General features: G+C 35.5%; 1 protein-coding gene across 1 annotated transcript; it reads right to left on the bottom strand.

Annotated features, from left to right (window-relative positions):
• Window positions 1–15146: 15146 nt before the first annotated feature.
• Gabra1 (gamma-aminobutyric acid type A receptor alpha1 subunit) lies at window positions 15147–68863 on the bottom strand. Its single transcript, XM_028777636.1, has 10 exons — window positions 68093–68863; window positions 65555–65643; window positions 61859–61968; window positions 48097–48164; window positions 41187–41407; window positions 38658–38740; window positions 31092–31235; window positions 24657–24809; window positions 19568–19770; window positions 15147–18003 (listed from the first exon to the last, which is right to left on the bottom strand). The coding sequence occupies exons 2-10, from the start codon at window positions 65626–65628 to the stop codon at window positions 17692–17694; spliced, it is 1368 nt and encodes a 455-aa protein (XP_028633469.1). The 5' UTR covers window positions 65629–65643; window positions 68093–68863; the 3' UTR covers window positions 15147–17691.
• Between the last annotated feature and the right edge of the window lie 3226 nt (window positions 68864–72089).

Raw genomic sequence — 72089 nt, 5'->3', positions numbered from 1 at the left:
GAGTCACAACATGACATTTGGAATGTATCAGCAACCAGAACTAATACTACACCAGTGATATTGAATGATATTAAATATAATAACTTGTTGGCAAATTATTCAGCCAAAAGGGCAGCAGTTTGTGTTTCGGCTCCCTTCTTTTTTATTTTAGCAGAATTTAAAAATAAAAGCAGCATATTAGATTGTGCGAATGTCACCTGCCATTTGACAGAATGCTGGAATGGGTCCGCATCTTTAGCACTGCTGGTGCGGGTTCCGACCTTTGTCCCTATACCGGTGGATGCCGATCCCGATAAATTTCCAATAATCTCCTTAATTAGAGAAAAGAGAGATTTTGGCATCACGGCGGCCATTGTGACGGCCGTTGCAATGTCGGCTGCTGCAGCGGTGACTGCGGGTATTGCCCTAGCCAATCAAGTTCAAGCAGCAGAAACAATAAATAATATAGTGAATGCCTCGGCAGATGCTATGGTAAAACAGCATAAAATGAATAGCCATTTGATTTCTGGGATACTGCTTGCTAATCAGCAAATAGATCTATTACAAAGCAAAATGGCAGAAATTGCTGATATTCTTCAAGTAAGCTGTGTAAGTCATACTAAACACATGTGTATCACACCCTTGAAATATAACAATGAGTCTTTTACAGAAAGTACTAAATTATCTAATTTTTTACAAGGAAATTGGTCACAACAGGCCTGAGGAGCTACAAGAAGAACTCCTGCTCACGATTGCTGTTTTGAATGGGACCAGAATAAACCCAATTGATGTTGAAGACTTCACTTCCTGGCTCACGTCCGCCTTCTCCTTTTTTAAGGAGTGGTTGGGGGTAGGAATGTTTGGCTGTATGATCTTTGGGGGAGTGCTGATCACACTCTGGTTGCTCTGCAAATTTAAAAAACAACATCGTAGAGATAAAGTACTTATCACTCAAGCACTGCTTGCCTTAGAGCAGGGAACATCCCCTCAAGCTTGGTTGAATATGCTTAAACAATGAGACACTATTATTCAATGGGATACCCTGAGGTCTCGTGTTCCCATTGCACCAGGAATCCTGAGTGGTAGTCCTCCACACTTCCCAGAGCTTGGGTTCCCATTGCATGGGAGATAAGTGTGGAGGGTCTCACAACTGTTTAACTGCCTTGAACGCCTTACTGCTAGAACAGTGGGCTTGATCGGCGAAATAACAGTTGGAAAATTGTTGCAGCAATTTAATAAAAAAGGGGCAGATGTTAGGAGCCGCGTCCGCCATCGCAAGATGGCGCCGGTTTCCTGCTTCCTGGTTCTTCTTGCGAGCCTTGCTTGAGTGTGCGCCTGCGCAAGGCGCGAAAACCAGTATGCTAATTTGGCGACATCATAAGAGCCAATGAGTGTAAGGCACGTCTCCTAAAGCTCTATATAAGCCATAAGCTTTTGGGGCTTGGGGTCCCTCGCCTCACTACCATCTAAGAGAGCTGTAACACTAAAAGAGCTGTAATAAAACTGCTGTCAGAAGAATCCTGAGCGTGGCGTTCTCCTTTTCGGTGAGGCGGTGCCCCGCACTCAGGAGTGCCTACTTCAGTCTTTCAGGCACTGCCTGCTAGATGACAGTGACTCCCTAGTCTCTGCTCCATGTGTCTCTTTCCAATAACTCAGTCTCTCACACAGAATCTCACTCCTTCTAACTCTGACTCTCCCATGAAGCCCCTATGTTTCTTGCTTTGAGCTTTTCTTCAAGGTTGGCCTTTTTCTATACATTTAAGAAGAAAAACAAATGGGGAATACCCTGGCCTCTCTGCTAGAGCACCCAGCCACCATGTGGCAGCCCAGCCACCACATGGTAGAGCAGGCCCCTACCCTGCTGCTTCTAAACCTGCCATTAATGCTTTTTCTCCCCAACAGAAAGACCTACAACAACATTCATGTTTTTCAATCAAAAATTTGCTGGTTTTTATTTAAACATTTCCTTTTCTTCCTAACAGGAACACCTAAAGTAACAATGTTCATAGTTTTCAAGCAAAAATTTTCTTGTTTTTGTTAAATGTTTCCTTTTCTCTCTAACACTCATGATATACTCCCAACTTTTTTTTTTCAAATTTTTAATACTTCTTCAAGGTTCAAAGGTCATTTAATCTACTTCCACAGGTCAAATCAACGATGCTGATCACCATTTTTCAAAAAATAATTAACAGCTAGTTTCCTTTTACAGACAAACTGTTGCTGCCTATCCCAGATACATAATTAACATGATGTTTTTCTTCTTCAGCCATCCAAAACAGACTCAAAGATGCCTTCAAAGACTAAAATTTCCTCAAACACCTTTGCCTTTCTAGGATCTCAATGGCACACCATGAAATGCTTGCTCCCAAGTAGCCTAATGCTTACTACACACCCTTTGCAGCTATCCTCCTGCCAGGGTGCTGCTTCCCCATTGTGATTATCCTACAGGTGCTCCCACAAGTCCAGCTGAGACAATGCCACCTCCTGGAACTTGCCTAGGATGCCATGCTGTCTTCTTGCAGCCACACCACCTGACTGAAGACTCCAGAGACAACACTGAGACCCAGAGATGAATGCCAAACTCCAGAGATGAATGCCAAGATCCAGAGACACACACTAAATCCTACAGATCCAGACCTTCCAGCTACAGATGAACTCTTTTGCCAACATCAAATAGCTAAAGTTATATGTTAGTAAGGAAAATATAATGTCTGTCTAGATTAGTCAGCTATTACTACCCTCAAACTGTACCACTTGTATTCAATTGATTCAATGGTCCCTTGCCTTCCCAAAGCCCCCCCCCCAACTCCCCTCATCCAGTAACTTAATTGTGCTAACCCCTCTGGCCTACATAGTGCTTTCTTTTGGCTTCCTTATCCAAAATTTTCACCACAGATGACACAGTGACCCCCCTTTTTTAAAAAGTAAAGGGGAGGAGATGTGGGACTGCATAGGGTACCTTGGTTCATGGCTGGGCATGGGCCTGGGACCCTGAGACTCCAAGGGAGAAATGGCAGGTGTCCAGCCATGTCCCCATAACCCAGGGTCCTGAAAAGCAGTCTAGTCTCCGTAGAACTACATTGTTCAGTCACATAGGCCATTACAACCCCTCCCAAAGTGCACAGATAGAGGGCTTGACTACAGGCCTCAGGCCTTAGGGATTTACATACTAATGAAGGCTAGAGGGCAGAGCAAATGAAGCATTCTTCCCCAGACCCTCCCCCTTTCTCTCTCCCTATTTAACTCAGGTCTTCCCTTAGTTTCACAGGGGTACATCCAGATGCATCAACCATCCACCATGAAAATAAACCTTTCTGGAACCAAGGACTTTCTCATGTCATTGGGGCCTGCCACCACCAAAGCCCCCAACCTTTGGAACTCTAGACTTTCTCCTGTAGGTAGGACCCGCAGCATGAAAAAGCCTCCTGGACACCTCTGCCGTGGCATTTTTTACCCCCAACCATCCATTATTTTTTAGTAAAAATATTTTATACCACAAGATTTTGGATGGAATTAAAAAAAATGTTTTAGTGATTTTCATTGAGGCATCATGGAATCTAATTAAACAGCAAAGGCATCTGTACACTCAATTTCAGCACACCAAATACAAAGAAGGCAGAAACTCAGTGGTTGATATTTAATTAATCAATAGATTTTACCATTATATCAAGGACATTGCTCCACACAATGTCCTGAAAACAAGGTCTGTGTTTTCTCTGTGTTTTAGAGTAATGAACCACACAGGATTCTAGAAACTCAGGGTTGATGTTGATTCATTTTGAAGTGCAAACAGTTTTAATCACAGATGCTATTACAACTTTAGTATAAATGCCATTACATTGAAACAAGGACAATCCTTTGATGCTTAACCTCTAAATGTTTTACAGAAATTTCAGAGGTCCGTATAGCAAGTGATCTTGTTACATTTCAAGACTCACATCCTCCTCCTTAATTCATTTGCATTCATTTAAACAAAGCTTGGTTAATACTAAGAAAGCTCGGTCTATCTTACTCTTTCTCAGTTGGGTACAAACAGTTACATTACTTAAAAAAAAGTAGAATGAAGAACTGAACTTGTTCTTCAAAGAAAAGTCACTACAAATACTTGTGCTGTTTTAATGGAAGCTAACAAGTAGATCTTAGTGAGTATATATATAATAAGGAAACCATCTAATTTATCTTGTTTATGGACTAACAGATGCAAAGGTGATTATATAATAATATATAGATAAACTGATGCTTGTGACCATGTTAAAGAAAAGAGCCACCTAGGTAGGGCTACTGATTACTTATCTTCCTTGGAATCTAGTGTAACAACTACTGATACTGTGAGAGTTAGCCCTCAGAAAGGAGGCTCCCAGTTCAGTACCAGCTTGACTCGTCCTATGTGAAGCATGTGGTATCTTTAGCAATACAGACTTACCTTGAAGTTCCCAAAATTACACAAGAGCAATGACAGTATTGTTTGGGTTGTCTCTAAGACCCACCCAAGTAATAACTTGAAGGGTTATTTCCCTTTTCTTACATTGGGGTTTTAGCTAGATAGCATGGGTATCCTAGGGGGAAAACATCACTGGAAAAACAGTAGCTTCATTTAAACAATATATACTATGTCTATGCATACATCTATGGTAAACATATAAAAATAAGGTTTTTGGGGGCTTTTTCAAACATCCTTAGCATTCTGAATTCTTCCTTCCTCCCTTTTCCCAAAGTGTTATTCTACCTCTGTGAACTACTAGGTCCAGCCCAGCACCATATCCCCCATGGTACGTACATCTTTGGGGTAACCAACAGCTTTCTAATTGGACTTAAATCCTGACCTTCCTTGCTTCTCCAATAAAACAAGAATTCTTTTCTGTTGCCCAAAGAAGGTTCACTTTTATTTGACCAAAATTATATTGTGTCTAATGACTCACTGCCAAAGGCAATGGGAACATCATAATGTAATATCTTTTGTGGAGAATGGAGCTTAATTCCAGCAAGACACTTTTTAGAAGGAGTAAAAAGTAAGGTGGGTGTTAATTGTGTGATGATTAAACATCTTTAAGCATTGTTTCAAAGTTCACCAAAATAACATTTCTTCTTCTCATATCCCTGCCAAAATTAATTTAAGATTTAAGCAAGCAGTGAATCTCTGAAGAATTTAATTTATTCTGCTCATTATAGTATTTTCTGTAGTGAAGTGATATTTGTGAGACAAACAAATAAACAATATTCCCTTCCATGTATAATACTGGTTATAATAGTCAGGATTCTCTAGAAAAAGAGAACTAATGGAATGTTTCAATATATTAAGGGAAATTATTGAAATGACTTACAGTCTACCTTTCAGCTAACCCAAGAATTTAGTAGCTGCTCAGTTCCATGAGGCTATGTATTTCAAATGGTCTCCTGTACATGATGGAATCCTGAAGAATTAGGTTCTCACAGATGTGCTTGCAAGTAAGAGCAAGGTGACAAAGAATAATGAAGACTTCCTTTTTCCATTGTCCTTATGTAGGCCTCCAGCAGAAGCTATGGCCCAGATTAAAGGTGGAATTTTAAGAATTTTTATAGAATCATCATTAAGAATTAAAAAAATCATCTATTTGTTTATATAGCATCACTAAAAGTTACTACATTTTCATTGTTCTGCATAAATCTGCTCAAAAGGGTGGTCTAATGCCTAGTGATGTGATGCATATGCACTCATGTGCACAAACACACACACACACACACACACACACACACACACACACACAGGAAAAGCACATTAATAGCAGGAGTCTTTCCTAAAATATCATCCCTTTGGCCTTGTCTAGAAAGTTGCATTCATCATGGCTTTAGATTCCACAGTGAAACCATAACCTGCTAGTTTTTAGCTTTTCCTAAATAACTCCTGGCATCTGATCATTGTGAATTTGGTCATTATGAATGTTGTTTTGTCTACACTGGCCATTATAACTATGATCACTTTGCTTATGGTGATTCAAGCTGCCACCTGGCCCTTGTTATCATGGGGCCCAATTAAATCCATTGCATTTAATCCATTTGAGTAGCAGTACCTCTAGCCCTAAAGTCTGGCACAAGGAAAAGGGCAACAATAAAACTCTTCAAATGTGCTGGTGTCCCTTCACCATTTTGTGTGTTATAGAGCTCATGAAGAGAAGATCTTCTGGGCCTTCCTATTGTGGAAGATCAGGTATTACACAACATATCAACTCTAATGTTACAACTTCCATGAGCCTTAAAATCCCTTCATCAACATTAAGCCAAGGAATATCAAGCATCTCCAACTACTGCTCAGTAGGCTATCTTTTGATAAACACTTCAGTCAATCATTCAAACAAACTTTTGACACCTTTTTCTTTTTCTTTTTTTTTACTGTGCAAGCTTCCATATTAAATCTAGAATTTCAATTCAGATAAACTCAGCCTCATCTAGTTTTATGTTCCTTCCACCATTAATCCCACATCCTTAAAATCCATTCCCACATATATTCCCCAGACTTCTATGGAAATGAATTAGCTACTTAGTAGTACAGCACACTTTCTCATGGACTACACTTTCTACTTCCCCTCTAGAGCCTTCTTTGCCTTCAGTCTGGTTATAGGTCTAGAGGGAACTATTGGTATGCCATGAGGAACATCAGTATTGTCTTGTCTAGCATTTTCTTCAGAGAAAGTTGCTGTTGGTTTATCAGACAATGAAGAGTTAATTTCCTCAAGTGAAAAGGGCAGTATTTCAAGGGGTGGGGCTGAGTATACTACTTCCTCAGATGAGATAAATGCTAGAGAATCTGAGGACTCAAAGGGTCCTCATACACATCTTCATCCCAAGTTACAGAATCCCATTGTTTGGCAATCCATGCCCTTACTTTAATTGCTGACACCTTTTGAGGCTGAGACTTGAATTTTCACTGTAATTCAACCAACCTTATAATGAGGGCTTTAGTTTGAACTTCTGCAGCTAGAGCTCTATGAGCTCTATGAGCTCTATGGTTGCTGGACAGAAGATTCGCCTCATTCCTTAGAAGATCCTAAGGTCACACTTAGAAATCTTTATATTGTTTATTTGCATCTAGACTCAGTTAATTTTATCATATAGCTCATTCCTTTTTCCTTTAACAACTTTTTCCAAAGATGCTAAGAGCAAGGACCCAGCAAATCTGTTTTCTTTATTTTCCCTCAAACTCTAAAATACTTTCACATGATGGGTCAACTAATCCATTGCCAGTCACAATTGATGAATCAAGATACTCAAAGGCATTTACTTCCTTTAAGTTTGAAAATATAGTTTCCATCATAGGCTTTCAATATTCTCCAAGCTCCAAGGAAAGAGTGTCTGGAAAGGTTTCAGTAGTAGAAGGTACTAGTGAATTAGGTGCAAGCAAATTATCAAGAAAATTTCATGTTCTTAAAAGATTCATCCTTCTACTTCTCTAGAACCATTTCAGGTATCAACATCTGTCTTAGTTATGGCTTTGATTGTTCTGAAGAGATATCATGACCAAGGCACCCTTATAAAAAGACAACCTTTAATTGGGGCTAGATTACAGGTTCAGAGGTTCAATCCATTATCATCAATGAGGGAAGTATGGCAGCATATAGGCAGAATTGCACTGGAAGAGCTGAGAGGTCTACATTTTGTTTCAAAGGCAAACAGAAAAAGGCAAGTAGGAGAAGGGTCTCAAAGACCGTGTCCACAGTGACACACTTCCTCCCAAATGTCCATACCTACTCTAATGAGGCCACACCTCCTAATAGTGCCACTCCCTGGTCCAAGCATATTCAAACCACCACACTGGAACTTGAAAAAGTTGGTTTACAGAGTTTTATGTTATGAGGAATGTATCTTTCACTTTGTTATAATTTATAAAAGAGTTGTAAATCTCTTTGTGACTTGAAAATGGTGTGCTCAGATAAAGGAGCAGATAATAACCCTTTAGACATTAGGAGGACAAGGCTTTTGGCTAGATATCGTCCTGTGGACTTTAGTATATATTCTAACTTAGTAACATACTGATTAGTATGAATTTAATGTTATCCATTACAAAATTCTGTGTCTTGTGGCATCATATTTATTCAGCCATTTTTTCAGCCAATGAAATATAACTGTTTTGCATCTATGAACATTAAATATAATTTGTGTTAATATTTGCATAATTATGTGACATTTGCAGGCATTCTTAAAATAGAATAATCACTAATTTCCTTCCTCATATTCAATGTCTACAATTAACTTCATTTTTCTTAGTAACTTTGATGTTGATGCTCTGTTTACATAGAGATATGAGTTAAGCAGCTTGAAGCAACAGTGGCTGGGGAGCAGGGATCACATTCAAATAATACCCTTACCCTAAACTGTGCAAACTAGGTAACTCACGGTTCTGCTGTTCTGACCTCCTCTATGAAATGAGGCTGTTGCCCTGGATGTGCCTTTCCAATTCCATGACCTAAATTTCATTCCTAAAATAAGTGACTCTGCTTCTTTGTATATGAATGTTTAAATACAATCCATTAGGGCTCATTTATGCTCCTATCTTTCTTACAATTAAGCATTAGTTCTCTGTGTTGTTATGTTTCATCTACTACATATGTGACTCAGAATTTTTTGAGATGGTAAATACTATGATGAGGATGAAGAATGAGAAGAAGACTAATTTGGATCAAGGACGCCATCATATTCCCCCCAAAATCCAGCTTTGCTTACATGCATACACACATCAAACATACATAGATGCATCAGTAACAAAACAACACAGCACTGCTAGTCTATCTTTGTTAGAAGTTTAAATATTTAAATATGAATAATAATTGCTTTTTCATTTTTTATTCATGGTAATTATCTGTTTCTAAATAGTGGCATGCTGATACTAAACAACATCTCTATGCTTACTAAGCCTTCACAAAATCTTAACGATACATGTGGCTCACAATGAAATGATTGAAGAGAGGAACTCTATTAGTGCACAAAATGGATAATAGATTTATTCTTTTTAAAAGAATTTTAAATAAATTTGTGTACTGTATGTGTATATGAGTGGGGGTGCATATATGTGCATGGTATGGCACTTGTGTATAGACCAGAAGACAACTTACAGATTACATTCTCTCCTTCCACCATTTTGGTTCAGAAATTGAACTCAAGACTTCAGGCTTGGGGGAAAGTGCCTTTATTTGCTGAATATCTCATTAGCATAATAGAAATTTCTGAAGTGATGTTTTAATCAAAATCTGTTTGGCATAAAGAAGGCTTATGTGTATTGGTTTTCAGATAACAAATAAAGGGTGTTTAAAAACAGATTTATTATAAATCTCAGAGAAAGAGACAGAGAGAGAGAAACAGAGAGAGAGAGAGAGAGAGAGAGAGAGAGAGAGAGAGAGAGAGAGAGACAGAGAGAGAGAGACAGAGAGACAGAGAGACAGAGAGACAGAGAGAGAGAAAGGAGAGAACATGCTTTTATCTAGAAATAGATGTTTCTGCAAGATTTTTTTTCTTGGTTGTTGTAACAAATTAGTAAATCTAGCTGATTGTATTCAGCAGAATTCTTTTCTCAACCTTATAGAGAGATGCTTTTTCACCTTCCTAATGCTGAGACGCTTTAGTAACCCCCAGTCACAAAGTTATTTCATTGCTGCTTTGTAACTGTAATTTTCCCATTGTTATGGACATAATTTAAATATCTGATATGTAGGATACATGATATAGAAACCCTGTGATCCACAAGTTGAGAACCACTGTTCTAGAGACTTCAAAATATTGTCAATGCTGAACTCTTCATCAGACTGTATGGAATTACTTTACTATCTCTTGCAGCCTTTACTAGCATCAGAAATTCCTGCATATAACTTCAATCAGGTCTTTTTCATATGGCCTTCCTGTGCTATTACCTGCTGCCACTGTCACACTTCCCTGTGCCATTATAGAGATGAGGAGATAGAGATGATTATCATTAAATTTAGGACTTATATTTGATATCCTCTTGAGGTTGTTAATTATATTGCAAACACCACCACATGTAGCAGAAGCTAAGCCATAAGTATAGGGTTTGGGCAATGTGGTTATTTATGTTTGAATAGCTACCATCCAAGTCGTTTAAACTACATAAATATGCTCTCTAAAACCAGTTTTTATTACTCTATATGCAACCTGTAGCTAATGAAAAGAAGAGAAATGTCCAAAGAGAACCAGCCTACAATATACATCTTTCTATGCCCAAGGTCAAGCCTATTATCTGACAGATACTCACAATACAAATCTTCTCATTGAGTTGTTTTAATATCCACAACCTAAAAGGTGCATCTTCATAAATATATGTGTATGTATGTATGCATGCATGTATGTATGTATATATGGTTTTGGGTGCCATGTGGTTCAAATCTTTCTTTCTTACTCATAAAATACAAGAGTAGAGTGGGATGATGATGCTGTGGAAAGTGACATATTAAAGAGTTAGGTTTTCATTTTATTTCTGAAAGAATTTGGAAAATGTTCATGATGAATCTCTGATATATGGTTAGTCAAGGATTTATCCAATATAAGTAACTCTTTGTATTTAATTTATATAATAAAGCTGAATTTGTAAGGATAATTAACTTCTAGAATTTACTCACCTTCAGCGGTAGTCTGTTAAAAAAAAAATGTGAATGTTGATCCAGGAGCTGCAAATTTCATTATAAAAAAAAATGTCATCACACGTTCCTGCCTGAATACCTATATTTTGAAGAGAAATACATAGCAGTATATTGTAAGGGGAGTCCTTTTGTCCATTTCCTGTGATGTAGTAGGGATCTAGAAATTCAAATTATCTTTAACTCAGTGTTTTCATGAACTGTTTTAGGCAGTGTTGCATATTTTTCAGTCTCTAAAACTAGATCTTTGTCAACACCATCTATAATTCGTTTTTCAACATGTGGAAGCTGAGAGTGGTGAAAATATCCCCAAATCTTTCCCTGTACTTAACTTGGTTCAAAATTGGAGCTATTAGGAAAAGTAGACAGAGCGGCAAGCAAAGGGGGCTAATTATCTCTACTGGTTGACCTACAAAGAGCTGAGCTATAATGTCACAAGTAAAAAATCTTTCACTTATGATATCAGAAATTGACCAAAACAATATTCCTTTAGACAATATTTGAGTTTCCTTATGTAAGGAATATTACCTCTGATTTAGCAGATACACTGAATTGTATTCCTACATTTTGTTTGTATGTATCTTTTCACTTATGGTACAGTTTGACAGTTACTGATTTTATGCTGAGAGAAAAAGAAAGCATTATAGGATGAATTTCAATAAACCCTTGAATTCTCTGTCATTAACAGAAAAATGTATATGCCTTCCCTCACAAATCTTCCCCATTCATTTCCCCTTTCTTCATTCACATGTTAAAGTTCTAAAATAAAATCAATGAACACACAACATAAGCCATAGGTGATGGTGATGCCACCCATGAATTGCTCAGTATCCCATTAGCCAGGAGAGTCTAGAGGAATACAAATTCATTAGCTTCATCCAGGGTATTGAATTGGAAACTATAAGTTATATCAGGCCATCGGTTCTAAGAAGTCCCTCTGGGCAGCTATAAGGTAAGCTTGAATTCATTGACCACTGGGAGATTATCTTCAAGAATGAGGAACTGTGGGAGGGGAGATTGGAAGAGGGCAACAGCTAGAATGGAAATAAAGAAAATAATAAAAAAAATGCCTTAAATTAAAAAAAAAAGGATCTTCAGGCTGAACAACACTTTCTTTCAGAGAAATTCTTCAAGCGTCAGAATATGAGCACTGCATTTGGAGAGAAGCAGTCATTGTTTTAGATAGATTGCTAGCTTCTATATATGGATATGTACATCATTCCTATATATTGGTTTAGACTGTCCCTCATAATTTACAGATTTGCAATCTACTTTCTTTGGTTTTTTAAGGCATGGATTGTCCACTAATATAGTTTTCTCTCTGTATAGTTTTAACTATCTATTCCCCCACGGGACTATCTTGAGAAAGAAAGAAAATTTTGTTAGAGACACTGGTAGATAGACAGTCTTTCAGACTCACTTAAACACACAATATTGGTGATACCTTACGTCATTTCTTCCTTTTAACTATTAGTATTTCTATAGCTGTGTTACAAGATAACTTAAAATATAATAGTTAACTATCCATAATATAGAGTTCTACAAATTTTAATATATTGTTATTGAATAGCAATAATCAAAGCACAATTTTAACATTCTTTCACTGTATCAAAATTACCCCTTATAATCAGGTTTATTCAGTTCCATGTCCAGCAGCAGATGCCATAGTCAACTTTTCCATCACAGGATATTTGATATAAATAGAAGCTTTTAGTGTGGGATACTTTGTGTCTGGCTTCTATTGCTTTACATGTTTTTCAGTTCATCCACATAGCTTACTTTTCTCAACGTCTTCTCTCCTCTTAGAACTCTTCTTTCTCCTTTTCATCTCTCATCGATAAAATTTTGGTATTTGATGTTGTTGTTTGTGTGTTTTTGTTTTGTTGTTTAGTATTTATGAAGTTTCCATGCTTGGGTGACTATGAATTGTGAACCTATTAGTACTTTTACATAATTCTGTAAAAATGTATGATTTCATTCTTTGAGAGTAATGAATAGTAATCTGATATCAAACATTTATAGGAGAAACTAAACCATTTCCCACAGTATTCACACTGTTTTATATTTTTAACAGATATGTGAGATTTAAAATTTTCCATATTCTCCTCAGTATATTTCATGACCTACATTATAATACATTCCATTTGTGAGTACAAATCATTATACATTGTGGTTTTACTTTATCTTCCTCTAATGAATAATGATATTAGTTATTAAACATCGTTGAGTGTACTATTGACTACATTTTAATATCCATGCATCAAGTACATTTAAAATGGGTTTTCAGTCATTTTATGGATCTTTGTAAGGTTTCTTATATATTCTGATTATCTACTAAAATAAAATTCCTATAAAATTTCAGTCAATGATTTCAGTTTTTATATTTTTTCATTGATATAATTTTGACTTTAAAGCGCTATGGTTTTAATATTTAATGAAGTAAAATTTATTATGACTGTTTTTTAATATGTGGAGGTTTGTAAGAACGGTTGAGTTAGCCAAATCATGAAAATATTTCAATATGTCTTTTTCCTAGATATATTACATTTTCAGCTCTTTTTCTTTGACTAAATTTGATAAAATAAAATAAAACATAGTTTGATATATGTCTCTTTTATTATCTTTATGGATGAAATAATCAATTTTAATATAAATAATCCCTTTACCTTCTAGAGTTAGAGTTTTAATATTTCAAATTATATTCCTTTTTATACTTTTATTGGTTATTTTATTTATTTACATTTCAAAAATTATCTGCCTTCCTAGTTTCCCCTCCACAAACCTTGTGTACCAATTTGTATTCAGCTGCTTAAGACACACGTTTTACTATAGCACATATTTTTAAATGTATGTCCTATAGAATGGCAAAATTGAGTTTATTATTACCTTCATTTCCAAATGTATTTACCATTCTTTGTGATAAGAAGAGTTGAAATTTAATATTTTATAAACTTTCAACAAGTAAAATTATACAGACTGAGCAGTTATATTTAGGAAAGAAATATATATGCATACATGTGTATAAAATTATATATACATAAATGCAGGCAATAACAATTAGCTAAAAAAAAGAAGCCGTATATTTGGATGACAGCTGTAAGGAGTATATGGAAAAGATTTGGAGGAGGAAATGGAAATGAGAAATATTTTAATTATATGATAATATCAATATAAGAATATTTTGTTATTAGGTATAGTACTATGTTGCATAACACATAGGCAAAATTTTATATCATTGAGAAAACATCTCATCATTCCCAATTCTCATCCTGGTTTTTTTTTTCAATTTTATGAGTTCACTTGTGTTTAAATTTAACATATTCGTAAGATCTTGTAAATTTTGTCTTATTGTGCCTATATGTTTCACTTAATATTAAATGTCTCCCAATATTACACATGGTTCCACAAGTGACAGAATTTATCTTTTTATAGACTGAATAGTTCTCCACCAGTATTTTTAATTATTCAATGCATTATTTTAAAAGAAATACGTGTTTTATTAGTCTTCCCTACTCCTTCAAATGAGTGATAGCTGACTAATTATCTTTCAAAATGAAACCTAGATAAAAAAATTCATGAAATTCTCCAAGTATGAATTATTTATAGCTATAGAGTAATTAATTATCATTCTTTTAGAAATAGTAATGGGTTCATGTTCATTTTACTTCATGTTACAATCGAGAGTAAATGGTCAGATAAAAGAAGAAAAGGACGTGGGATATTTATCCACTCATCTTTAGTGTAGAAAAAAAGGAGCCTCAGAAAATGTTAGTGCAAAGTCTTGTGAAGAACTAAATAAACATCTGAAGATAATTGATATGGATAAATCATGTTGAAAGAGAATGAGTCAGATATTTGTTTTGGTTAGCTAAAATTGCTATACACATTGAAAGAGCTCCAGCTAAGCACTTCAGTGAACTTTAAACAGATGATTGACAATGATGCTAAGCCTCTCTTATTCTCTTGAAAATTCTGAAGAGCTTTGACATGGTCTTAGTTTCTTAGACCCGTGTGTCTTCCTAGGAATGCTCAGAAACCAGCGAGCCCGGTAGTTACATAGTTTACATGGGCTGGTGTTTTTGATCAAGTGATGCATATTGTTTAATTTACTTTTGATTTTATTTATTTATTTATTTATTTATTTATTTATTTATTTATTTATATAGCTTTAAAGAGTTTTTTTTCCATTTGTCATAATCGAATCTACCTTGTTTTGGTCCTGCCACCACTTGACAGATTACCTGATGTTATTTCATCTATCATAAGTGAATATAATTTTTGTCTACATTGAATCTGGCCTTGCTTCTGTAATATTTTACAAATGTTGAAGTGTTACTTGCATTATTAAACATCAAATTATTTGATAAATTCTAGTTCTTATGCAAGTCTTTGCAAACAATAATTTAAGATCAGACTAGTGACAAATCTTCAAAACTTTCTCTAACTGGCTAGGTTGCTGCTGATACTTGCAGGTATTTCTAGCCCTAAAATGTGTTAAGCAGGACAATATTGGATCTGTGGATGATATGCAAACAGAATCAAGTATTCCAGTTTATTATTGAATAATGTAAGCTTTATTATTATAATAGAATACAATGAGACATAAGATTAAAAGGTTTTGTTAAACGCTGTAAAGCGAGACATGCAGCTGCCATGAGCAATCTTGACTCAGTTTGGGTTTTATTGCCACTTCACTGCACTAAGGTGCATAAACATTCAGTGTCATCTTTAAGAAAAAAAAATTCCTGGGAGTCAACAGGAACTGTCCTCTATAAGAGTGTATCTTTATTTGTTTCAAGGAAGACTTAACTAGTATTACATGGTTTAGCAAAGCACTGTTGTAAAGCGACGTAGAATAATTTCTCTTTGATAAGTTTGCAATCAATTTACACAATAGAATACTACTCACATGGACTAACAAACTAAGAAATGATGGCAATACGATCGTTGCAAAGCAGTAAGCAGACTAGTAAGAGATATTCACATCTAATGAGCGAAATACAGACCCAAACCTAGGCATGAGGAGTCTGGAAGATAAAATACTCGCACTAAACATGTTAGGTTAACGTCGAAAAATAACAAGATAAACGGCAACACAGATGTTAGAGCCATAATTTATTTTATTTTCTATACATATCTATACATGAAATGTCCTTGGTTCAGCCAGTTTTTTTGGCATAGCTCATGAAATTTAGGCAGGACCAAATCAACAATGAAGCACATTTAAGATGAAACCAGAGATTTGTCATTTTAAGGAAACACAGGTGGTGTGTTTTCCAACATCATTGGATAGCAGCTTTTTGAGAAAAACATTGCTCAAAACTCAGGTGTGGATTCTAATTGTCTTATTTGGCAATTATGCTAAAGGCTTATGTTAGGGTCTTATAAATGTGATTAGACCATGATCTGTGGATTCTGAACTAATGTTAAGTATCTGTGAAAATCTATCAGACAAAAGGAGACTTCAAAAATACCTTCTTCATAAATATTTACTTCTAAAACATCTGGGCAATAATGAAAGGCTAAATTTTTTATAAGGAATATTAATGGACCTCTTTTATTTAAAGCCCTTACATAGTATACCTACAAATATATTGCTGCAGTATAAATGAAATGTAATAATATTACTCAATAAAAGCTAGTTCCTGTACATTCTTTCATGTATTTTATATTGGATGCTACATATGATACAGCACTTACTGAGATAGTTGGTATCAGCAAATAGAGAAATAATATACAGTTGGTTTTCTAGATCCAACTACTCTTCCCTATTTTTTCTCTTTATCACAATAGCCTAAAATAGGAAAATATTGTATGACATAATTCGAGCAGATAGCAACTGATCTACTATTGAACACTGGGCAACAGTGAAGTTATGAGCGTTCTCTCGGTATAATTGAATTTCATACTCAATATGTTTTAAGTGGCATCTGTCTCCTACAGGCTGTTCTGTTCTTAAATGCAGGCTCTAAATGTATTTCCATAGCATTTAACAACATTCTAACAGCTAAAAGTGGAGATCCCTCATGATATTTAAAGAATATAACTTTAAAAAAAATTAAATGTACAATCTCATGCTGAATATTTACATATATAATTTATATATTCTATTTTTTGTTGGCTAGTCATAAATTTCAATCTAAAGCTTTTGATGTAGTTATATAAAAGAATACATTCAACAATTCTAGAGCTTGCAAAATAGATTTGCCCCTCTGAAAGCATCTTCGTCATAAGAATAGAGAATTCTTGGGTGAATAGGCTATGTGGGAATAAGAGTAAAAAGAAGGATAGTTTTTAAATTATTCAATTTATTTCTTTATTTCAGTTTCTATCAAGTAAACATGTGTGTTAGGCTGGCCGATCTCCATAGAGTCTACTGGTAAAAGTTCAGATGACAGCGATGTAACCTATTGAAAGGCTTTTATTTTTCCCTTGTGGATTCAGAATGCTACAGTGACAGCCCCACCTTACCCTATTTATTAGGCTTTCATACATTCTAAAATAGCATTGAACAACAAAGTATTACATAGTGAAATTTAAAAAGAGAAAGCCTAGGGAATTTTTAATTTGACAAACAAAACATTAAATCTATATATCAGCTTAAACATCTACAAATAAAAACATAATCACACTATATCATTTGTGCAATAAAGACATAGGTTTAAAGTTCATTAAACATTTGTTATTTGCCCTTTTAAACACCTTCACACAAAAATATTTTTGATGTATATATATTTTGAGAATATTTGGAAATATATATCTACAAATGACTCTGTGTTTATAGTTAAGCTCTGTTTGTCTTCTACTTTTCCTCCTCTCTTTGGACCTTCTTACCCTCTCCCTTCCTCTTGTATGTCTCCTTCTGACATGATTTTGCTCCCTGGCTTCCTCTCAGAATCCTATCCCCGAGCTGAATACTCTGCTCTGCTCTGGACTGTCAGACAGGGGTCTCTTGTTCTTATATGAAATATGGAAATAAGGAAACCTTCAAATTCTTTAAGACAGAGGCAGTAAAGCAGATAGGAATCACTGCGTTGAGAACAGAAAGCAATTCTCGGTGCAGAGGACTGAACAACAATAATACGACTAAAAGAACCTATTGATGGGGTGTGGGGGCTTTTAGCTGGGGCTCTCTGTTTAAATACGTGGCCCAATAGACTAAGTTAAAGATTCCAAATAGCAGCGGAAAGGCTATTCTTGACAGTCGGTCGATTTTGCTGACGCTGTTAAAGGTTTTCTTGGGTTCCGGTGGTTTTGTCTCAGGCTTGACTTCTTTCGGTTCTATGGTTGCACTTTTAGCAATAGTTGCCAAGCCGGGGTCACCCCTGGCTAAGTTAGGGGTATAGCTGGTTGCAGTAGGAGCATATGTGTTGTTTTTCTTAATGAGAGGATCCTTCACTTTCTTTGGCTGGAGAAGAAAAAAAACTTACTTAGCATACGGTGAGAAACAAAACGATGCTTTTGAGCAAAACAATTCTTGCTGCAAAACCTTTTTCCTTGATTTAAAAATCTAAAATCTGCAATTTATGACTAACGCACAATGATCATTTGAAAAGCCAGATGCTGTTTCATAACTTTTCAGATCAAGAGGTGGAATCTGTTTCTTCTCTGGTTGAATGTAAAACAGACTCCGAGTAATAGCAGCTACGTTATGTAAGTTTAGGATTCTGGACTCAAAACACTTTTCAGTCTCAGACTTCACCTTCTAGAAACAGTATTCTGGACAAGAAAAGAAACCTAGGATAGACTCGGGAATGGCTTGAGATTGCGTACACTGTTAGACTCCCCGGCAACCAGTCGAGCTTTTATGGAAACTCCAGTTAACCGCAAATGTGTGAGTGAGGCCAGGTCACAGGACAGGAAAACTCCAGGTTGTTTCCAGCTACAAATTCAGAATTCTCAGCAAATATTCAGGCTGTCCATTAGTAGATTTTTGTACTTTTTCAGAGTTATATGAGTCCACAAATTTGCCATTATCCATGTTTATGTATTGATCACTTTAAATGTATATAGACTAACTAAAGGTAAACTATAAGAAAAAAGTATGCACGGGATTTTGATGATACATATGCACAGGCTATAGTGTAACTCCTTGATGGGTTACAAGTATTAAACCAGTCTTTTTTCTGTATTGCATATATTGGAATGAAGTATAGTCATTATTATGATTAATGTCTATTTATACTTTGTTCATGGATTATTATTATTATTGATATTGTTTTATTATTGTTATTGCTTTTCTGAGATGGGCTATGACTATATAACCTTGGTTAGTCTCCAACTCATAGAAATCTGCCTGATTCTGCCACTAAAGTGCTAGAGGTGATGATATGTGTGTCAATGTACCCGATTGTTCATATTTTTAAAATAAGGCTACTAGAAATTGTTCGGTTATCTGTGCGGCTCACATTTGTGCATTACAACATTTCCATAAGGCAACAGCTATAGGATAGTGGTTCCTATTGTGTTGTACATAATATATCAAGGGGACATCTGTTTTGGGACTTGGAAGGTATGCCTATTCTTGACTGGAATAAAAGTTGAGGGTAGTTAATTTTTCAAATATAACCCAACTAAAGCATGAAAATAATTGAGCTTCGGAAAACAGCTGAAGAAATATGCTGTTTTCACTACAGAACTTATACCAGAGTAGGAAAATTATAGTTTTCATTTGCATGTGATATCAGGTACTTAAAACAAACAGAGAAGGCCCATTTGAATAGAAATTTTCACCTTTGAATGTCCCTTTTTCTTTCTTCTACTCTCTACCTGCAAATCAATTTACCCAAACAAACTCTGCTATGAAGAAAAACAAAACAATTTACTGTACTTTATCATTTACAGCCTAAGAGCATAAGAAAGGAGTCCTCATGACTCCTCTCTTGTATCTAATTCCACAAACCAACTTATTCCAGCTAAAAAGCTTAAGGTCTCAGAATCCTAGTATAGCAAAGAGCCTCTGTGGTGCTTACCTTTTCTGGAACGACGCTTTTGCCATCCCACGCATACCCTCTCTTGGTGAAATAGTTTACTGTGGCAAACTCAATCAAAGCTGAGAAAACAAAGGCATAGCATACTGCAATAAACCAGTCCATAGCTGTTGCATAAGCCACCTTCGGGAGGGAATTTCTGGCACTGATACTCAAGGTTGTCATGGTCAGAACAGTTGTCACTCCTAAAAGGAGAGAAATTAAGTAAATATACTGATTTGCCATAGAAAATTCTATTACAGCAGACCTGGGCTCGTTCCCTTAATCAAAGGGGGAATCAAAAGCATCATATTCACATTTGAATTCACCCTGTTTTGATTGTGGTAGTGGAGTCAGGATACAGTCTCAATATAGTTTGCCATCAATAGCACAGCAGTATTTAGGGTCATTCAGAAGAGATAGACTACTCTACTAATTGAAAATGTGTTACCAATAAAGTAAATGTCATTAAATAGCCATCTTGTATGCATATCCTATATAGACTATGGAATGATATTATTCAGTGCACCCAACTCTTGACATAAATATCTTAGATATCTATTATCTGTGGTACTCTAGAAATATTTATAGAGCTGTTTAACAGTCTTTGTCCCAAATGTAGATGTATAAAATTCAATTAGTCCTTGGTAGCAGAAAGGTAAGTAACAACTTGGGAAATGATAATTTACCACATTTGTATCTTCTCTCATGTACTACTTCTCCTTCAAAAAGACTTCACCCATTTCCTGGAAGCAGCATTTGTATGAATAAATGCATAGCAAGTTACATAAAGTTTACTGCTGTGCAAAATAGCATGCACATATACTTGCATATAGAATTTAAATACTTTGCTTAAAATCAAGTAGTTATGGGGTAAAACCTTTCTTTCTTTTCTTAAATTGGTTATTTTATTTACTTACATTTCAAATGTTATTCCCCTTCCCAGTTCCCCCTCCACAAGCCCCCATCCCCTCCTCCCTCCCCCTTGCCTCTATGAGGGTGCTCCCCCACCTGCCTACCCACCAGTCTCAGCAGCCTAGCCTTCCCCTATGCTGGGTTATCAAGCCTCCACTAGACCAAAGAGCTACTCTCTCAGTGATGCCAGATAAGCCAGTCCTCTACTAAGTATCCAGCTCAAGCCATGGGTACTGCCTGTGTACTCTTTGGTTGTCTTTAAACACAAATCTGATTCAAGTATCCATGGTCTTCTCTTTGTTCTAATGTTGCCTCATTTTCCCTACTCTGTGGGGATTTAAGCGACCTATATTCACAGTAAGAACAGTAAGTTGGTTCTATTTTATTTAGATATTTTTATGAGACAGAGTGTGAATAATGATATCTTTCCTGTTGTTTGAACTACCATATGGAACACACTGTATTGGTACCATATACTGAGTTTAATGCCGTGAGATTTCTTTAGAACAAAAAATCACAAATGTTTAAAAATAGTTCAAAGCAATCCTCCCAGGAAGAGTGAGAAGTCACCACAGAGCAACCTTGAGCTGTTCCAAAGACTGGACCACACATTTAGCACTCTGGTAAGTGAATTCACAGACCTCAACCACTGACTGTATCTGCAAAATGGCTGATTCCATCTTCCTCCTCTCATGGCCCATGCCATCAGTGAAATTCTCAGAAAGGACCACCTTTGCACAGTCACTCAAACATTATTGTGAGAATTACATTTAATAACATAGAGATGAGAACTAATACATTCTTGAGGAAGGAGCTGCCAATCTATGTTTCTGAAACAACAATTAATTCCTCCTGTTTATAGTTTGAGAATATCAGCTGGGCTACACAGCTGTTGGAAAATTTTGTAAGCTGCTTTAAATCAACCAATGTTCTTAGGTTTTCCAGGAATATCAAAGTAGATAGTCTTTTAACTACACTAGAAAATGAAATGACTAAGAAGAAATACTTATTAAATGATATTCATGGCACATGCTCAGGACTTTAGGAAATGTTTATTTTGAGGTTTGAGTGGCATTGGGTTCAGAAAATACTGGGGCAAGTTCCTTATTACATAATCAACCTAAAGAATATTAACTGGTGAGCTGCCCCCAGGTTGACATATCAATATCAAGTAGAGCAGATAGCAAGGTAATTAAAAGTCAGTAATTGGGGAACAGAGCAGCCCAATTCCAAATTCCAGCTCTATAATTGCTGAACTATACCTTGGGAAATGACCTTGGGAAATTTTCCCCCACAATCTTAGGCTTTCGTATTGTTGCTTTTAATTTCTTCCTTACTAATTGATTTTATTAACTCTAACACACTAAGTTAATGAGAGTATTAAATAAGATAATATAATAAGATACTTAATATAATAAAAATAATTCTTAGGCTAATGGTTAATGGCAATTTAATGACTATAAAAAAGTGCCTGTGTTCTTTATTATATATTACTACTACTATAAACTCCAGTTCTCTGAAGTTTGGTTTATGTATGTAAGCAACTATCAAGTGTAACCTGGAAACTATAGTCTTACTCTAAAATTCTGTAACCTAAGATACATAATATATATGCGTGTGCGTGTGTGTGTGTGTGTGTGTATGTGTGTGTGTGTCCATGATTTGAAACTCTTGTCAATTAAAAAACAGAAAGGAAACAAAATGTGTTGAATAACTATTAAACTCCAAAGGTTAGGTGTGATAATTTACATATTTTATCTTTCCTGTGTGAGTGGCTTAAACATTGGTTTCTTTCCTTGTACTTGGATTTGACTGGAAATAAGAACTCAGACAAATTAATTAACTAAACCAAAGTTATATAGCTGTTACTGGGTAAAATTAAACCTGAAGTGCGGGCCTTTTTTAGCAGAAACTTTGCATGACATTGCCTGCAAATAAGTAAGAGGATGAGAAGAGAAAAAGATCATATTTTCAAGTCATAGACTTTGGCTTTCCTACATTCTGCATTGCTTTTATCAAACTGTTCTAAATCTAGTGTGGAGGTTTTTCTTTTTTGATATTTCTTTACAAAATAGTGACCTGCTTAGACATTCACGGAGCTCAGAGGAATGTGCTAAGTTCAGGCTAAAAAGAATAGAATCATGTACTGAATAAATGTGAAAAGGCCAAAGGGCTAGAAAAAATGTATTTGTGATTTTTTGTTGAACTCAAACACTATAAATATATGAATTGTATATAAAGTTACTTACTATCACTGAGGTTACAGTTATATAGTTATGTTCACCAAAAGGTCTTTGGTCGATTGTGGTATAATATCACTGAAAATGTTACAAGTAATGTTTTTGGACTCATAAAACATGGAAATGCTTTGGTGAACTTCCAAATAGGAAGGATAGCCTTGGCTTCACCAGGAGAGGAAAAAGTAGTCATAGGAAAAAAATGTGCTTTTCAATATAGTACTGGCTCATTTTTTTAAAATACAATGAAACAAAACACAAAACCTGAACCTACATCATGTATTTAATTCAGTGTTTATTTTCTGGTAAGATAAGGGCTCAAATGGGCAGGCCATACAGAAGCCGGCATCTCTCAAGAGGTCTGTCTTTAGTCGATTGAATGATTGTTAACATTGACAAATAGCTACAAAGAAAAATGAACCTGAAATGAACTGCTCGTTTCATCTCCAGCTGGAAATCATTTTACAGGTTAATTTAGTTGTGTGCTTAAACTGTTGTCAGAGGATCAGAGAACAGATTATGTGATTTTCAACATGGGAACATTTGCCAAGTTCAGAAGACAAGACACTCTGGAGCAGATATGGTAGTCTGTAACTCTTTTTGAGAGGATTGATATGTCTGTCATCTCTTGCACACAGTGGATATTAGGGGTGTCAGAATTTCTGCATATGAATCGATTGTAAATATTCAGTGTGAGACATGTGACCTTCAATGCAGCAGGTAGATAGTAGTTATTTGTAGAAGAAACCTGGATGAACATGTCTTCCAGCAATAGACAAGTGGCTATTACTTCTAAGTGACTGACATGGACCATAGTGAACCCAATATGTGCCAGCCAGCTTAAAGCAGCAGGATGAAGCAAAGGTGATAGCTTTGTGCCATCATTAAGTGCAAAGAATCAGGAACTCATATCTTATCTTGACTCCACAGCACTTGACAGTAGCTCCTAAACTGAGATGAATAATTAACATAATTATTTTCATGTTCATTTGGCTTCAAGTAAATATGATGTTCGTAATAATACTGTCTAAATTTTAGGTTTAAATAGTATGGTGAATCATGTTGAAAATGACTGGTATAAAATTACATAGTAACTATTCCTTATAGTTATTTTATAATTCTATGATCATTAAAATTTCAAGTTCAACCCTACATGTCATGGAAGGAAGGGTGTGCAAGCAGTTTGTTACTTCCAGAACACAGCCATAACTCAGTGTATTTCAAATAAAAAATTATTGATTGTGTGAATTAATAAGTTTGCTGTAGCAAATCTTGTTTTCATCAGTCTAAAACATACAGTTGTGGTGGTGCCACTGGGATTCCATTAAGAAACACTCCTTTCTATGGGATAGGAACTCAAAAATAATGTATTAGGTTGGTTTTCACATTAAACAAGGTATTCACTGTTCAAATAATTTTCTGTTACCTAGTCTTAACTTGTAACATTGAGATTACTTTAGAGATTCTAATAGGAAAGAATCTGTTTCTAACTCTTTAGCAGTGTACTTGAGAGGTAAAAGGAAATTTCTGTCTATGGCTAGGATCTTATGAAAATTCTGACTTCTCAAATATAAGAAAGTAGTCTGTTGCTATTTTTTAATATTTTCAAAAAATCACATACTAAGTAGTGTTTAAAACTTTAGGTTGTATTTTTAATCTAGTAGGTGCTTTTGATGTTTATCTCATTGCCTTTTATACAAAAATTTAAAATTAAATTTTTATTAAGCCATCTTTTTTTACGTATCAACAAAACAATTTTCTATATAAAGACATTAGTTTTTAAATCATATAATAGTTAAATGGAAATTGTTCAAACGTTTTTCTTATACTAAATTCAGATGTCAATAAATAGTAACTACTTTTCCATCCTCCTTGCAATGACACCGTCATGAAATAAGTGCTCTCTACACCTGTCCATATGCATGGTGATTGGCACTTACCAAAGACAGTTCTTGCTGGTACTGACTCTCTGTTTAGCCAGAAGGAGACTTGGGAGAGAATAACTGTCATTATGCATGGCAGATATGTTTGAATAACAAAGTAGCCGATTTTTCTCTTCAAGTGAAAGTGAGTCGTCATAACCACATATTCTCCTAGAGGGTGAAACAGACAATAAGGTTGAATAATGTGCCCTTAAAAAGAAGTTTTTCCTTAGGTTATTAAAAGAAGCAAAATTTTAGAGGTTAGACACATCTCATTTCCACATGACACCTGTAACCTGGAGGAAAAGGCCTTTGTCCAAGAAAGAAAAGTAACATTTTTTAATACACATCAACGTGTCTCTGGGGATAACATGGAGGTATTAAAATCTCCCAATTCTTCCTTCCTTTTTCCATTGTTCTATCATATACATAAGGGATAAAGCCGAGCTTATATTTCCAGATTGAATCTGAAAACGACGTGATAGATTCAATGAGTCCAACAAACAAAGCTAGAATAGGTTTCCAATGTAATTTGAGTGGATTAGTACAGCACACTTCTGGAGGTCTAAGCAAGGGTATTTCTGGAGATGCAAACTGACTCAGGGAGCTAAGGGATAAAGTTGTTTAATATGCTCTGAATGTGGATTGACCAACCCCAGTGGCCAAGAAGGTAGAAGCCCAACTATAGGAATATGCACAACTCTGTCAGTGTCATTTTGTTGCTGTCCTGGCTCTTAGGCACTAGACTGGTGCTTCTGAAGTCCTTGAAGATGGAATTACACTAAATAAACTCCGAAGAGTTTTCACGTCTTCTGCCTTGGACTGGCATTTAACCATAGTACATCTGAGTTCTGAGACTCTCAGCTTCTTAAGATGAACAGATTTGATCTGCCTCAGCCACAGTGCCTTATCTTCCTTTATGCAACATATCCCTAAACCCATGATGCCATCCAAACATGAACTGGTATATGAAAAATCCTGAGCCAAGGCACACTTTTTTCCTGTTTCAATGTTTTCCTCAAGTACTTGTCTTTTTCACAGCTGTAGAAAGCGAACATGCACACCCATTATCTACATCAAAGTGTCTCACATATATAATTGACATTTGGGACCAAACAATTGTTCTTGGCTCAAGTCTGTCTTGTGAATCGCTTATTATTTAGCTATATTTCTAGACTTAACATGAAACAGAGACTCTAAAGCAAGAGCCCTAGGAATTAAATTTCCTCCTATAGGAGGAAACAGCTAACTAATACTCTGGTTTAAAGGAGGAGGGATTTGCTTCCCAGAAGAAAATCACACACTGTTCTGACAGCTTATCTTTGATTATTACTAGCAAGTTAGCATGTAAATATTTCCATTTCACTCTCTGTAAAACTGTAGCCCTGTTAAAGGAGAAACAGACTCTTAGAACTTTCAGCAGGGTAGCAAGAAATGTCCTAAGGGGAAATTTTATTAGCCTCTGAAAAAAATGAGTTTATTTGAGTTTAATACTCAGATCTATTTTCTTGTTGTATAGCCTTGGGCACCTCAAGTAGAATTTTTTCCTCTGAGTTTTCTTGTCTGTACAATAGTAAAACCACAATGTGGCTGAAGGAAGGATAACTGATCTAACAGGACACTTCATAAAAGTGCTATAATACATTTTAATAACTTTTTCCATGTTCTTTACTATTCACCTGCATCACAATAGGGAGAAGTATTTGCAAAGGAATACACTCAGTGTTACAGAAGAAAACCATTCCTGCATTCATCATTAATTGGTATTAATGGTAACTTCCATTTACTGAATATGTACTAAGTACTCTGTACTTTAATTAGAGCTGTTCTTTATAATCATTAATAACATTATGTTTCATTTTAAAAATCCATAAAATATATTATTGAATATTGTTAATAATGACTTCAAGGTTAATAGAAAGAAAACAAGTGATCCTAATAAGACAAAAACTCAATTTTCTGAGACTTTTGCTAAAACATAGCCTATGTGTCAATATTATGTTTCACCATCCCAGGGGTATTCTTTATTATTCTTAACAACTCATTCTATTGTGATTTGAAAAATGTCATCAGCTTAAAAGAAAAAAAAATCCTATCTTTCATAAAATGTCAGAAAGATGAGTATCTGCATATATTCCATCATCTTTTGTTATTTGCACTGTGACATTTTTGAGAAGAATGTGTAAAGAATATGGTTCTGAGAGTTATTATTTGACATTATACATATTATAAACAACACATTTTCCTGAGCGATTGGGAAAAAACAGGAGGGGTTTTACTAGTTCGAAAGCATTCTAAACTAAACAAAATCTAAAGAGCATTGGTATAAAACTTTCAAATAAGTGACAGAAGTGACAGCAATGTCATAATCAAGTTGCAAGAATTTAAAAATGAATAACAAAAGAAAAAACCCCATATCTTAATGTGGATTGAAAGTCTAGACACCAAGTGCATATGTGCTAAACATATCAAATTAAAGTATAGACTTGTAATATCCTTAGAGAATTATATAACCTGAGGGAAGCTTACAAATTAAAAGTGACAAAATATTCCTGATATATTATAGAGTAAAATTTAGGAGAATATAAGAAGGAAAGGAAGTATAATTTGTCAAATTAGTATTTCAAGTCATCATCACTTCTCAGCCTTTTGGCTAGGATCAAGTGTAGCATTTCAAGTCGTTTTAGAGGTCACTTTCTCAAATGTTTGTTAAACATCATGGTTGGTTTCCTTGGGGCTCACTCTCCTATTCCCTGGGATGCTGTGAAGCTAAAATTTAACAGCATATATGACCATACTTACTATCCTAAATTGTATTTAGATGTATAATGCAAGGATAGAGTGGTAGATATCTAATCTCACTGACTAGGAAAATCAACCTTCAATCAACTTGTAAAATGTTATTGAACATATAGTCTAATTGAAGCTTTTTTCCACATTTCACTGAAATAAGGAAACATGACTGAGCACTAGAATTCTTAGCCTAACTATATCTTCTCCCTCATTTTAAATATGAATTATTAGACTAGAAAACCACAGAAGTCATCTCTGAAGATCATGCTCTACCCATTATGTATGATTTGTTATAATACATTATCAGATAAGATGATTCCTGATAAGGCTTATCTTTGAAGGTTATCGTTTAGACACCATCTAAAAAAGTCTCCATATCTAAATAAGATGATCCCACCAGTTTTCTTAGTCATTTTTCTAAGGAAAAGATAGCAATTCAGAGGAAACAACTTACTTTCCAAGCTTATCAACATATCCAATGATCAAATTTGCTTTGGAAAAAAAGGGAATGTGAGGCCATACTTAAACATACTAAAACCACTAGATGAATTACTTTCTCATTTCTTTCTGGACACTGATGTTATTCTTATCCTAATGGTCAATGAAATTCCTTCAATTTCTGTAAATGACCTGTGATAACTGACTTAAAATCACAGATATTATGATGCTATATCTACCATTCTCTTTCTCCCATTATCAAAGTGATGCAGAGGTTTTTGCATCTGAAGCATATCACTGGGGTTGCATGACGTATGTTTAAGGGTAAGAAGGATATCACTTTTGAAGCTTGTAACAACCTATCTGAATTGACTAGATAGATAGATAGATAGATAGATAGATAGATAGATAGATAGATAGATACTGTTGTTTTCTGTTATAGTGACATCGTTCTCTGGTTTCCTGGCAAGATCATGAAAGTAATTCCACTCAGTGTTATCTATTTTATGTTTTCAGTACTTCACAATGAGGCATGAAGTATCACACTGACAATCTTGCACAGTTCCTCTGTTGCTTTCCATGGAAACCTACAGAGAATCTTGATGACCTAATGTGGGCCCCCCAAAAGCAATAATTTGGTTTCTTATTGATGTGTTGAATACGTACATCACACTTAACTACTATATTTGAGAATTTACTGTCATGCTATTTGTTTCCAAACATTAACTAATAAGGGGGTCTCTTATTGTGTGCAGTTTTGCATAATTTTCAATTACAGAATGGGGATTTAAAGTAAGCCTAACATATACATTTGACCAGCTCAGTAAACCAAGTCTTGATTTTCATCCCCTTGGTTCAGCTCCCTTTCTTTTTTTATGAACATCTGAATGGTGGTGGCATGACTATTTAGTAACTAAAAGGACATTTGAAAAAATTAATTAATTTTAAAGACAATGGATCAGGTTCTACAGATGGCTATCATGGCATCCTCAAAGTCATTAGAGATAGATCTCCTATAGAGTCCATTTTTCTCCACATCTTTTTCCAGACTTGTATATATTATGAGATGTGCATTACTGTAGTGGCATTGTTTCCTTGATATCACCAACCACTGTCATAAATTATTAAATGTATCCGTATATATGATACTAAATGAAAAGGATGTAGAATAGTGGCTACTGTTTTCCAACAGAGATATAACACTAACAGTGAAAAGCTACCTCTCGAGGTAATCTCTCTTCAATTAGCATAAGCTACATTTTTTCTTATTTACTAAAAATATTTATTCAATGCCTTCTTTGGCACAACTACTATAGTAAATAATAGGGATAAAGAAAACAGACACGATCTTTGCCCTGACAGAAGCATTCACACAGCACTTAGCACCCATTTTGATAATTACAGTTTATATTTTCATCCACTCTGGACTTCACCTTCCTTGAGAGCAAGGTCTTTGCTCTGGCTTCATTGAAACTCCAGTGCCTGTCATGATACCTGGCTTATCATGACACTCATTTTAAAGAAGTAGACAGTACATATTTGGGTATCTTTTTTAACACATGTTGTAAGATAAAATATAACAACTTTAGGACTGGAGTGACAGTAACTGTACAATAATTTGAGCAACAATCGTGTGATATTCCTCAGTGTTTTAACTAGAGCTTCAACCCTATTTCTAGGTATCATTTTAGGTATAATAATTGACCCAGACACTTATACATGCTATGCAAAAGCTCTCCCATTAAACTACATCTCCAGCGACTATCTCACCTTTAATGAAAATTTTGCTATTTCTGTCTCCTTAGATGAAGGAAATATTTCTTTCAGAATAAAGGACTGGTCCAACATTCCTAGGCTTGTAAGTGTCAGGACCAGGATGACTATCCACATCTTTCTCACAGTAAAGTGACAGGCTTTCCATTGGGCTGTTTGTATTTCTGGTAAAGACAAAGCTGAGGACAGATCTTCTCCATCTTATAGAATAAGAAGCATAACTATTTATGCTCCTAAAAATGGTATGGCTGTTTTTACACAGAAAAAAGAGACATGCTGTGTAAAACTTAAGTGGCTGATTGATTACTTCAAAATGTTAACATTCTTAAGGTCCAAGACAAAATCTGGAAACAGTATTTTGTTGTTGTTGTTGTCTGTTTTCTGAGAAAATTAGCATCACTCTTCTTGTACATGAGTAGGTTTCACTGTCTTTAAAAAAAACACAAATCAAAGGGCACTAAATAAATTTAAATTCTGTAAGATGTGCTAAAACCTAATTATTAACTCTTGAGAAATATTTAGGATTGGAATACATTTAAAATACAGAGCTTTGAGGGGAACAATAAGCTTTCTGATTTGCTATGTCTGAGATTTAATTTATAATTATTTTGCTTCCATTATCAGATTTCAAAAAATACTAAACCGTCCCTTATATAAAGTGGGGTCCCTTGTATAACTCTTTGCCACAACCTCAGAACCTTGATGTACAGTTTAGTAGTAGTGTTTCATGTAATTTGAACATACCACTAAGGTTTGTTTCAATATTAAAAAGGATCACACATTACATTCTTTTCATTTAAAAGTAGAATGCTAAGTAGTGTATATACCTCCTTTGGCTTCAGCTGTGGGATAGTCTTAGTTATGGGCAAAAAAGCAAATTGGCTCTGTGTGTGTGTGTGTGTGTGTGTGTGTGTGTGTGTGTGTGTTTGTGTATGTGTGTGTGTGTTCTATGTGTAGTGATCAAAGTGTAAACTTACGCTCTATCTGTTGATGTTTGGCAATAAGTGAGACCTAGCGGCCACACAATGTCTGGTATTTTTGTAATGACATTGCCTGCAAAGACTTGTAGACAATCATGTGCATGACTTTGATTGATTATTCCCAATATACTATAGAGTTACTACATTCAATTGGCAAATCAAAGGCATAATGAATTAACAAAATTTTCTTCCCTCAGTTTATATCCCAATATTCTGTTTATATCCCAGGCTGCCCTGATCATACAGAACCAGGTTTTTATTGTGCAAATAAAGAGAAGCCAGAAGATAGTGAATGGCAGGTATAGTCCCAGAGTTTACATTCCCCAACTCTTTAATATTCAGCTTTGGGTAGATTTCTCATTCCCTTTTCTGACTTCTCTGTCACTATGGGAATCACAGAGTTCTTAAAGTCTCACAATGCATTTTCCTCTTCCTTCCATTATATCCAGAATCATCAAATGGAACTTACCTGTACTGGACTGAACAATTCCAGAGTCAACTGTTTGTCCAAGAAGGTCATACTGGTTTAAACGTGACCCATCTTCTGCCACAACCACTGAGCGGGCTGGCTCTCTTGTCCACTCATAGACAACTTCTGCTCTTGTATAAGCATCTGAGATTAAAAAGAGAAAGGACTATACTTATGCATCTGCCTCTATGATTCTCCTAATGAGCTGATTGTTCCATCGGCTTGATATTTCTTTCCACATTGTTACAGATGGCAAGCTAGAAATGAAAGCTCATATTCAGTTGCTCGGCAATATAAATATACATTTTTCTGAAATTTTTTCAGTCATTTGTTCACTTTTACCATGTTGAACACATAACAAGGATTCAGCACTGTGCTGGTGAAACAATAAGAGACATATACAAGGTGGGTGACTTTACATGACTTACAATCTTTGTATAAAGGAGTCATTAATAGACAGGCAAATAAAGATATAATTCCACAGAATGAGATAAAGTATACACTACTGAGTGAAGAGATAGAGGGAAGGCTACATTTTAGATTTGGAGAAGGACTAGGAAAGGTTCATGGAAAATACTTCTATAAAAAACAAAACCAAAAAGGAGAAGGTGAAGAAAGGTCATGAGAAAGAGTTTGCTCAATAGACAACATGTTTTTGTTTATTTATTCATCTTCATTTCAGGCAAAGGAGTGACTCAGTTGAAGAAGATTAGCAGGGCCATAGTAAGAAACATGAGAGCTAAAGTAGGATTACAGACAACAACCCTAAATCCACATGAAGTTGAGCCATGGAAAGCTCAACTTTAAATGGAAAACTAACATTAGAAATGTTGCTGCAGAACATTGGACAAGAGGCTAACATGGGCAACCTCTTAAATTGGTTATATTTATAGATAGATATTGGCTAGTATGAGAAGTTATCTTATAGAATCTTTTTTTTCTCACTCATTTTTATTAGACAAACTACTATTATTCAAGAAATCTTTCATATGAGTTTCTGGCTCATGAATCCTTAATCCATTGAGCTTCGAGACAAGTGGCTAGAAAGGAAGGAATCCAGGAAGTGAGAGAGGAAGTATGTGATGGATGGAAGAAAGAAAAGAAGAGGGCAGGAGGAAAGAGAAGATTGCACAGTATTTTTGTTTTCCTGTACCAGAAGAGCCACTTCACACGGGCTGAGATGCTGTCTCCTGTTTAGACACACAATGTTGTCAATAATTTAAGGAGTATCAGATGAGAAAAAGTTAGGTGCTTTAGATTATTTGATGGGAGGGCACGGTAGCAAAGGTTGGCCTTATGATAAAATTTTGATTCACTGGCCAGTGGCCAATTGGTCCATTAGTTACATTTGGCACACTGCCCAGGGACCAAAACACTTCCAGAAGGCCATGAAAATGTTTTAATTTATTTAAAATCTAAGATCAATAGAGCCTAACCTGGCCTGTAGTCATCTTTAGACCAACAGTTATGACCTATAATTTCAATTATGATTGGAGAAACCCCCCCCCAAAAAAAGATAAAACTGTTTAGAGCTCATTGAATTCTTAACACCAACCTGTTTAATATAACTCTCAAACCCAGGCTTAAGAATAGTGTACAAATATGTATTTGGCCAAACTAAAATATCATAAGATTTTAAGTTGTGGTCGCCTTTTACATGAAGATGATGCGCCTTACATAAACAAATACTGCCTTTGAATCAAAACTTGGAAGGTCACTATTCTGAACAGAGTGAAGCAAAATACTGAGATCTTGCTCCCCATAATACGCAGGCACCCTGTCTGCCCCATCATTCTTTATAAGTCCATTTATACAGCTATCTCTTGGAGAAACTTGTATGGACAGCTGAGAGAAAATAATTTAATATATTCTGAGACAAGTTTAAGCAGCAAATGGGTAATCTAGATTTGCCCCTGTGGACTTTTAAACATTTTATTCTTTTCTTGTGGTTACTTTTAGTGGATAAAAGAGCAAAGCATTTCACCATTATACACAGTAATACAATTTTATCAATGATGAAGGTATAAAATATGACCTTTAAAAGTCTCTTAGAAGTGTACAGGAATTGGAGCCCATGGATATGTATTTCAACAACATATATTTTTCTGGTCACAGAAAACCCTTGCTTTCTTGCTGTAGTAGACACACTGTGTTTGTGAGAGCATGAATGGACAAAATGTACCTTGGAAAAGCCTCAGTGTCCATGTGCTTTCATCATATTTTGTAGAGAGAGCAAACTGAGCACAGAACTAAGGGAGAAAGCAGCTTAAAATGCTATTCATTCTATTCCACCTTGTTTGAAACGTGTTTTTTTCTAGAAAAATGTCCACTCTTTGCACAAGCCAAGGAAGTATACTGGCTCTATAAATGTCAGGGAAGCTAATTCTAGAGATCAGGTCATTTTGGAACAAAGTAAATCTCCTGCCACTCTATTGTACATTTGTTGGCAACAGTGTCTAGATGGTATCATTTTATATCCTGAGTTGCATTAACATCTCTGGAATGTTAATATGGTTGGAGAGGGAAATTTGATACACTACTTTTGCTGTCTTGTGCTTCATTTCTTAGAAGGTCCAGGGTGTTTGGATATATAAAGGCCTCTGAAGCTTCACATCACTCAATACTCACGGCTTCTGCTAAAAACCTCCCTAAATGAGAAATGCACTCCTGTAGCAAGATATTTTCCTGCTACATTGCAATACAGTGGAACTCAGTGATTGAGCATTGAGATGATTTCTTATGACGGAGCTGAAGGGGTTTGTGGCCCCATGGGGAGAACAACAATACCAACCAACCAGAGCTCCCAGAGCCTAAAACACCAGGCTGAGAGCATATAGAGAGGGACCCATGGCTCCACCTGTACTTGTAGGGTAGGATGGCCTTGTAGTGCATAGGTGGGAGAGGAAGCCCTTAGTCTTGTGAAGGCTGGATTCCCCACTGTGGGGGAACTCCAGGGTGGGGACTAGGAAGTGGATGGGTGGGGGCACATCTTTATAAAAGCAGGAAGAGGGGGAATGGGATAGGGGGTTCCTGGGGGGGGGGAAGGGGATAACATCTGAAATGCAAATAAAATATCCAATAAAAATAGAAAAGAAAAAATTCACTAAAAAAAAAATGAGTGAGTAGTGCTGGGACAAGTCATGTGACTCCAGCACAGTAACTCTGAAACAAAGAACCTGCTTGCAGGTAGAGGTCCCCTGCTCACTCATGTAATGCAAGCTGGTGCTTTATGGAAAAGAAGACAGAAGGAAGGTACCTCAGTAGATCATTTTAATTGATAATTCTTAAATATAAGAAAACTGACAAGTATCTTCAATTGCTTAGTTAAATGCTTAAGGACATTGTTTGAAAAAAATCACATTACCTAGAAAATAATGGTAAAAACAAAAGACAATAAAAGAGGTTATGAAATAGCCTTGTGAGGGGCTGTCTGAAGACGGTTCCACCTGAGTATCCATCCCATGTGCAGTCACCAAAGGTAAATGCTGATGTGGAAGTCAGGAAGTGCGTGCTGATAAGAGCCTGATATAGATGTCTCCTCAGAGGTCTGCAAGAGTCTGACATATTCACAGGCAAATGCACACAGCTAGCCATTGAACTGATCATCGGGTTCCCAATGGAGGGGTTAGAGTGAAGACCATTGGAGCTGAAAGGGTTTGTGGCCCCATGAGGAGAGCAACAATACCAACCAACCATAGCTCCCAGGGTCTAAACCATCAGCCTGGGAGCACTTAGGGAGGGATCCATGGCTTCAGCTGTAAGAGCAGAGGGCCCTGCTGGGCACAAGTGGGAGAAGAGATCCTTGGCCTCATGAAGGCTGGATGCCCCAGGGGGTGGGAATTTGAGGGTAGGGAGGTAGGAGTTGGGGGGTAGGTAGGGGTACATCCGCAGAGAAGCAGGAGGAGGGGTGAGGGGATAGGGGGTTCCTGAGTGGGTGGGGGATGAGGTTAGGGGACAACATATGAAATGTAAATAAAACATCCAATGTAAAAAAAAATGACTTTGGACTAGGACAGGGAAGTAGGCTCAGATATTTTGATCATCCTGATAAGGCCTTAGAAATAGAGATCACAGGACTCTGTTTATTGTCATGCATGTTCTTTGATTATCTGAGTTTATTGTCTTCCTTATTCCTGGACGATTTGCATCTATTGTATTGCTAGTTCCTCAACCTAGAACTGACCTTAATACTTCCATGTGATTTAAACAATATAAAGGCAAAAAAAAAAAAAAAAGGAGGAGGAGGAATAGGATAGGGGATTAATGAGTGGGGAAAATGGGGAAGGGGGATGGCATCTGAAATGTAAATAAATAAAATATTGAATAAAAAAAAGAAAAAGAAAGAAAGAAATAGCCTTACAGTAATACTACAGTCAACCCTGGATTTAACTTCAACAGGGAATCTGTAAAATGCAGCTTCTGTGTTTGGTATCAGCTTCAGTGCCCGGGTCTTCATGTGTTCCCTTCATTCCTCGCACCTCTTCCATCCCCTCAGAAGTTTAAATGTAGAAAAGCAAAAGGGCACTTAAAGTCGGTTAGTACAATTTTTCTTTATTCCATAAATATTTATTGAATTGTGCAACACTCTGCACTAGAAAATGCTATATAAAATATGCCTGGCTCTTATAAAAACTATTTATAACAAAAATAATAATGGATAGAGGGACAAATGTTATAAAATAAGTTGGAAAGAGAATCAAGAAGATTGATAGTGCTGTTTACAAATTACTACAGAATAATCTGGAAAGACCTTAAGAGGTACTGCCTACACTAATATGTGAAATATAGGACAGAGAGCTACACAGAAGCAACAAAGAGAAGAGAAATTCACAGCGAAAAGATCAGAAGTGAAACACCCAGGTACAGCACTGCTTACATATTTTCCTTTAACCTCATTCTTTTTGTATGATACACTCTTTGATGTCTCCTCACGATCTACTGCCTTCTTTTTAGAATACCTCCCAAATCCTTCAATTGAAAATGTTCCTATATGAAAATACTTTCTACCCAACCTCTTCTGATAGCACAGACAAAGTAAAACACATTTCATCATACAGATATACAGGTAGACGATTATTAGGATTTTAGGAAAAACTTTGATCTTTGTGAAACTGCCACTGGTTTCTTTTTTTCCCTACTAAAGATTGCTCATATTCCTGAAAACAAGTGCTTGATATGCCGTTTTGTGATGTGGAGCTGCAGGTAAAGACATTCCTTTGTTAAGATACAGCACTAAGCCGACGTCAACCAATAGTGATCTCTATACATTTGATATGATAATGCACGGTCATTTTTCTTTAGCTGTCCACACTGCTGAAGCAAATCTCAATACAAAAACAAACAAAAGAAAACAAAACAAAACAGAAAAACCCTTCTAATTCATTGATCAAATAACACATTTGAAGCATCATTAAAGCTGGGTATAAATATAGTGGGTGGTATTCTCCAATCTAAGGTTACTTTGTGGCTGGGAGAACTTAATAAGGCCTGATATATTTGATGCACTATTTGATATCCAAGGCACAAATAATGGCATCATGGTTAAAAAATGTAACTTCCACTCAGGAGAAAATCAAAGAGCCCACAATGTAAAGAATACATTAAAATGAGAAAGGGGTGGGAAAAGGTAGTCCTCTCTAAAGTCCTGTTGAGCTGACAGGTTCGGAGGAAAACTTCCAAGTCTTCAGGATAGAATGTGACCTATAAATAAAGAACAATGACTCCCCATGACTAGGGCTGCTAGGCACATGAAGGCCCTTTGCTATTTTCTTTTCTTGCTCTCATCCTACATGTTCACTATTTTTCCTCTATGAATCATATTTTACCAAAATAGTTGCTCAGTCTGCTTGTCTAGTGGGAACAGTAAGCCGGTTAGGTAAACTGGGGTTGACTCAGTACTTGTCTGAAAATCTCCCTTGCAGGAAGCCAGAAATACATTATCCTCACTCTATGTATGCATGATAGTCAGAAATAGAAGGGGAAAGAGAAGCTCGGAGAGGCCAGCTATACAGCTCAAAGTTCCTTTGTCTTCACAAAGGTACGCCTGGGTGATAGCAAACAGTACACACCCAGAAAGTTAACACAATGGAGATATGTCTATGATACAGTCAAATGGAAACAAAGGCATAAATAAATTCATTAATACCATGGAACAATCCTACTGATAGTGACAATAAATTATTTTCTAGATATCTCCTTTAACATTCTGCCTACATTAAGAAAAATCATCTACAATAATGTCTGGGTTCGGCAACTGTATTTGGGATGGATCCCCAGGTGAGGCAGTCTTTGGATGGCCTTTCTTTCAGTCTCAGCTCCACACTTTGTCTATGCATTTGATTCTGTGAGAATTTTGTTCCTGCATATGTAGCAGAAAATGTCCTTGTCTGGCATCAATGGGAGGAGAGGGCCTTGGTCCTGTAAAGGCTCAATGTCCCAGTGTAGAGGAATTTGAGGGCTGGGAGGTGGGAGTGGGTGAGTGGTGGAACACCCTCCTAGAAGCATGGGTGGAGGATGGGATAAGGGTTTTTTTTCGGGGAAGGAACCAGGAAAGGGGATAACAGTTGAAATGTAAATAAAGAAAATATACAACAAAAAAAAAAGAAAGAAAAGCATCTATACATTGTCGTTGGCCAACTGTGAATATTTTCTTAAAACCATGTCAGAACAATATAAAGTAAATACTGTAATCTCCTTTTATGGGGTTGAAAATGTTTCTATGTATTTCTTGTAGATACAAGAATCATTTCCCTTTTCCACAAATACCACTAGATACTATTTTAGTAACTAAAAATAACATGGGAGCTGGGGAAATGAGTCAGTGGTTAACATTGTGCATTGCTCTTCTTGTGGTCCTGAGTTTGGGTCCCTGTACACAAATCAGGCAGTTCGTGACTATTTCTCACTCCAGCCCCAGGAGAAGGGATGCCCTCTTCTGGTTTGCACATGCGTTCACACATACATGATGTACATTCACATAGTATCCTAGTGACAGTTACTATTGCTGTGATAAAACAACTAATGCAATTTCAGCTTACACTTGCACGTAATAGTCCATCACTGAGGAAAGTCAGGGCAGGATCCTGGAGGCAGGAGCTAATGCAGAAGCCATGGAGTGATGCTTCTTTGAGGCTTACTTCTCATGACTTGCTCAGCTGGCTTTCTTATAGAACCCAGGACCACCAGACCAAGAATGGAATCACCCACAATGGGCTGGGCCATCTCTATTAATCGCTAATTTAAAAAAATACCTTACAGCCAGCTCTTATGGAATCATTTTCTCAATTGAAGTTCCTTCCTTTCAGATGAGTCTAGCTTGTGTAAGTTGTCAAAAAATTAGCCAGCACATGTAGGCACACATGCATGTACTAAATAAATATAAAATATGTTTTAAAAAGTAAAAATGTGAGACAAATACCTAAGCTACTACTTGTAGGCAACTCTTGTAATACATTGCTTCTGTGTATTTGATTCTTTTTAATAGATCATAACTGATTGGAAATCTCTTGTCTGAGTTTATGATCTTTTATAAAAAAAATAATGATAGTTTGAAGTAAATTTACTTACAGCTTCCAAATTTTAGTGGGCAGGCATGGGCATCCATGGGGAAGTCTTCCAGGTGCATTGGACATTCAGCTCTCACGGTCAGCCTTATTAATAAAGGGAACATAGAATACAAACAAAAGCTCTATAAATTAGATACTGATAATTAGAGGAGGATCATATTAACCTTAGCAAACAGAGGAGACGGAAGATGCACACCTGTGCCGTGTTCCCAATAACCAAATGAACTAGAAAGAGCTAAGCTACTACGACTGATTTCTATAATTTTGCCTTTGCTTGGTGAAAATGGGCAAGACTGGCTTTTGAAGATGGAGAAAGATTTAGTGCTGCTTCTTATAAGAAAGCACCCACTAATTCACCTGGCTATGAGAATTGTTCTGATTAGTCAAACTAGATATTGTCAAGTTAATAATTGCATGACAGCATGTATAAGCATATCATAGAGAGTACCCATTTTCCTGATTTTAGATACCTTTATCTTCTCAAAACAAAACTGAATTCAGAGCTTGGCTTGAATTTCTCTGTTGTCTTCCCAGTGATGGGTCCTGATTCTCAGCACTTTTCCCTAGTGTAACGTGTATGTATCTCTACGCATTACCACTATCATATGGAATGGAAAGAAGGCTTTGCTTTTGTTCTACCACTCAGATTCAACACAGAAAAACCCTCAGGTTACAATTGTCCTGCAGACTTCTCCAGGAAGAAGGAAAAAAAAATAAAAATAAAACCAGATTAGGGTCTTCTGCTCCAGTTGGTTCTATTAAAACTCATTTTGTAAATACTTTAATTTGAAACAAGTGCTTAGGTTGTGATACTTGTGAATTCATTCCCCTCTGCTCTGTACAAGGAGATTTCTCCCCTTTGGATACTATGACCAGCACAGTTGAAGCTGCATCACCTTACAAACATTCAGTGCAGTATGAAATGTGTGGGATGTTAAAAGGTTAAATATGCTAACTGAATGATAGGCTCTCCCTGGGAGATAGAAATACTTGACAACAATGGAACGTTCACAAAGACAAGAGGTCATGAGTGATCCTGTATGTGAAAGAAATTGTATCAGTTGGTACAGATGCTGTTCTTCCATGTATAAATATACGTATTTTTTAAAGATTTATTTTATATATGTGAGTACACTGTTGCTGCCTTCAGACACACCAGAAAAGGGCATTAGAATCGATTACAGATGGTTGTGAGCCACCATGTGGTTGCTGGGAATTGAAATCAGGAACTCTGGAAGAGCAGTCGGTGCTCCCAACCTCTGAGCCATCTCTCCAGCCCTACATATACGTATTATTTATTTATTTATTTATTTATTTATTTATTTATTTATTTGGTTAACTATTTATGAGAAGAAACCTGTTGCTGACATCTTCAGAAGACTATGGACAATTTGATATTTTTAACAAATTTTTGTTCTTCTAAAGATGGACTAGCCACCCCTGCCAATGTGTATTTTCATTTAGTTGAAGGCAGCGATGGAAGTTGGGCTGCTTGACTTGCTGCCTTAGGTGCTTTATATGAAAAGTCAGGATTTTATAAAAGAAGGAAACCTTTGCTTTCAATAATTTGTGCAGAGAGAAAAAAATTACACTTGTTACATGAAATTAGGGACAGGTACTCTTGGATTGGATATCTCAGTTTAGTGAAATGGTTGGTGCATAGGTTGTGTGAGGTTATGGACTGAAGGCAGATGTGCTATCATATTTGAATGAAAGAAATGACTAAACATAGAAAGCACTGAGTGTTCCAATCAGTAGTCAAATTGGGCAGCCAATTTTTATTTAAACAAAAAGAATTATTTTTATAAAATGACCAAAGAACAAATCATAGGCCATTCAAATTTTCTAAGTTAAGACTATATAAAAATACATGGTTCTACAAAAATTATCTAACATTTTTGTTTTTATGACTCATCCTTCCTTTACTCTATCACTAAAACACTGTATACTTGTGCTTTGAAATATTTCAAACGGGGAACGTTTTACATCATACATACATACATACATACATACATTCATACATATATACATATTGAGTCTTCAGTGTAAGCCAAATTAATTATCTCCAGCTAAGAATACTATTTGAGAAATTGTGTATTTCTTCACATACACATTTCCATGTGAATTTTTAAAAACCTTTATATAGCCATACGTTTTATTTTGTCTTCCTTTGTTGTAGAAATACCTTTGAATATCTCCCTTCTAGAATTTTAACCTGTACCTTATTGGAATGCAAGGATATATGAAACTCATAACATGGACTTCATGAAGGTCTTCATGCTGAATTATAACAGGTTGGAATTATAGTCTGTGCAATGTTGTATTATTTAATCTACTCTTCATCTATATTTTACTTAACATTGTATCCATGCATGATATTTTAGAGTATTATCATTGCTTAGCAGAATATATTTAATGCTTAAAAGTAGGAATCCAAAAACTCAGTTATGGCACGTCACCCTGATGATTTCTTTCCTATAGCAGAATAAATGTATGGACAGTTTCCTGCAGGAATCATGGCTGTTCTTACCTCATGGTGTATAGCAGGGTGCCATCCTCTGTGATACGCAGGAGTTTATTAGGCATGGTCATGTTGTGGGCCACAGACTTCTTTCCATTGTGGAAAAATGTATCTGGAGTCCAGATTTTACTGGCCATGAGGTTGTTTAGCCGGAGCACTGTCATGGGCCCTTTGAATTTTAATCTTTCATCCTTCCAGCTTTGACGGAAAAACACATCTATTGTATATTCCTGCATAATTTTGGAAAAAGGCAGAGTTTACAGTTTTACACATATGCCATATAACTATCTTACAAATAAGATATTAGATCCTCAATGTGGCTTAGTGATGTTTTTGGAAGCAATCTTGGGGTGGCACTTAAATATTAATGTTAGAGGAATGACCGATGGCTTTTGCAATAATTTTATGCATATACATACATGCGTACATATGTATGTATATACATATATACATATATTCACAAATGCACACACTAGATAAATAGATAGATAGATAGACAGATAGTTAGACAGATAGATAGATAGATGCATATAGATAGAAATTTGTTTTATATATGAAAAAACAATTTATATAAAGAAAATTATCCTCAAACAAAAATCCCCTTTGACACAAATAATAAAATAAAAACAATAAACTACAATTTAAAAGACTCATATTTGCAGGTTTTATATAAAGGAGTCATATTTAAATTAGAGAATTTCAGTCATAAGAATAAAGTATAATATTTGCAGGCCCCTCTGTATTCCCTGAAAACTTTACATTCAAACTCAAGCCAAAAGGGTGCTGTTACAGATGTAAAAATTCTTTGGCCGAAGAAATGGCTTTCTGTTCCTTGTTTTTACACAGATAATGTATATAACTTTCCAATTTTCCTACATAGTGAACAAGACTATGAAAATGTGAGATAAGCTAATCAATTTCCAGTGTTAAATCAGAGGGGTTTAATTTTCTCCAAAGAGTAGGGAGAGAAGAATGCAAAATGTGGAGGTGTGTGTGTTAGTGATTGTATGTGTGTGTATATCACATGAGAGATGTGTGAACCTCATCATCATTCACAGCCAGAGAGTCTATTTGTTTGAATAAGCAGAGCTTTCCTTATGGCATTACCCAGAGACAAACATCTGCTCATCTAAAAACAAGCGATGTGACTTACCAGCTCCTGAAATTGAAAAGGATAGTATTCATCTTCCTTGTGCAGTACTTGCTACATTGGCACTAAATTTAGAACTCAATGGTTCGAAATAAAGATTACCACATTCTCCATTAATCTTCACATACTCAAAACCAGAAGGGGCTAGCTGCAAAACATTATGCCATGTTTTCCTAATCTTCTGAAGCCTGATGCCTCTAAAAACAGCTGCCTTTAAATCCTATACATGCCATCCTTAGGACATACAGAATGAATAATGTCTGGTTTTAAGCCTTTTGTGCATGGTTTTAAATGCATGTCTCTTTCCTATGATTTAAACAATAAATACTTAGTTAAGTCTGACTGTATACTTGCCCTTCTGTCATAGATGTGATATTGATCAACCATTACTAATCTATGAAGTTACATCGTTAATGAATGTCTTCTAATGCACCATGTAGCTAATTGGTGAGTGACATGTAAACAAGGAAGTAAGCAAAATGATGCTATTCTGTCAATGCAGGCCGAACAAGTTATCATGCTTGTTGCTTAGGTTTTTCTGTGTCAGGAAGTGTCAGGTGAAAGTCACTGTGATATATGATAGGAATTCATTCACAGCAAACATTTGCTAAGCATCCATTAAACTCAGCAGTGGGAGAAATTATTAAACCTTGAATGTTAATCAGAAGAACAAACGAAGGAGGATTATGGATTGGATGATGAGACAATAGTACATGAGAACAGTTGCTTATCATTCAAAATATATCTAGTTTGTTTGTTCATATGTCCGTGTTTGGATTAACAGACAGGCTTCTGGGACCAGGACATGATATCTGATGACTGTTCTATTTTTCTCTGTCTAGCTACAGCCGGCTATTCTCCATGCAACTGAATGAGTTTAGATTGGTCTATGCTACAGAGAATATTTACAGGTGAATCAACACACCAAGCATGCTTAAGCAAACCATGATTCCAGAAATTAAAACACTTGAATCATTCACTAGCTATAGGAGGATTTTGTTGGTTTGGTTTGGTTTGGTTTGGTTTGGTTTGGTTTGGTTTGGTTTGGTTTGGTTTGGTTTGGTTTGGTTTGGTTTGGCTTGGCTTGGTTTGGTTTGGTTTGGTTTGGTTTGGTTTGGATGTGAAAACATAGTAAGGTTAAATGTAAATTAAACCTAAAATATATGTAATATATTCTACAAGATATGTCCATAAGCAATGATTCCAAAAGTTACGTCAAAATTTTCCATGAAAAGTTATGTCAAAATTTTCCCTAACATTTGTGGACTTTTAAAATTTCCATTAGGCTTTATTTATCTGAGCTAATGGCTGACAATGAAATCCTCATTTGGTTTGAGACAATTTGTTTTCAAATATAACATGCACACGCACACACACACACACACACACACACACACACTCCCTACTAAGGGTAAATATATATCTTCCTTTTCTCTGAATAGAAATAAAACTTAATAAACGCAGCTGATTGTGATCATGTTCTGCCCAACCACAAACAAAAATACTCTCTACTCCTGTTTCTGAACCTGTCCATATGGTAGAAGCAGGCAGCTCCCATGGTTTCCTTATACAACGTGGTTTAGCCTCCATGACCACATGCATTTGATCAACAATGTACATTTGGACCAATATGAGCTATGTTCCCCTCTTCAGGAAGTGGGAACAAGGGCATGGGAAAACCCTTAGTGTTAGTTAACTGTGGGTGTAGAGTCACTATCTATTATTTGTTTGTTTGTTTTTAATTTTATCAACAGAATTTTAAACTAGAATAAAGTATCCTTAGGAACAAGTGGTATTTGGAAAAAGTGACTTTGGAAAAGTTATAGAATAAGAACATTAAGACAGTGAGAAAGAAGTCCCAGTAAGCCAGACAAAAGTAGAATACAGAAGATGGGACTCTGCATGAAAAAAAAAACCCTGAATAAATAAAAAGTAAAGTTTTGCTGAAGGATTTATTCAAGTTTCAGAGTTAAGCTTTCACCTCAAAAAAAAAAAATTCTCCCCAAGTTTCTCTAGTTAATAGTGTAGAGTCCCCAGAGAATATAAGCCTTATTCTCAAGATCTGGGACAAAACATTCACTTTGTACCTAAATAAATATTGTATTGAAGTGTTTCAGCGCATGCCATTGTTTACCATCTCTGTGTGCCTTGACTTAATACATTTTAAATACTATGGAAAGCAGCCTGGATATTTCTGTCAGAACCTAGTGCCTTGGGAATGTGCTGTTTGATGACCAATTAATGGTTTTTAAAATAAGCTTAGGGAGTTGACCTCATTTTGCTTTTTATTCTAGATGAAGTTGGATGCCTTGGGAGCTCAGCAGTCTTAAGGGATGGGCTGCCCAGGTTTCAGGTGCTACTGTTAGCTAGTGGGTCATTTTCCTTTCCTGAAAGCATGCAGATAAGAATACTATTGAACTGAAAGTTTTGAAATAAAGATAAGATACAATAAGATTTAAAAAAATGTAGAACCTTGAAAACACTCGGTAATGACAAATGTAAATATGGTTATTATTAATTAGGTATTTTAATAGTTTCTACTTTAAAAATAGGCAAAGTTTTTTCTGTTTTGAACAGTAACCTTATTTTAAAAAAAAGAAAGAGAATAAACTTATTATTCTGCCATCTAAAACTCCTTTTATACTCAATTTCCCATAATAATATTTAAATAAATCTAATTAATACTAATACATAATACTAATTAAATAAATTTAAAATCTTCTGTATCAAGACATCAGATACAAGTTCCAGGACCCACTTTGCAAATCACTTGCAAGGCCTAACTCGATCATAACACAAGCCAAGCCAAATACTGTTTCAGAAATTATAGGCAATGTGAAAGATCACTATGTGCAATGTAGCTTTGACTGCTTTAGGAATAATGATAACTAAAAATATCTATTATGTATTCTTTCTAAACCAAGAATATACCCTCATTGGTCCTTTGAATCTCAGTTAAATCGAATGATTAACTCAAAAGCAAAACTCAGTCAATTAAAATTCAGCATGGAGGGAGTTCTAGCCCTATAGCTGAAGAGCTATTGGCAACTGATGTCCCTGGGAGATGGAGAAGACAGTTTTCATTGAAATCTGACCACTGCTTGGCTGCCTGTGCTCTGGTGGATGGCCCTGCAAACATATTGGCAGTACAAACTGGACTCGGGGTTCAGAATAATTGTACATGAAGTTGAAATTGAGACGCTGTTGTTTGGGTTTGATAGTAGTGAAAGGGGAAAGACAGGAACAGGAGTGTATGCGTTGCATATATGAATGAAATTCTTTTAAAAATACAAATATATTTCAAGATAAAGTATAATTAAGGCCTGTTAAATATTTGAAGGTATTTTATTTATTTTTCAGATTTAGCTTCCTTTGGGCATTCTTCCTTACATCTTAAACTGCAGTTCATAATAGGCATTCTACCCAAGAGAATAGATGGAAGCAGTACTATTATAAAAAGTTAAAAGGTATACATAAGAATAAACAATGTTATTCAAATACAATGCCCTGCACTCCTTTGTCTTCCTACTCAAAATATTCAGAACTCAAGAAAGATGATGTAGCTTTCCCTGAACCATAAGATTCATTTTTTAAGTTAGGCATATAGACTTCTAGTTCTATCGTAAAGCAAGTAGTAATTCATTACTCCATTTAAATAAGGCCATGCACTCATGCTATGATATCAATAAGACAAGTTTGCCTTTGAGATTTTTGGCACCATTTTGAGAAAAAAAAAAGAAATTAATTTGCAGTAAAAAAAAAAAAAACATACTGTGCAGGCGTCCAAAGGCTGTGTTGAATTATATGTCAAGGAACTTGATTGAAATACAAATGTGTGTGTGGGGGGGGAGGAGTGTGAAGGGGTAATCTGGTATTGTGTCAATGATAAAGGGCTTATTAAGCCTTTTTTTCTCAATTTGGTTCCCTGGGGAAATATAGGGCTTAGATGAGTGTAAAAATGAAAAAGTGCAATTGAAGTGTGTTCATGTGTGTGTATGTGTGTGTAAAGTGTATATTTGTGTGCATGTGTGTGTGCCTGTTTAAAGTGTATATTTGTGTGCACGTGTGTGTGCCTGTGTAAAGTGTATATTTGTGTGCATGTGTGCATGTTTGTGTGTTTGTGTGTAATTTAACTCATGTATACTTTCACATGAATGGTACCTATAATAACTCAAACATCTGAGAGACATTGAGCCTTTGATTTTTTAATTTTTACCCAGAATACTTAACATTTTGTCTCATATGAATGTGCATATATATGGTAGACTGCTAGTGGTGATGAGACTTTAACTCATCCAGGCTTACTCCTAGAGAGAGGCCTGATAACTCACAGTCTGTATCACCTTATAGTAATCTGGATTTTCTCAATGACAGTATCCAAGTAGTTAAGCCTGTGATTGAGTAGGGGAGAGTGGCAAGACTGAGTATGGATCATATGGAATATAGGCAGAATAATTTGAGTTTCCTTTTAAACCAGGAAAAACCCTGCAACTTTTATTTGATTTCTCTCTGAGCTATTAAGAAAACGAAACACATCTGCATTAAGTACTAATAAAATGCCATTTGAAAATAATAATACACATTAAACATATTCACAGTGGTATGTTTTTATGGCCTCATTACAATAGTTTGATTATACTGATGTCAACTCTTATGTTTTCAAAGATGTTCTGTAAGAAAAGGAAGGATGGAAACCCACAGTTCCACTTTTAGAAATAATTTGATGAGCATTTTGCAACAAAGCACATTTCTCTTTCCTGTATTTTTCCCTCTCAATTATTCTTTTCTTTCCAATCAAGGTAAAGTATTAACTCAATTTTGATATCCATTTTTCACATATAGCTAAAAAAATCACTCAGACATGGCACGGTACAAATGCCTGCTTGCTCTGTAATAGTTGTGCTTACTATCTGAAAGCATGACATCCCATAATCAACTTGGCTTCACAAGTAAGGTGAAAGGCATGGGGCTTGATGTGTCCTCTGGAAAGAAGTAAGCAGATTAGTCTTTTTAGGAGTGAAAAGTTGATCACTGCAATGGTTGGTGGATAGACACAACCCCCTACTTCTCTCTCTCTCTCTCTCTCTCTCTCTCTCTCTCTCTCTCTCTCTCTGTGTGTGTGTGTGTGTGTGTGTGTGTGTATGTATGTATGTGTGTATTATGTTATAGGAATATATACTGTCAATATATACATATGTATTTGTTGTAATACACACAAAGACACCAAGTTATGACCAGCAAAGGCATTTCAAGTTGTTTCTCAAATATTTTTCATTTAAAACACACATTTTAAAAGTACTAGAAATGGTAATACTAGAAATGACAGGCAAGCATCACTCAAGATACCTCAACAATGTATCTGCCTAAATAAAACCCGAAGAAGTACAACACCAGCAGTCATGCTAATATAGAAGGGAGTAAGTCTCACACGGCCTTAACCTTTGAAAAAGAACTACAAGCAACTAAACAGTGCTGAAAGACAGAATTAGTCTTCCCTAAGGATGAGCCCCAAATTCGTTATCCAATAGCAAGTGGTGAGTCCTAAAATCACACACATGTAAAACTTAATGAGCTAAGCACTATATTTATATCGTTAGATGTATATAACAATATCAAAGAAAAGGAGACCATGATTTCAAGAAGGAACAAGGAAAGAGGGGGTGCTTAAGAGGGAATGGAGGGAAAAAAGGGAAGGGGAAATTATATACATATATCTTAATTTAAATACCTAAACAAAACCCAAGAAATTAAACACATGGAGTCACTTACCATATCGTGGTCTGAAACAGGTCCGAAACTGGTGACGAAGATGTCAGTTTTCACTTCAGTTACACGCTCTGATGAAGCAGGAAATTGTGCCAGTGAGTGTCTATCAACAGCAGCTATTAAAGCTCACTATCACAAACTCACACCCAATTGGGAAATGTATTGGCTTTGATTAGCCATTTTTGGACTTGCTCTACTGTGTAGTTCTGATAATTGCTTGCACGTGGAACTTCACAGTTAATATTTTCAATGAAGAAGAGATCCTAAATATGACACCTTGGGAGGTTGACTTTCAGGAGATCTCAGCTGCTTCTTAATGTATTTCTAAAGTATGGACACACTTGCCTAAGTGATACTGAACCACTTCACATTATAATAAGAAATATGCTACCATAGAAATATGTATGAAGTTTAAATGTTTTTACATAGTCAGACAAACCTTTAAGGTACTCGTTTACCCTTGGGAAGTATAGAGGAAGGCATAGCAGACATTATGGACTCTTTCAGGTCTCAGGTGTCTGCTTTACAAGTGATTGCTTTCTGTTACTAGACCATAACTGAATTATCCAAATTACTCCCTAGGAAAAACATATGACAAATATGGAAGCATTTTCAGTTTTGAGGACAAGGTACATACTTTGGCATGGAAAAAGTTAATTTAGTATGCTGTTTAACGTTGAATACAATTTTATTATAGTGGCCTCTGACGGCCTCTTTATAAGGCAATAATGCTATATTTTTTGCATTTTCATAACAACTCAACACAGATATTTTAAAATTAACACAGTTACTACCAAGAACAGGAAAACATGGCTGGTTGAAAGAAATGATTTGTTGAGGAGTGAGAACAGGAAAGACGGTTATATAATTTTCATCTACTCTCTGGAAAATGATAGTCTAGTTTTCTTAAGGACTCCTATCATGTGTGCTTCCATTTCAATCTCTATCAGAGTATACTGAAAACATCACCCTGTCTCTGCAACAGTAAATTCTTTTGATGATCAACGGCTAAACTGTCTCCTTCAGCAATTCATTTGCTGATACTCGAGACTCCGGTATAACTGTATTGCAAAGATGTTGCTTTCATTCAACAAAAACAATTAGAGGAGGAAATCTTACTTGAGATAACCATTTCAATTTTTCTTGTCTGAACAAAATAGTTCTTTGACATTAAAACAATCCAATAAGTTGCTTCATGTAAGCATAATCTCTGATTCACTCTTTAAGCAGTTCTAATTTTTTTCATAGCTTATAACAAGAAAACATAGAATTGTGTGTTTAGATCACACTTCTACTCTCAAGCATCATTATGCCGTAGCTGAAGAGACACAGGTGCCTAGCAGTGCATCTCAGTTTTGTTACCCATTCTCCATTTATAATCTTTTCTCTGCAACCTCTAGCATCTACCCTCTTAGATCTCTGTACGTCCATCACAGATATTTCTCTCCATATCTCTCCATATATTTTCAACTATGATTGTTTTCTAATTTAAAACCTCTCATTATTTTATATAATAACTAAAACTTAGTTACATAGTGTACTTCACTAAAACATTTTCATGCATGTGAATTCTGTTCAAATGAAAATTACTTCACTTAGTCACATCTTATTACAATGCTATGACCAATTTTCAACAAACAATAACAAAGGGAAAATCAATGCCACATATTTAGAAAAGCAAGAGCATATCATACCATGTAGTCTCTCTTCTAATTCCTATCTTCTGTATCTATGACTTGTACTTTATTTGATACAATAAAATAAACATATCTTAAGGTGGAAAAGTATAGGAAGATAATAGTTATTATAACCTTAGGAAAATTTACATTCTAAATTATTTCTTACCTAGTATGCCTGTCATTCGAAAAAGGCTTGTGTTTTATTATTTATAATTTACTTTTGTGCTATTAAATCCTCTGAAGCTGATCAGTAGGAAGAATTCGCAACTAAATCCATTTTCTGATATATATTCATTATATGATCTGATATTTTTGTTGTACATTTGTTTTCAATTAATTGAGTCAAGGTCATAGTTTTTTCAATGTTAAAGTTTAATTTTTATGGTGATTATTAAATATATGATTTATATCAATTATCTTATATACCCTAGAGACATGTAGAATCAAAGTTATGTCTGCTTTTACATTTGACTTTTCATTCTTGTGGTCGATGCTTATTTAAGAAATACTGACTAATTTGTCTGTACTTTGGCATACATTTGCCAACCTGGGGCATTCTCTTATAAATTTATATCACTAGTAAGTCGTGAAGACAACTTAGCTTCTATTACAGAAATTCCAAAAGGTAGCTAGTTTAAGGAAATTGGACTGGCAATTTATTTACTATCAAACTATATGGATCACCATGCATAGTGAAATGGCCTGAAAGAGTGAAATGAGAATTTACAGAATTTATAGGGTACTTTTGTCCTCCATTATTTTAAGATTGATGGTTAGTAGGTGACCAGCTACATAATCAACCATTTTGAAGGTCTAAAATCTTATTTATAAAGACCATTTTACCAAACAAATAAAACATGTGCTTAGATATAGACTCATCAATTCCCATGCATAGTTATATCCATGAATAGGCAAAAATGTAAAGTAATTGACATGAATGACTAAAATTACATCTTAAAATCTATTTTGTCATCTCTTCTTCATCCACAGCCTGAAAGCTATTTATCATATCAGTTCATAACCTTCAGGTACTTCACTTTATTCTTTAACTGCCACTTGCCTCTGAGATTTGCTCAATTCCACTGTATTCCAAAACAAGAAATCTGACCTTCAAATCCTAAGAGTCTGAAATGGCTTTCTTACTGTATTCTCTCGTCATGTGTTTATCTTTAAAATGTTTACAACTACTAGTATCTGGCATTTTCATTTTCATCCTCCAAATAGGTAAGAAGTAAAGAAAAAAGAGAAAAAGGAGGGGCATACATAGGCATAAATAGATGGAGGGAAGAGGCATAAAGAATGGAAGTGGTAAAGAAGGAAGGAGAAGAGAAAGGAGAAGCAAAGGAGGAGAGGAAAAAATAAGAGGGGAAGGAAGAGATGACAAAGGGAAGAGGAATGGAAGGGAAGGGATAGAAAGAAAAAGGTGAGGAAGGAATTGAAAGGTAGGAGAGGGTAGGGAAACAGAAGCTGTATACCTGATATATGCCTATGAGGGGTTATAGAGATTAGCAGGGAAGGTTGAATGATGTAATGAGAGAGGGAAGATGCAGTCAAGTGAAACACAGTCTGTCACTCAGTTCTTGAGAGGCATAGAGCAATCACAACAGGAAAATGAACACTTTCTCTGCCTGTTCCCATCTTAATGTCCTGAAGATACTATGTTTTAAGTAAACTAGTCAGCCGTACTGACTGACTAGTTCTTCAGGAAAATCCTTTCAAAACCATACATGCGTTTTATGTTGAGTTTGAAGCCAACATAAGAGATGGTGTTTTGGGCTAAAAGTAACAAGTTTAAAAATCTCAAGAAGATATCAAATGGGACATTTATATTATATTTTAATTCATCTGTGACTATCCTTCTACCATACTTCTTTTCATCTCAGCCAAAACTCAGAGGAAAGGTAAGCTCTTAGATCAAAATGGACTTTTCTCAAGGAGCACACCAGGAATGCCCTGAGAGGTCTGTGAATCATTCTTCTTTATAAACCCAATCAGCAAGTCTCAGGAGATATCTCTACAAATGAATTTCAGCAAAACTCAGTGCAGTGGCTACCTCCTTGTATAGGCTAAGAAGTAGTGACTTGAAATTAGTACCTCTTTAGGCTCAGCACCAAGGTTAAACAGAAATATCCAAGTCTCTAAGTTGAGATCTTGAAACATTGCTAAGGAACTTTATTTTGCATATGTGCTTAGAAAAGATATTCCTCCTAGGTCCTTCTCCTCAGTGAGAGTCACAAATAGTATCAATCTTCTGTCTATCTATCTTTCTATCTATCTATCTATCTATCTATCTATCTATCTATCTATCTATCTATCTTTTAGCTAGCTAGCTACCTATCTAAATTAAGAAAGATTAAAATTAATACCATACTAACATGTGCTTGGGCATACTTGGGTGATACCAGTATCTTTCCATAGATCACATGAAAAGAAATCAACATATTTTATGTTTCAATGTACTCTTCTTGGCATATATCAGCAGTCAGGAGCCTTAAATAAGATAGGTAAAAATACATATAACCAAGCCCAAACCAAATATTACTGAAACCTTTATGTAACTAAAGACTTGGCTGAAAAAAATATAAGTCAATTAAAATAACTTAAGTGGAAGAACTGTTCAAAGATATAAATATTCAAAGAATTTCACCAAAGGTGTTTTGCTTATGAAGGCCTTACCACTGCCAATGTAATTGAAATTCAATGATTTTTTAAGTATAAATATATGCATATGTTCATATTTTCAAGGAAAAAAATTTATGATTACTTCATAGAAAATGGAGTCACAGTGATGAATATTATTACCTATTTAGAAAACATAATGATAAATCTAAATAATAAATTTATATTTAAAAAATAAGTCCTTAAACAAGCCTGCATTTCAGTGCTCTCTCTAAACATATACAATGGTTGCATCACCTAACTTCCAGGGAACAAATTTCTTTTCATCTGGACTTTCCAACAATGCTTAGATTCCACTGAAAAGATTGAAATAATAAAGGCTTTAAAGTGATATTTCAAAAGACTAATCAGTGCCAGAGGCATAAGGGAGAAAATCAGTATAGTGAGGTTAGGAAGACATGTATTCCACTGAGAGTTTAAGGAATCCGATTTTAACTCTGATTTTCTTCTAGGAAAGCTGTGTGATTTTAGGTACCCTCCTTAAATCTTTGTAAATCTATTTTTGTTTCAGTGCATGAGTGAATAAATAAGAACTGAACAGAAAATTAAAGTGATTTACATCTGTCACATGTATGAATTCAACTTACTTGTCATTTTGAGTATGCTGAATAGACACAATTCTATATAATAGTAATAAAACCGTGAGAAAAACCAACCAATGTTTTTGTTCTGTAGCGCATCTCTTAGCTTTATAAATGAAAATCTATTTAAGCAAGACTTGATAGATAGGAACGACATAGACAGGTGGGTAAATAGATGACTATGAGGAGACAGAAGAACATGATCAACATGTCTGGAGCCTGGAGATGCTGATGTTTTCTGTAGAAGATAGTGCTTTGAAGTAAATGAGACTGCATTGGAATGGATGGCAGAAAACACCTGACCTTTGTACTAATGCCACAGAAAGCCTTTGGGTACAGAAGTAACATTATGCTCTTGAACCTCCAGAAAATAACTGATGCTGTGTGAATAGTGTAGTGTAATAGTGACTATAATAAAAAGAATAGGGAGACGGGAGAGTTGTGGGCAATGTGTTTGTAATACCCATCACGACAGCTTGTTTAATGGGGCATTAGCCACATGTTCGATGAAAATGCTGTCAATTGAGCAATTCAGAAATATTCATTGGGAAAGTTTTCATGCACTCTTAATTTATGAAATTTGATATCAAGACCAAATGAATAACATTACTCAGCATCATAAAATTAATGCAACAATCGTAGTTTAAAATGGCTCCATGGAAAAGTTGACAATCTCCTGGGTTCCTACACAAATATCAATGTATTGCACTGGGGAACATATATCTCTCAGTCTTACTATCCTCCTAATTCCATAGAGAAAAAAGGAAGGAAACTCTTCCCTGGTTGATTTGTAAACCAACTTAATTTGTCTGTGTTTACTAACTAAAATAGGACATAAGGTAAAGAGTTATGTGTTAAGACATCAAACAATTCCCTGACCATTTAGTGGTTTGCAGTTCAGAGACCTCAGATGATACAAACATCTGTATCGAAGAAAGATTACTTTTACTACTGGGCAATGTTTATGCCTCATTTCCACTAAAAAATTTTCTTCTTTCTATGATCTTAGGAGTGGTATCTTCTGGGGAAAGTTCTTACTTGAAGGAAAGTAATGTACACGTGGTAGTCTTGGAAAGATAAGTTTCTTTTTATATGTATATGTCTATATAAAGGTTTGAGGCTTGGTAGCCCATGTACTATTTGAGATCTCTGATAATAGCATAGCAATATTGAGTAATATCACATCACATAGGAACTAGCTCTCTGTTAAATCCAAAATGGTTCTCTGTGATTTGTAACTCTCAGACTCTTCTCATAGGAAAATTGTATAAATTTTCATTTGTAGAGTTCACATTATACCATAAAGTAAAATAATCCACAGAAAATATTTTAGAGACTCCATCCCACCACGGGACTGGAATAAAGATGGGATAAGCAAAGGACAGGAAAAGATTAATTATAGAGGCAGAAGTAATTACCCATTCCCATTTTCTAAGACTGGCCTGAGAATAGTCTCAGTGGTTTCCTTTTATTACAGAGGAAACTCTTGAGCATTGGTTATGTATATGATTGACATACAACAGGAAACACTAGAATAGAATATTTATAAATATGCTATAACATTCCTTAGTTAGCTGAGGGATCCATTATGTAAGATGGATTCTTGATCCAACTGGAGATCTCAGCTAGTAAAGATACAGAGCGATTCTGTTCATTGATCCATGTCTCTTGGGGCTTTGGTAGCTGTCTTTCTCTTGAAATACAACTATGTCACAGACTGTCTAGATCTACTATTCCTGTGGAAGAGTGTTGCATTTGCAAATATCTGAACATCTGTTCCACAGCTTGCATTCAAGTTCCAAAAAAACTATTATAAATTTAATGTGAAAGATTTGAAGTGTAGAAATTTAAAATCCTGTATTCAAGATCATTTTCTTATAAAATAAATATAGCATCAATGAGAAGAGATTAAATAAGAAGAACCCATTGAGCTGTTTTTTTGATATTTTTAGTATATATAACCTTTTTAATTTTATCTAACAGTGAAAGATGTATAAGCTGTTTGAAATTCTTCCAAGCACAAATACAAAATCAGTGCTTTAATGTTAGTCAGACATGGATATAATTTTTCTCTGTGATCTCAATACTACTCAGGAAGCCAAATAATCATGAAAGGTTTTTTTTAATACCAGCTATCTTATAAATTATCGAATTAAATTAGATTTTTAAAATAGAATTAAAATAGTCATTCTGAGGCTGTGGCATTTCACATTGGATTCTACTTCTCCACTATCAAATCTATTTTTATGCACTTATCCACTACTGGAAATAAAAAAAATCTTAGACAGAAATAGAATTTGAAAACAAATCTCCTTTAGGAACTTCTGCCTAACTCAGGTCTACCACCTAACTCCATAGTTCATTGACCTGTATAGTCTTTGGGTCTGGTTAATTTGGGGTGTTGATACTTATTCTATTTGCAAGTCTTCTTTGAATAATGAAGTTCATAAATTAAAATTTTAATTTAAAATAAAAGTAAATTTTAAAGAGAATAAATTTTAATGTTTTCCTCATTTCTAATGACTTAAACTTTTAACAATTGCACAAAATATGCAACCATCTACTCACTTTTGCTTTCCTTTAGTCTTCCATTTTTCTAATATTTGAAAAAGTAACAAAAAGGTAAGTATATTCCCTAAGAAACAAATATACTTTTTCAGGGACAAAGAACTTCAGCCCAGTTGGCTCTTTCAAACAGAGTCTTCTTGTAATCGTTGTGTTAAAAGATTTTATGGGGACTTGGCTAACTCAAGACTGGAAAATCATTTTTTTTTGTCTCGTTGTTCATTTTGAAACAGGGTGTCTTGTAGCGGAGCTGGCCTGAATTTATTTTGACACACATGCTGACTTTGAACTCCTGATTCTTCTGTCTCCATGATAAAGATAAATTGTACTGTTTTAGTTAGATTTTTCTACTGCTGTGATAACCACCATGACCAAACAAAGCTTAGAGAAGAAAGGGTTCATTTCAGTATACATTTCCACATCACAATTTCTCACCAAGACAAATCAAAGCCAGAACTAAGTTCAAGCCAACCTGGAAGAAGTAGCTGATTCACAGGACATGGGGCAAAGGTTTTTACTGACATGCTTCCTTATGTATTGCTCTGAATATTTTCTTGCAACATTCAAGACCACCTGCTTAGGATGGAAGCACCTGGAAACTTCTACTTGGATCACCAAATAAGAAAATGCACCACATGTAGGGTACATGTCAATCTAATGGGAGACATTTTTGAATACAGTTTCCTGTTTCCAAATGACTTTGCATTGTATTAAGGTGACATAAAAGTAGCCAGTACATGTACCTAGAAACACAAATTAATTCTTCAACATGAGGCTTCTAAAATAATATGAGTATCTGGAGTTGTCAAGGGCTCAATGAGTTGCTTAAATCCTTATTAACCAAATTTTTTCCTCTAGCAATAAAATAAAATAAAACAAGATCAAAACCAAAGAATTTAAATAAATTATTACTTCAAACACAAAGAAAAATATTTAATTAAATACTGTTAATATGTAACAGGGATACAATCACTGTCTGTCTAAAAGCCTATAAACTACTTTTCTACTCAACAATCTATGCTTGTAACATTAGAAATATTCACTTAAATCTCTTTCATTGGCTTTCCTTATCTACATGGTTTGGTGAGGAAATCTTTGAGAGCTATCTATCTCTCCACGCGTCTTTTGTTGCAACTAAATTTAAAAGTAAATTTAGAAATTGTTAACAGCATTTCCAAGAAACATCAGAAAGGGAGAGAGAGAGAGAGAGAGAGAGAGAGAGAGAGAGAGAGAGAGAGCGAGAGAGAGAGAGAGAGAGAGAGAGAGAGAGAGAGAGGTGGGAACGTTCTTGTATGCCATTTAGTTGTGATTTCACCAAGCTTTTATCCCTTGTTCTCCATCTCATTCATATTCTAGTTAAACATGGATTTGGTGGAATTTCTTTTTGAAAGAGTGAAATGAATTTGTTTTAGACGAAAACATATTTTAAAGGACAGCTGCCTGAAACACGAGGAGGAAGACAACTTTAGGCTAGTGAGGAGATCTGGACAGTACAGTTCATTCCCTGTATGCAGCCGGATTTAGAGTGTGGCTGAGGCATACCGCAAAATGGAAGTGGTCTTCTCCATTTTTATGTAAGGATTAAAAAGGAAGGATATACCTGGAAGGGTATTGCTTGTATTGTTTGTTCTTAGAAGCTCTGAAGACTCTCTTCAGCATTAACCATTAGGTCACTCTCAGTGGATTATTGTTTTACAATTCCAGAAATCGGAATGAAGTCTATATAGAGGCAAGTCAAATTTCACCCAAGTCTATTCACTTGCTAATTTGGAGAAAAGTCGAGAACATCCAGCCATCCGTAGTTCATTTTAACACATGGAGAAAACATTAGAAAATGAATTCATTGAGAACTTTCTGTTTGTTTCATTTTACAGACAAATACAAGAAGCTCAGTGTCTCTACCTCTGTCCAGCCCCGCCTCCTCTGCTTCAGAATTGTCTCTAGTCCTGTCCTCATACTGACGCCTCTGTGACCCTTTTGTTCCCACTACTCATCTACTAGTCTTTCTTTGCTTTCTACTTGAAGTTATCTTATCTTCAGGATCTTTCTGATCTTCAACCTTTATTTCTCTGGGTCACACTTTTAGACTTCAACTTGGTTTATTCAAATACTCTTTGAATTACCTGGTAGAAAACAAAGATTCTCTTGTTTTCTAGCCACAAAAGCAAGAGATTATAAGTAAGAAAGAATCTAGTAATTATTGATGATTCTATAAATTTTCTAGCAACTCACAATTTTAACTCAAATTTTCTTATCAAACACAATTACTTTGTATTTGATATATGAATTTCCCTGGCTCCTTAACTTATTTTGTTCTTTTCACATTAAAGACTTAGTGTTGCACTTGTTCTAATCTATTTAAATTCACCTGTGTGCAACAATAAAAAAAAACACAATCCCTGTCAGAACATTTCTTTTTATGTTATAGTTCTATTTCATCTTCCTCTGATTGACACTTGAGCTTAGCCTTTTAAATAGTGTTATAATATCCTCAAGTTAATTTCCAATACCTGGATCTATGAAGTAATGAATTGCACTCCTAGTTCCATCCTGGTATACACTACCATATAATAAAACTGAATAAGTCATGGAGGATCTGCATATGGAGGAATTGTTTATATAACGATAAGTTTCATTTCAGTAGTATTCTGTGAGGATATGCAAGACAAAAATCTCTGTCTTTTTCACAGTGTTTTACTATAATGAAGAAGACTGCAAGGCCCTCTTCTAGGAGAAGGTCATCTCAGATATGACCAGGCATAAGCTACCGGGAAACTTTTGCTTATTTTTCACATAAGATAAAAATTCTTCTTGAAACTTGATGTACTAGGGGTTGTGGAGGGAGCAGGGACACTCAGGGGAGGCATACACACTCTCAGAGGACAAGGGGAGGTTTATGGAGGAAGAAGTGTTTGAGGAGAGACAAAAGGAGGTGGGGGCATCAATCAGGATGCAGTGAGTGAATAAATAAATAAATAAATAAATAAATAAATAAATAAATGGAAGAAAAAAATAAAGATTCTGCTTTTCCTGTCCATAGTCTTTTCTTCTGAAAATAAATGTTATGTCAAAAAATAAACATAGTGATATTATAGATGGTTAGTCCACTTTGTTACAAGAATTTACTATTAACCATGCTATGCTTGAATTATCTGAAATTTATAGCAAATATAAGATTAAATACTTTATACCCAAAGAAAATAAGAATTTTGATTTAATCAGTCAGTTCCAAAGTTATTCATTTTCTGTAAGTTCATAGCTAACTATATTACAAAATCAATATCTTGGAAATATATTTCATATTCTAACTGCAATTAGCATCAAAATGTACATAAAGTGTTTTAACCTTAAATAATGTCATCAAAATGTATTAACTAAGGTTAGTCAAAAGAAAATAACCTCAAATTTTATGCATCTAAGTTCACTATGTTCCAGGCCAACATTTGAAACAGAAACAGAAGAATTCACCTTTGTTAGCCTTTGTTTTTATGACCATCACATTCTTTAATTCAACATTTCAAGAATGAAAACTAGCAAAATTAATTCTAGAGACTAAAATACTTTATTTTATAAAACATATTTTTCTAGATTCTGAATTTCTGTTATCTTACAAGAGTATACGTAGTTTTTATGGGATGAACCATTATTTCTGTTCACAGGAATAAACCACAAGCCTGTTTTAATATTTTCAGAGATTGAGCGATTATATAAATTTTAAAGTTATTATTCTGATAAACTAACGTAGTCATTTGTTTAAGAAATTCTCAGTGAGAGAGGATGAGCTTAATCCTGTGGAAACTTGATGCCCAAGGGAACAGGGATGCTGATAGGTGGGCTGATGGGAAAGCACCCTATCAGAGGCAGCAGGTGTGTGTGTGTGTGTGTCTGTGTGTGTGTGTGTGTGTGTATGTGTGTGTGTGTATTTGAAGAACTTGAGAAAGGGGGACCTAGAAGAGGGCAACTTTTGGAATGTAAATGAATAAAACAATTTAATTTTTAAAAAATCTCCCAATACCATAGATCTCAAAATTTCACACTGAATATATATTTTAGGCTGTTTCTCCATTTGCAATATATTCTAGTTTAAGTGTATGTAGAATATACTTATTAAAGAATAAGTATATGTGGTTAATAATATATATGAAAATCAGCAGTAATGTCTTGTTACTTAGACTGTAAAAAGAGTACAATAACAATTGATCATTAAAGCAAATTGTTTGTGTGTGTGTGTGTGTGTGTGTTTATATAAAATCCTCAAACTGAAAGCCACATGCGCACTTTCAGAGGATATTTATATACACACAATAAAGTCTCAAATATGGCTTCATAAACTAGAATGGATGAAAGTTTGGTATATGATGTTCATTCTACTGCTATTGTAAGGATAGTCCTGGGACAGAATGGACATTCAGTAAGGGAAATATATATATATATATATATATATATATATATATATATAAAATTTGTCAGCATTTTCAGAAGCCTACACTTTTTAAATCTGTATCAGCAATGCAGTGACTATGTGGTCCCTTATTCCTAGTTTTTGTAATTTATTTAATCTGTATGCAATGAGAGTAAAATTTTTAGTGTCAATCCAGATGCTTAGACATACAATGACATTACATTATTGCATTATGAATAGAGATGTGCTGTCCATTTTATCATTACTCAGTCTCAAATTTAAGGTTTTATTTTTTTGGCAGTGACTCTTCCTATGCGTTCTACGTGGTTTTTGAAACACTGGACACAATGTCTAGTGTTTCCTCATATTTCTTAGTATCTGAGCTTATATTTAATACATGATATCATACTCAGCAATTTTAGAATAATATTTTCTTCCCAAGAAGTTAAAAGAACGCAAGGTTGAGACCAAACCTAAAGAAATAACATGTCCGAAAATTAATGTTAGACCTTGCTTAAACTTGATAATTAAGTACATTTGGTAAGACTGCATATATATATATATGTTTGTATGTATATAGTCTTTTTGCAAATATATGTATAAAATATTTTATAAATATATATCACACACGCATACACATATATATATATATATATGTGTGTGTGTTTATGTGTGTGTGTGTGTGAGAGAGAGAGAGAGAGATTTGTAAACTCTGATCATAGTAAGCCATTTTTCTCTTAAAATAGATCAACAATTCCCTGCCATATAATTATGATATGCAAGGTATGTAATTTTTAATAACTCTGGTTCTGAGAATGTAGCTCAGTAATAAGATGTGTCTAACATGTGCCAATCCCTTCATTCCAGTCCCATTTCTGAACAATGAAGGAATGAGTGAATAATTCTAAATCCAATGATACCATTTTGTTTGAAGATCAGTGTTTGAGTTCTTAAACTTAGCTTTCTGAATCTGTTCTGACTTACTTAAAAGATAGCTTTTCGTATTCCTCATTAAATATTACTATTTGTTTCTGCTGCTTTGAAAACGGTGACAAATTGGCTATAACTTAGAGTCATAGAGTGGTATGTTGGTTTCCTGTGAGACTCGGGATTTCAATTTCTTTCCTTGCTTTACTTGTTTTACTTTATGACCAATATTTTGATATGGCTACATTCTCCTTTACTCAAATACATGAGGTTGTGTGTTATTTTTTCAAAGATCATTGTGTGTGTATACATATCTACTGTGTCTGTATGTGTGTGTGTGTGTCATCATATATTATTTTCTCTCCAAACAGAAGTTTATTAATCAATTAAGTAATTAATTATTTTTAAACAAACACTAAAATTGACTAAAGAAAACTAGAGAATTAGCTTCAAATACATGGTTAAAAACAAAACATTACCATCTATTTTATTCATTTTTGAGTATAGAAATCATAGAGAAATGATTGGCTACATAATTTTTTTAAGTATTTCTAGCATAGAATTAGAGATACCCTTTTGCATTCAGTATAGATATAACAGGTGAAGTTCATAAATCTTATACTGAAAGGGAGAATATTATCTTCATTTTTATATAATCTATTAATTATACAGAAAACAATTGTGCTTGCAAAAAATGTGTATCTCTTTTGTGTTATTGTAGGAATTTTGTGCCTATCCATCACTATATATAGCTATGTGCACAAAACTATCTTTGTAAATTGAATTAAGACTGAGTGGACTATTAAAATATGATCAATTATCAATCAATATGCTAACATTTTCATTTACTGCTTGAAGAGAAATTAGAGATAAATAGGTAAATATTTAATAATACTAAACTTTCTCAAAAAAAAATTGAGAGTGTAACTCACCTCCCAAACCCGGTCTCAGACGATTGTCATAACCGTCCAGCAGTCGATCCAAAATCCTTGTGAAGACAGTGGTGTTGTCTTTAAGTTCATCTTGGGAGGGCTGTCCATAGCTGAGGAAAAATATAAAAAAAACAATAGCATCACATTTCCACTAAAACCTCATATGATTCAAAATGTTTCTCAGCGTTTCTTACTTTCCTTGCTGTTGGGAGTTTGAACATCATTATATCTCTGGTCCTTGTTTTCTGTGTGGCCTCATCGGTGGCAGGCTTTTAATTTTAATATAGAAAATGAGTTCTAAATCTACGTTTTTAGTTCTCGGCACAACAAGTTTAGAAGAGACATATCTTCTCTGAGCAAACAAGACTGTTAACTCCTGCTGCAAGAAACATTTTGGAGGCTTTGATTTAAATTATTTATTTTTATCTATATATGTACATCTATATGTGAGTTACACAACTAATTCAAAGGTTCTTTTTTATTTAATGTGCAATTTGTTTATGTACCAAAACTCCTTCCTCCATTTCCTTTCCATATATTTGTGCATTTGATTTTTTTGGATATTCTTTTAAGATATTTAGGTAAGGAAGGTTCATAAATCATTTATTATGTTATATATATTTTTATGATGTGTTGATTTCTTTTAAAATGTATGAAAAAGTGAAAATTCATTCAAACCTTTATTTTCTTTAACTTTAGTCATTTCTGGGTTTAGACATAGAAGAACTGTTGGGAAAAGCAAAACTTTTGATGTATGGTGTACTCTAGGTGTAAGGTGGCATCGTGTTTTAAGACACAGCTAGTTAAGGGCAAAGCAGAGGCCAGAAATGAGTTCTTTTCACTTTCTGGAATAAGACTTGATTTTGAACCTTCGGCAGAAGAACGGCTCTTCCAGTTCTTTCTGTTTGGGGATATAGCTTCTGTCTCTCAGTGTTATTATTCTAGCTTTCAACAATGTAGGGCTGCACTTCCCATACCTTGTGTTTCCTATACCAACCACTTTATTATCTATGCAGGATTAATCCTGTTTTATGTAATGACCAGCATGACACCTTCAAAATCCTTGGAGAGAAGCAGTTTCTATCTTAGAAAAAAAATTACACTTGCTGACAAGTCTCAGTGAAAGCTCTGACCTTGAATGAAAAGCTTAAGTGGGTATAGGGTGTAAGATTAAGAAAGAGTAGCAAGTCTATATACTTTATATTTAAATTTTAGTATTCTTTTTTCTTCACTTGTATGTAGTTATATGGTTAATAAATGTAAACAAAATAATGGCATTTTAAACCAGAATTCATTGTTTGACAGGGACACCAAATATAACCTATGATCACCTCAGAAACAAATGCTGCTCTACGAATAATTAATTTGGTATAGGGAAAATTCAGACCACTTTTCTTTTACTTAATTTTATAGTATTTTATTTAAAACTTGCAGATAAATAAGCCACCACACACCAAATTAATCAGGCTAAATAGAAGGGAATAAGGAAGGACAGAATGCAGATAACAGCTACTTTAAAGATGCAAAGCTAATTTGTTTTTCGAGTTCTGATTCTTTCATAGATAAATGCTTAAAAGATACTCAATACGGAAAATTTAAACTTTAATGTGACTTTTCACTGCTTCTGTTTTGAATGCCTGTTCTAATTGTATACATGTTAATTGAGTTGTGTATACTTCCAATGACTACTTTTTTTCTGGTACAGTTTTAATTAAATAAGTAACTAAGTAAAATTTCTCTATGGTGCTAAATACATGGAATTTATTTCTACAGGATCATTTTTCATTCCATTAAACTAAATATTAATCCATTCACATCACACAGATTGAGAGCTTACTCTCATTTAGCAAGATCAAACACCTTGCTGTTTCATTTTGTTTTTTAAATCAAGTTTTCAGTGAACTTGTGACTTCCTGCACATCTCATTGGCAGATAACAGCAGTAAGGCAAAAGCAAGATCAGTTTTCTGAAAGTGAATATTTCTAAAAATTCATTGTCACAAAACCAAATGCCATCCATCATCTTTCAAGGACACTGGAAGGTCATCTTGATAAAGATAAAGAGATTCAAACACACCTAGGGATTTTGGAAACTCTCCACAGAGAAAACTGTTAGGGAGAAAGCAATGAGTTTAGGATGGAAAAGATGATGAGATAGAAAAACCTTAGGAGGTGGTTAGGCTGCTAACACAACCCTCAGAATCCCTGGTATCTGTTACCTTTATCTGTGCTTGTGTTTCCACAGCTTATGTAAAACGCAAGAAATCTGTTCAGCTTATGAACCTTGCTTTCAGCAATTGTTCAAATTGGAATGCAAATACCAAAGAGCTCACCCCCTTCCCACACAAACCCAGCTCTGTTCTCCCATTGGGAATGGAAACCTTTATTGTGATTTTTGTAATCAGGCTTATCTTCAGCCTTACATCTAATTTCCTATATAAAATTGCAACTTCCAAAGAACTCTAGGAGACGGACTAAGATGACTTTGGGGGGATAGAAATACTAATAACAACACAGAGTGCCCTAAACTGGATAAGCATTTTGAAGAGAAATGTCAGTTACTGAACCTGCTTCTGATTCCACATGAACAACTCTGTAATAAAACACTGTGCACTAACTCCATCTACAGGTCATTGTAATAGTAACACTTCATATAATTTTTCAAAAATCACTGATCACTTAACTCCTCAAATTGAGAATATCAGACAGTAATGTGTCTCTTGTGCTTCTGATTTGTGCTTATGAGATAATACTAAAAAAAAATAATAATATAGCCAACATCTCATTTAAAACGAATCCTCAGGAATTTCTGCCTTTCCAGGTGACTTCATATCGCTGATTTTTACTCATAAAGATTCACTTCATATTACACCTCAAGGAGTTTGGGATTTTATTATATGTTTAATACTTTATAATGAGGCACAAGAATAGACTAGACAAAAAAATCATTAAAGTAGAGAACAATATAAAATATTTGATTATTTAGCTAGTTGCTATTATAATATCTCATGTTCTTTATTGGATCATCAGAAAATATATTTATTAGTTCAAGTTACCGAAATTTATTCACAACACTTCCTCCAGTATTAATGCTAGATTAGCACAATTTAATTTTTTTATCTTGTATTTTACAACAGTCACCTGGCATATTCTATCTCTATGATTTTATTACTATGGTTTAAAACACAATAAGCATGTGTTTGTAGTCATGTAGCATTCAAGTTATTATAACTTATCTTTATTATAAAATATTATTTTAACTCCCATGCTTTTGTGAGTTACTCTCTGATTTTTGCAAATGGTTACAAAATTCCCGGTTGAAAAATTAACTTATAGCTTACAGAGCATACAGTCATTAATCTGATGACTTCTCCCATAAATTATGAAACTGTATTTTTTTTTTTGCTCAGTTACAAATGAAAACTAAAAAGTTCAGTTTCAGATTTAAAAGTTGAATTCATACATTTCCTAGTTTAAATTAAAAAAAATCTTGTTAAATATATTCTAGAAAACATCCAAACAAGAAAGTTATTTTCATGTTCTATTCTTCTTTAGTCATAGCTGAAATTTTATTGCAGTAAAGTTTTCTGAATTCCCTTAGTCATGAATTCATCCATGGACAATTTTCTTCCCCCTGATGGAATAAATGAAAAATTACAGAAATTGTCATGCAGATTTTTAAAGAAAATGCCCCCACCTTCTTCCCGACAGAGTACTCAGAATGAGGATCCAGGCCCAAAGATAGTCAGAGAGACCCCGACTTTTCTTCATCACGGGCTTGCACAGCTGAAAAGTGGAATAAGTAGAGATCAATGTGTCTTGCAAGAAACATCAGGTTATAACCACTAGGGCTGACTGAGGCAGTTCCGATGAATGCTTTGAAGTCAGGAAATGACCTCACTGGAATATGACACTCATTGGAAGCAATGGTAACCTGGACCATCCACTCCCCACCTTCCGTACCACCTTGCCATTCAGAAATTTACCAGTATGTTAATTTACCCTGTAAAAGTTGAAATGCTTTCAGGTAACAAAATTGCTAAACACAAAAACTGTGAGTTGCTTTCTAGAGTAGCCTTTGCACTTCTATTACTTGCTGATTTATTCCATTTTGTTGTTTATTGTCTAAAAAATAATAATATTGACCTTTCTGGTTTGTGCCCCTGTGGAAGTATCTGTAATGAAAGGTTTAAACGTGGTGTCTCTAACATGAGGGCATGTGGGTAGGTGGGATCTTGGTAGGCTAACACCTCTCTTGACAGAATGCATCTCTGAATTCTGGAGGTACCTTGATTTCAGAAGCAACTGTATTTACCTCTTTATAAAAACCATTGGAAACACACTGTTGAATGCCAAAGTCGTGCTTTTCCTCTGTGGTTGTTAAATATGCTCACTAATGTTTCTGTGGAGCCAAAGGATACACTTTAAAGTCGGGCCATGTGCTGCTGCTGCTGCTGCTGCTCCTGCTTCTCTCTCTCTCTCTCTCTCTCTCTCTCTCTCTCTCTCTCTCTCTCTCTCTCTCACACACACACACACACACACACACACACACGCACACACATCAATGCACACAAACATGCCCACACATATCTTGTAAGCATTCTCTAATTTCTACCAGGTTGCTTCTAGAAAACACTTCGTCTCAAACAGATGGAAGCCTAAGTGGTTCGCTTTGCACGAAGAGGAGGGGATATTTATTCCCACTTCGGTAAAACGCAATCAATCATTATCTGATTGCTGAACTTGGATATGGTAGGAGGATGCTGGAGGAACAAACAAGTACAGAATGGAAGAGTTAGAGAAACATCTATGTGTGTGCTATGTATTCATATAATTATGTGTGTGTGGATACATAATTATTAAGCCAAATTCTGAAATCCTGAGCACTACCTGGCTAAGAAGCAGATATAGTTACTTAAAACGCACTGAAATTAATTCCAGTCCTACTATGAAAACTATTACATGTATTTTATTTTACTACTTTCCTGAATCTTAACTCCTTAGTAGGATCAATCATGAATAGATGGAAGCTTTATAACCACCACCCCCCCCTTTTTTTTTACATTAAGCATTCTCTAGTTCCATGTGGTATGTATGCCTTTAAATACATCAACAAAATGCTTTCCACACTCTCCCAGATCATCCCAATCAGTAAGAACCATCACAGACAGTCATGTAAGCAAGGAAGCAGAATTCCTTTAGAGTGAAATGATGTAGAGATAAGAACTGTGAGCTTCCTCATAGTGTTCTCTTAATTTAGTGACTGGTTTTGACACACAGGAGTAAAATATGACAGGGCATCCTGGATAAATACCATTACGTTAACATATTGCATCCAAATGGCACAATGATAATTCTTCCTTTAAAGCAAGTTTAACCTCTGTTTTGAAGAGGAAAAACAACTTCTCTTATCCCTATTAATCCCTACTGATTCTAGAAAAGGAAAGAAAGTCTTGAATGGGTGAGAGAAAGAGATTCTCAAGCCGAGATACCATAGCTTTTTCACTCTTCTAATATTTGGAGAAAAGCAAACCTGCCATGGCACTTCAGTTGGGGAGGAAGAAAGTTTCTTGCGAATACAAACATAATAGTTGGAAGGAAGCACGAAGCTGCCTCTTGCCCCCTTTCCACCTCCATTCCTCCCCTAGCTAGAAGCATGCTCCACTACCCACCTCCCCTGCCACCCAGGTCAAGTAAGTTCAGCTTCTCATTTCCAGAATGGGAGAGACCCCTACACCAGAGGGCATTTCAGCTGTGGTGGCTGAAAAAGGGGAGAAGAGACGTGTTCAGGCAGGGTGAGCCAGTCTTCTCTAGAATGGAACAGAGTGACAGGTTTTCAGTCCTAACCTCTTAACTTTAGCTGATGGCAACCCCCAGCGCCCCTCCCCAACTCACCGCAGCTCCCCTTGGACAGGAAAAAAAAGAAGATGAGTAAAAGAAAAGAAAAAAGAGAAAGAAAAATGAAGAAAGATCAAAACAACATGTCACCACCCACCCCTCAGGGTACATTCAAATCTGCCTCAAAGAGGAGAGAAGGAAGAGAGACAAATCTACTCCTATACGGCTGCAGTTTTCACCCTGAAAGAAGAAAACATTCCTTGTTTCTACCTGCTCCCAGCTTCAGCTCCTGTCCTGCTGCTCCTGCTGTCTTCCCCACTAGAACATCTCTGCCTCTCCAGCTAGGACAAAGGCAGGTTGCAAGCTCTGGGGATTCGTGGTCCGAAGTCTCACTTACCTCGGGGCCCCCTCTGGGCACCGGATCGCTCCAGACCCGGGAGAAAAGTGTGGGAGAGAGGATCGCGGTGAGCCGGAGCTGTGCGAGTGTGCGAGCGAGCGCGGGCGCGCCGGGCGGAGGGCGTCCTCGCGCCGCGCTCACTCACACGGTCTGAGCCATCATGGACTCTGCGTGCTCCTGCACTGGAGATTTCATACCCAAATTTGCTTCCCAATATCCAATCTGCAGCTATACAACAAAAGATTTCTCTGTACCAAGACAGTAGTAATACGTCCCAGCGCAAACCGGATGTGAAATAGGCGGTGACTTCATGCCAGAGAGATTTTATTTTAGAAAGGAAGGTGGTACCAGCCACTGGATCTGGACACCAATCCGCCCATTTTTTATATGCAGCGCAATTTAACTTGCAGCACTCTGGCCCTAATCCCCATCTCTGTAGCTGCCGGCTCAAATCCTTTCTCAATCTGCTGCAAGCATTCCTCTATTTTGGGGGGAGGGGGGCTTAAAATGGGGGAAGGGAAGGGTAGAAAGGGTTATACATGGGGGCTTCACTTAGGATCGCTTCTCTCTTGAGATTTATGAGCACACTATTCTAAGGTGTGCTCATTAAAGCACAACCGATCCTTGTAACTCTGCTACCTCTGATCAAATATTTAACCACTGCATTCATATGAATGAACACAAGCTGCGAAGCAGGGAGATGTGGGCTTACACGTGTGGGGAGCGCTCTGTCCTCTTGACTTGCTCGCCCTCGCACACTCCCACACATATGTCTAAATCCCTGCGTGTTGCAGAACCAGGACTAGTGAGGGACAGCAGGAAGAACCCTGTCTGCTAGGGAATGGGCCCCTGAGCTTAAAGTCCTTCGTACTTTGTCAGATTCTGAGTGTTTTGCACCCCACCTTTCATCCACAGCATAGAGGACAGCCAGACAGGTTTCGGAACCCGGCTTTTTAACCTTTGCCTGCGTTGTCCTGAAAAGACACAGACACCCTTAACTCTGAATTTTGCAAGGTTTTCGAATGTGGAATATTTAACTTCACATAAATCATTTCTGGGTTTGAGAGGCATATCTCCATTTCCGGAAACATGCCTTTGCCCTGAACTCCATCATTTTTCGGTTCAGAAAATATGGGAAGGGGGAGGGATTTTTATAAGTCAGTGCGGGAAATGCTACTTTTTTTCTTCTTCTCTGTCCTCTTTTATTACCTTCCCTGGGAGTTCTCCACCCACAGATAATTATGCATTCAGGGAGTTTGTGTGTGTGTGTGTGTGTGTGTGTGTGTGTGTGTGTGTGTGTTCGAAATGTTCCTGAGGGACTGAGAGATGGATGACTGTGGATCCTTACCCAGGTTTTGTGAATGGCTTCTAGCTCAGGTCATGGGTGCTGTCTTCCTCAGGGTGCTGGTACACAATCACCAGCACCTCCAAGAGCTGCTTTTTCAGCACTTTAAAACCACATAGGGAAGAGGTGCTGAAAAGATGAGGCATCCTCCTGTCATACTTCTGGTAGATGAAGTCCGAGGTTTGAATGGACTGCTGACTATTTACTTCTAGTGGACTTCTGGCCGAGGAGAAATTTGAAATAGAGGCTAAGTGTTGTCCAAAACATTAAAAAGGGGAGAAACTAATTAGGCAGCCCCAAACATTTTTCTGTTTAACATTCTACAAGTTGTTCTTGATTTATGCTGCAAGGAAATCAGTTTATACAATGAAAACTTAAAGCTAGGTAGTTGCAATGACGTGGCCTTCACAGTCAAAGACCACATTCATAATGTGACTGTTCTCTGGCTATTGGAAGGCAGTGGTGGTGTGAATTACTAACAAGGAATTTTAGAGATAAACATTTGGAAGGTGGATTTGAGGACTGACTCGAAACGTCTCTTTTTAAGCAGTAATTGCCAGCGAAGCACACACTAAGGGTCGATGCACTCTTAAATACCAAAGAATACTGCCATTCTCTTGTGTGGCATAGATCCGTTTATATTTATTAATTAGTTTACTTGTTCACTGGGCAGCTTGTAAAGCAAAACTGACTTTACTGAAGTTCTGAAACCCCAATACCAATCCATAGTTTCAGTGTCTTTAAAAAAATAACCCATAGTCATAAAAATATGACAATTTTAAATGTCTTCCCTTCTCTGGACAAAAATTGTTGTATTTCCTTTTACAGATCTCAACAAATAGAGGGAATTTTTGGCTCTTGCATCTAATGTCACACAACTAAATCTCTCCATTGATTAAGATTTTGCAAACGCTTGGCCCTGAAGTGTTATCATTTGAGAAAAATCTCTCGGGAACAATTTCAATCACATATTGTTTTATGTACCACTACAACTGCATGCAAGTATACAGCATTTCCATACACTAGAAGAATACATTAAAAAATTATAGAGCTACAGTGTGAATGCAGAAATGAAAATGCCCCTTAAAATAAAGTACGACATAGAATAGACTACATCATTCTCATAAAATATATTATTTAAAATACTGATAACTTGACAAACATTCTAAACAATTAATGCATCTATAGTTTCCCATCTGAGATATTAATATATCCTCATATTTCTAGATAACAAAACACAAAAATTAACAATAAAAATGATTCCATAATGTCCCATTCCATTAATGTTTTTAGACAGTTGCATCTGTAATAAATCCTTACACAGCGTGTACACCTGACTAAATGTATTGAAGTATCAAAAATTACAATTTATAATATTTCTGAGTATTAACTTTGTAAAATTATATTCCAATTATTTAGCGTACATCATTCAACTTCGTTCTTAAAGCAAACCTTAATATAGCCATTTAACAAGTCTTTTGTCCTTGTAGCTTACAGAGATCAAAACATTTGCCCAAGGTCACGTGGATCATGAATTATCAATTTTAGTACGGAAACTAAATTTAGGAATTCAAGTTCGTTTGCTCATTCATACTTACACACAACTGTTTCTTCACTGTGAGTCCCTGTGCCTCTACAAATGTGCCCCTTCACGTATACTTCACCATTTAGGTCAGTCACAGATATCAATGCACATTTTAATTTCAAAATTATCCAGTATTAAAAGTGAACGGAAGATTGGGGCGTATATAAATATTTGTAAAGAGAATATTTATTTTGAGGACTAGTGTATTGAGAAACAACGTCCAATTTCACTTTTATTTCAGATTTTTGTTGTTATCATTTCCCATCTTTCTCATGAAGACACTGGCCAAGAACCTCAAAAGAGTAGTTTCTAACAGGAGAACCCTGAGGTCAAACCTATGACCAGAGATGGTAGGCAGGCCAAATAAATACCTCTGTCTCTAGTGTTACAGCCTGGTACACATTGCTTTTTCTGTCATTTTAAATGGCAAAAAGCCCTGACCTAATTGAACACATGACACTGAATCTACTCAATGGAAAACTGTCTTTACTTTCTAACGAAATGTCTGGTAAGTGAGAGAAAAATTAGGAGTGCTCTTATTTATTCGGAGAACTTTTTTTAATCTTTACAAATAATTTAAGATAAGAATAAAATATAACTAAAAATAAATCAGCTTTACTGATATTCAAAGAAGATATTGGCCTGGCTCAGATATATGTGTGCTGAAACTATTTCTCAATATTAACATATTGTAAAGCATGGTTAATTTTCCATAATAATAAGTATAAAGGTTATACTTGAGTATATATAGTTATCAATATATAAATGAATGACTACATACAATATATCCAAACTTACTAATTTTCCTAGTACATTTTACTGGCCACCTTACTCAGTGAATCATGTAAGTATATTGTGTAGAATATTCCTTCTTATATAATTGATTCTAAAATAAAAATTAATTTCTAAAATAGGACAAGTTTGTACTTTAATTGTGGTACATTTGTCATCCAAGACAGTATCTTTTATTTCTAGCCTAGAAGCATAGATTGATGTTTGCACATATTAAGGGACATGCAAATATAATAAAAAAGCAAAAATTAAAAAAATTCTTTCATTTGACTCAC

This window comes from Grammomys surdaster, unplaced genomic scaffold, assembly GCF_004785775.1.
Source record: "Grammomys surdaster isolate TR1022 unplaced genomic scaffold, NIH_TR_1.0 313, whole genome shotgun sequence".
NCBI lineage: Eukaryota > Metazoa > Chordata > Mammalia > Rodentia > Muridae > Grammomys > Grammomys surdaster.
Note: the sequence above shows the minus strand (reverse complement) of the source record. Positions and strands in the feature narration are given on the sequence as shown.

Excerpts from the sequence above, each read along its gene's own strand:
- Gabra1 (XM_028777636.1), bottom strand. The coding sequence starts at position 65,628 with ATGAAGAAAAGTCGGGGTCTCTCTGACTATCTTTGGGCCTGGATCCTC. Across the intron at positions 38,741-41,186 it reads ACCCTGCTATACACCATGAG|GCTGACCGTGAGAGCTGAAT; the intron begins GTAAGAACAGCC and ends TTTATTAATAAG. Across the intron at positions 24,810-31,091 it reads AATTGTTCAGTCCAGTACAG|GAGAATATGTGGTTATGACG; the intron begins GTAAGTTCCATT and ends TTCACCCTCTAG.